Raw genomic sequence first — 72,089 nt, 5'->3', positions numbered from 1 at the left:
CAACCAAAGCCCCTGCTCCCTAGCTCTGCTGCCCTGTGCCCCCCACCCAAAGCCCCTGCCCCCCAGCCCAGGCTCTGTGTCTATCAGCAGCTACCCCAGCTCTGGGTAGCTGCTGGAGCCCAGGCTGCTCCCAGCAGGGCTTGCAGCATCCCAGCTGACTACTGAGAGCAGCCCGGGCTCCCGGCTGCCAGCAGCTCCCCAGAGCCGGGGTGGCTGCAGCTGGGAGGCTCCAAACAGCTGTGATGGGCTTCAGGCTCTGACATCAGAAGAAGAGTATACCTCCACTGCTCGGGCCTCTAGGGGGGCTGTTAGGAAAGCTAAGGCGGACATAGAGCTAGGACTAGCGTCCAAGATCAAGGATAATAAAAAGTCCTTTTTCAAATATATAGGGAGGATGAAGAAGGCACCACGAAATGTGGGGCCCCTGCAAGATACGCTGGGCAATCTGGTGGTCGCGCCAGAAGAGAAGGCAGACATCTTTAACAAATTCTTCACCTCCATTTTCTTGGGCAGGGACCGGGACTCCCCCACCGTGATTCTAGATGGACTTGAGGGGAATGCCCCAAGACCTAAGGTTGAGGAGGACCAGGTTAGAGTGCTTCTGGAGGGGCTGGATGTGTTCAAGTCAGCAGGTCCAGATGCTCTCCACCCCAGGGTGTTGAGGGAGCTAGCAGGGGTTATTGCAGGGCCCTTGGCACGGCTTTACGAGCGCTCGTGGTGCTCAGGCCAGGTGCCAGATGATTGGAAGATAGTCATTGTGGTCCCCATCTTTAAGAAAGGGAGGAGGGAGGACCCAGGCAACTATAGGTCCGTCAGTCTTACCTCAATCCTGGGGAAACTCTTTGAGAAGATCATCAAGGAGCACATCTGTGATGGGCGGGCATCAGGGGTGATGCTGAGGGGCAACCAGCACGGTTTCATTAGGGGCAGGTCATGTCAGACCAACATGATTGCCTTTTACGATCAGGTCACAAAAGCACTGGATGCAGGTGTCGCCGTGGATGTAGTCTTTCTGGACTTCAGCAAGGCCTTTGACACTGTCTCTCACCCCATCCTCATTAAAAAACTAGGCGACTGTGGCATCGATGCCTACACGGTCAGATGGATTGCTAATTGGCTGAAGGGTTGTACTCAGAGGGTGGTGGTGGACAGGTCATATTCGACCTGGGGGGAAGTGGGCAGTGGAGTCCCCCAGGGCTCGGTCCTTGGGCTTGCGCTGTTCAATTTCTTTATCAGTGATTTGGATGATGGGATGAAAAGCAACCTGTTCAAATTCACTGATGATACCAAAATCTGGGGTGAGGTGGGCACGCTAGTAGGGAGGGAAAGACTGCAGAAAGATCTGGATAGGTTGCAAGGGTGGACTGACAAAAACAGGATGCGTTTCAATATGGACAAGTGCAGGGTGCTGCACTTGGGCAGTAGTAACCGGCAGCACATTTATAAGATGGGAAACTCCCTTCTTGAGAGCACAGAGGCAGAAAGGGATCTTGGAGTCATCATTGACTCCAAGATGAACATGGGCCGACAACGCGAGGTCACGGTCGGCAGGGCTAACTGGACCCTATCGTGCATCCACAGGTGCATCTCAAGTAGGGGCAAGGAGGTGATCCTCCCCCTCTACGCGACACCGGTCAGGCCACAGCTGGAGTACTGTGTCCAGTTCTGGGCGCCCCACTTCAAGAGGGATGTGGACAACATTGAGAGGGTCCAGAGGAGGGCCACCCGCATGATCCAGGGACAGCAAGGCAGACCCTACAATGAGAGGCTACGGGACCTGAACCTGTTCAGTCTTCACAAGAGAAGGCTGAGGGGGGACCTTGTGACCATCTATAAACTCACTAGGGGGGACCAGAAGGGTTTGGGGGAGACCTTGTTTCCCCCAGCGCCCCCTGGGATAACAAGAAATAACGGCCACAAGTTGTTGGAGAGTAGGTTCAGATTAGACATCTGTAGGAACTACTTCATAGATAGGGCAGCTAGGATCTGGAACCAACTTCCAAAGGAAGTGGTGCTAGCTCCTACTCTGGGGATCTTTAAGAAGCGGCTCGATGCCTACATGGCTGGGTTCACTTGAGCCCAGTTTCTCTCCTGCCCAGGCAGGGGGTCGGACTTGAAGATCTACAAGGTCCCTTCCGACCCTACTTCTATGATTCTATGATTCTATGATCAGCTCCATACCACTGCGTGCAGGTGCACCTTGGAGCGGGTGGTGGGGGAGGGGCCTGAGGCAATGCAGCCCCGGTCTCTCCCCTACTCCCAGCAGAGAGGTGATAGCAAGGTTCCAGAGCCCGGCGCAGCTCTTTGTAGCCAGCCCAGGCTGTGGGCAGCTGCAACAGGCAGTGGGCAGGCTGCAAACAGCTGCACCAGGCTCCACAGCTCCAGCATCAGCTCTGTGCTGGCGGTGACTGCCAGCTGATGAAGCTGATGCTGGAGCCCAGCACAACTGTTTGCAGCCTCCTGGCTGCAGCTGGCCCCAGCTCTGGGTAGCTCTTGCCAGCCGGGAGCCCGGGCTGCTCCCAACAGGCAGCTGGGATGCTGCAAGCCCTGCTGGGAGCAGCCCAGACTCCATCTCTGGCAGAAGCTACCTAGACCCAGGGCTGGCCGTGGTGCACTGAGCAAAATGGCCTCGTGTGACATGCTTGGCACGCGTGCCAGGGGTTGCCAACCCCTGGTTTAGTGAAGCAAGTATATCCAGTCCTTTTTCCTCTGCTTCTTCTCTGCCTCTTCTTCTCTGATCTCTTTGTTATCCCAATTGATGTAGTATTTCATTTCATGCAGCTCCAGCTTTAGGCACTTTCTTTCAGTGAAAGTCAACCCCTTAAAAACCAGAGGTTTCTTATTTTCCATAAAAAGTTTTAAAACATTTTAATACCGTCTTTAATGTTTCCTTTGGTCTGTTTGATATGAGTCTACATAGTACCATCTCCCATGCTAACAAGAGGTTTATTTTGGTGACACCCAGGAAGTGACAGACCATTTACCACACCCTTTTGCATAGGTACACTCCCAAAACACATCCCACCATTTCTAATCCCCCGTACCTCTCCCTTGGGCCCCTAGATGAGCTCATCAATTCCTATCTGTCTTGTACCTCTCTCACAGGCAAGATATTTCTTACAACCATCCATGCTAGGTCAGCATATTCCCCTTTTAATTGTTTACTTGCCACTACTCCCCACACCTTCTTCACTTGTCCTTCTGTGAAGCTTCCCACTGGCATCTCCTGTCTCTCTCCCTTACTGCTTTCAGAAGCGTTAAGGGAGAGAGCAGCCATACCAACCTGATTGACTCTCAGCTAAATGAAACAATGAGACTCATAGCCAGGGATCCAGGTTTTCCGTTTCCCATGGAAAAACAGAGAAAACCACAGATTTTATCTTTTACTGGAGGCAAATGAGGATTTCTCATTTTACCCCAGAAACCTGCGGATTTTGCAGTTTTGCAACAAGCTCTCTGCAGGCAGGCAGAGTTCCAGACTGCAGGGAGCAGGGGGTCAGGCAGGGGGGCAGTCAGGCAGGAGGAGGGCGGTCAGGCAACCTGGAGAGCAGCTCCCACAGGTACTTGGTGGTGATTGATGCTCCCATATGTAGGGAGGGAGTTCAACAAGGCTGGGGCTGGGGCTGGAGCTGCTGCCCAGCCAGGCAGTGCCCAGAGCTTCGGGCTCAGGGCCGCAGCGCACGGCTGTAGGGCCCCAGCAGGGCCACGGGCGGCTCGTCCAGGGGGCGGGCTCCCCGCCACTGCACACACTCCCAGGGGATTGGAGGATCCATGCCCCACCAGATCTGTGCACTGGGCAGGGGCAGGGCAGGCTACCCACTGTGGGCTTGGGCGGTGGGGTGCTGCTCTCCACTGCTGCGTGCACTCCCAGGTGGCAGGGGGGACCCGTGCCCCCCAGATCTGTGCACGGGGCATGGGTGCAGGCTACCTGCTTCAGGCTTGGGCTCCCACCCTGCTGCCCTTCCTCGGGGCCTCCACAGCCCATTGTGTGTGACCCAGCACTACAAAGAACAACAGGGCCACATAGGAAAGCTGTTTTCAGTAGAATCCAGTGTCCATCAGGGCTGCCCACTCTCCCTGATCCTGTTTATTTGTGCAATGGAACCATTAGCACAACAACTCAGACAATTCCCCAGGATCAGTGGTGTGAAGATCCTCAAGAGGAACAGGGAAGAGACGGAAGTCCTCGTGTACATGGGTGACCTGAACATCATATGCAGGGACAAAGGGTCAGTGGAAAGAGCACTACAATACACCCAGATATATGGAGCAGCAGCAGGGGCTAAGCTCAACATGATCAAAAGCACCTGCCTAGTCCTGGGTAAGCCTGGGGACCTGTCACCCCTGTGGGTTTACATCCCCCAGGAGTGGGTAAAGATCTTTGGGGTGTTTTTTGACCCAGAGCTGATGGGGCACAGGGCATGGGAAAAGATGGAGGCTAAGGCCAGACAGAGACTGGGGCTATGGCAATCACACTGCCTGTCAATTGGGGGGGCACTGAGGAAGGTGGTGCTCCTGCCAATACTGTTATGCATCTCCCTAGTCTTCCCCGCCTTAGAACAAGTTGTTCACAGAATCAAAAGAGCCATGTGTGTTTTCTTTTGGAACTCCACATGGGAGAAAGTGGCGAGGACCAAGCTGTACAAAGCGACATGGTTGGGTGGCAGAGGAATGCCAGATGTCCTTCTCTTCCTCTAGGTCAGATACATGAGCCAGGGTTGCACACTGGCAACAGGGATGGAATCTAAAACAGCCAGGTTTGTTAAATATTTTGCAGGGCAGCTGCTGTGACAGTGGCAAGTGCACATGATGACCAATGGGAACCTGTGGACCATGGTTTCCCCATGGTTTTACAAAATCCTGAAGTGCTTTCAAGAGAAGTACAAGCTGCACAGCGCTACCCTAGCAACCCTGGTGAACCACCACAAGATACAGGAGGTGGTAAGGGCAAGAAACACCATATCACCCATAGACTTACTACCTGGTGACAGCTGCCAGGGCATGTGGGAGCAAATCTTCCACAAGGACCTGCAGAAGGAGCACAGAGACCTGAACTGGCAGGCAGCCTACTGGGCACTCCCCATGTGGGCATGGATAAACAGAGCAGGGCAGAGAGGTCCATCAAACTGCCCAAGGCAGACCTGCCGTTGGCAGGCAGAAACAATTGACCATCTCTTCTGGGACTACCCATCTGCTAGAGAGGTGTGGAAGAAAATCCATGCGCTTTTCCTGGTGGTGACAGGTTTCAGAGACCTGACCAGGGAAGGGGTTCTCTACCAGCACCTGACCAGAGAGCAAGGGACCCCAACTGCTCACTTTGATCAGTTCATATCCTGCTTCAGGTATGCACTGTGGAAAACCATGAACCTGCTCATAAACAGGCACTCGGATCCCACAGTTGAGTGGGGTTAAGTGAAATGTACTGGTAGTACAGGAAGACAGAAGAGGATGGTGGGAAAAAAACTGCAGATCTCATCTGATGGAGAGGGGTCTGGCATAGACTTTTTCAGGGGCAGGCCCTCTGAGGAGGGTAGTGGGTGGGGGTACAGGTATGAAGATGGGTACACGGGTATGCGATTATGCAGTGCAAACTGTGTAACAGGTTTTAACTGTGCTTTGTGAACCACAAAGGCCACTTGGCAGAGTGTTGGAGGTAGAGTTATATATATTTATTTATATATATATATAGAAATAAATATTTTTGTTAAAAAAAGGCATCTTTTGGGCTAAGATCAAGTAGGAAGTATCTGAAGTCCCAGACTAAACAGGGATGTTTACCTGTAGTTTCTGGGAGCATCCAACTCCCAAAACCTCTAGGCTTGGGCCTGCATGTAGGATGCCTACCAATGGATTTGGGAGTATCTGAAGTCTCATGGTGAGAGGTCTGGGATACAGGATGCTTGCTGGTTGTATTATTGAGTTCCACCTGCTCAATTTACTTGGTTTTTGGAACAACTGAATTTTGCTCAGTCGATATGATTTGGAACTGACTTGACTATTTTGGCCTAGAACACAAAATATATTATGTTTTTTAAAAGTTTGTAGTATATATAAGTAAATACAAAAGTGCAGCTTGAAAGTGTGTTTATGGAGTACCTGTACCAAAATTGGTAACTGTTTTAAACAAGGTAAAATGCCTCAATTCTGGATGAACTAAGTCTATAGGTATCCATAATAATATGCCTACATGCAAATTACTATAAGAATGTTTATTTCAAAGTCAGTGTTTTCAAATTTGCTCCTCACTTCTATGCACTCAGAGATAGCAGGAACTTACACTAAGACAGGGGTGGGGTAAAGGTTGCAGGGGAAAAAAATTGGGAGGGCAGAGAGCAAGGGGGCCACCTGACCCTCCCAGATTTATTTTCCATACTGTAGCAGTGGGAGGGGAACAAATTCACGGCAAATGTCCAATAATTAGGTTCTCTACCTGGAAAATTATAACAAATGTATAAATCTTCTATACATAGAATCTAATTATTGGGGAGTCATCTTATATTGAGTGAATATGGTAATTGCTCCTCTTCTCCAGAGCAAAGATGAAATTCCCTAATTTAATATGATGCTTAGAATATGAAATTCTGTTGCCAGATTAGCTATCTGGACTAATGTAGCTCACTTTTTTCATTTCCAAGAGAACATACCAACAGAAAATTATCCTTTCCTAATGTCCCACTAGAAGTCTCTACAGCTTTTTCTAATCTGTCATTATTTATAGTAGTTTAAAAGTGACATTGTAGATGTGATGGTCCAGAAATTATGCAAGAGGCAAGGATTTCTTCGGGAGATATCTTTTATTATCTTTTATTGTAGTTGGGATAGAGTTAGACAAGCTTTTGAATGCAAAACATTTTCTCTCAGATCGGATCACAAGGAGCCATGCACATTATCTGGTCTGGAACTACCCCTTGCTCCCTTGATGAGATTATTACATATTCTGCTTTACTTGCCCCACATAAACCAATTATATCATACTGTAGGCCTTGACATAACCAATGCCATTAGGGCTCATGGAGTAGACAGCCATAGCTGAAATGTGTGATATTGGGAGAAAAGGGGCCCAGTAGTGGCTCAGATCTCCTTGTTGCAATAGCTATTTAAACATTGATAGTGGGGTTTTTTCCTTTTGTATCTGTGACTCCTGTATAGCAGTCACTCCTAGGTTTGTTTTTGTCTGGATATGGGGCAAGCACATAGCAGCTTGGGGAGGTGATCTATTTAGTTGACTGACTTAGTGATAAGAATGACATACCCATCAATAAGAAAGTTGAGACACGGATTGTGGGTAACAAAGTAATGGGGATAGTTGCTATGAAGCGGTGATTGGTGGGAGCCTCTAACATAACCTGCGGAATCTTGTCAATCATGTGAAAGAGAAAAAAAGTTGTAAGGATATATAAATAGGTAAGAAGAAGCTTAACACTTGGGAAGCCAGAGAAGCAAACAGCACCCAACTGCTGCCATTGTGACTCCAGGTTCTGTAACAACACCTGGGCAGCTGAATCATTGCATTGTTCGGAAGGCCTATGTAAGGCCTTTGTAACTTTGTTCTGGTATTGCTTAAGCATTTAATGAATTCTGGATTTGAGACTGGAATGGTCTCACTGATCAGTTTATCTATCCACACTACTCCTATATCAAAATTAACAATACCAGCCAGTTATCAGAATTAACTTGTGAATTATCCCCTATGTAAAAATTAACCCATACTTCATCAGACAATCTGTCCTAACCAATAGCCGCATGGCAAAAATAAAATTCCATACCAACATAAGACTGTCAATTTGTACATTGCTTTGCCAAGTATTCCTTAATTTTATTTGATGTTTGGCTATTTGACACTGATCACCCCAAAGTAGAAAATTATTTTTTGTAGTTCTCTACCTAGAAATGTCTTTCCATAGCTTGGTAGGCAATATAGAAACTGGGAATTTCCTGTGACCACATCAGAAGGTCACATAGACAACATGTTGCCTGTGAAACATGGGATGAGAACTACTGTTTTACAGATTGTTAGAGGTGTAACCAGCAATTTCAGTGCCCTGGGTAAAGATGCTGCCAAACACCAGAGAGCATGTGTGGAGCACTGAAGCATGCTGCTGGTGCCTCCTTTGAATAAGTGCCTGAGGCTGATGCCCCACTCATCCTACTCTAGTCATGCTATTGCTGTGTGTGGATTTGGTAGACACAGACACAGTCAACACAATAGCCTTGTCGCACAGAGCACATAGCACATGCATTATTTTGATCTTACCATGCTGTATTAAAAGTTAGAATGTGTTCTGAGCAGTTGCATGGTAATGCTTGCTATGATTTCAGCTCACTCTAGACAGTGCTAGCCAGCTGTGCTCTACCCCCTTCTCCCCCTACCCCCAGCACTGGGCACCACAGCTCACACAGCCACTTTTGAGGATATGCAAGCCCCATTTCTGGAATCTATGTCCTTCCTGCCTGATGCCCAGCACTGCCCAGCTCAGGAGCACTTGCCTCTGGCATGCCGGAGTGAGTCAGGTCTCTGCTTACACTTGTGGTCAGGAGGCATAGGGAGCAGAGCCCAGGAGAAGGTGCTACTCCTGCAGCTAGATTGGCACCTGCCACTTGCTGGGTCTCTGCTGCTAGTTATGTTGAACTGGGTCAGCTGCGGTGCAGAAGCTGAAACCAACTGATTGTCAGTTGTAGCCCCAGTACCCCTCCAGAATCTTGAATTTGTATTATCTCCATGGAGCAGTCCAACAACTGAACATGTGTTACTTAATATGATCTGGAGTCCTAACTTTGGTACAATATGATCACAATTATAGCACATAGATTCATAGATGGTTAGGGGCTGAAAGTGACCTTGTAGATCATCGGGTCCAGTCCCCCTGCACTAGGCAGGAAAAGACAAGTGGGGTCAAGTGACCCTGACAAGGTGACTGTCCAGTCTCCTTTTGAAGATTTCCAGGGTAGGTGACTGCACCACCTCTGGAGGGAGCTTTTTCCAGTCTGGACACCCTGACTTTGAAGGAGTTTTTCCTGGAATTGGGCCTGAAGCAGTCTTACAGGAGTTTATATCCATTGCTCCTGGTCTTCCCTAGGAGTGCCCTGATGAACAGCTGTTCACTGAGTTCTTGATATACTCCCCTGATATAGTGGTACGCCACTATCAAGTCCCTTCTCAGCCTTCTTTTCTGTAGGCTGAAGAGGCCCAAGTCCCTCAGCCTCTCCTTGTATGGTTTGTCTTGCAAGTCCCTGATCATAAGGGAAGAGCCACCCGTATGAACATGAGCTAGCAATGCGATGCTGTGGCCAGCAGGGCAAACAACACACTGGCATGCATTAACTGTTGCATCTCATGCAAAATTAGGGAAGTGATACTCCCACTGTACTCTGCACTGGTGAGACCACAGCTGGAGTACTGCATCCAGTTCTGGGTGCCACACTTCAACAAGGATGTGGAAAAACTTGAGAGGGTCCAGAGAAAAGCTAGATATGAAAACAGTCAGCTATAGACAAGTATATTACACAAGTACCAGTATTTATTTGAATCTTGCTGTATCCTCTTTAATTTTCTGTGCACTTTGCCTTATAACAATGTATTATGTTATGTACTCTGAGAAACAATATTTGATCATGCAATTAAACTATCATAAAGCAGAGGCACAAGGGAGCAGAGATAATGTTGTATGTACAAACTTAATTTTATTTCTGGACTTTTAAATGCTAAGTTAGAAGCATAGAATCATAGAAAATTAGGGTTGGAAGGGACCTCAGGAGATCATCTAGTCCAACCCTCTGCTCAAAGCAGGACCAGCCCCAACTAGATCATCCCAGCCAAGGTTTTTTCTACCTGGTCCTAAAAACCTTCAAGAATGGAGATTCTACAAACTCTTTGGGTAGCCTGTTCCAATGTTTTACTACCCTCCTCATGAGAAAATTTTTCTCATATCTAACCTGAACTTCCTTTGCTGCAACTTGAGACTGTTGCTCCCTATTCTTTCATCTAACACCACTGAAAACAAGCTAGTTCCATCCTCTTTTTAACCACCTTTCAGGTAGTTGAAGGCTATTATTAAATCCCACCAACCCCCCTGCTCAGTCTTCTCTTCTCTAGACTAAACAAGCCCAGGTCCCTCAGCCTCTCATAGTAAGTCATGTCCCTCCTAACCATTTTCACTGTCCTCTGCATGACTCCCTCCAATCTGCCCATGTCATTTTTGTAATACTGGGCCCAGAACTGCACACAGTACTGCAGATGGGGTCCCACCAGTGCTGAATAGAAGGGAATCATTACTTCCCTCAATCTGCTGGCAACACTCCTACTAATGCAGCCCAGTATGCTGTTAGCCTTCTTTGCAACAAGGGCACACTGTTGGCTCCTATTCAGCTTATTGTCCACTGTAATCTCCAGGGTGCTTATACACATGATGGGGATTTAGTCCCCTAACTTGAAACAGTGGGTTTTTAATTGTGACAATTTAAAATCCCACCATTTCAATTTAGGGGCTTCCATCCTTGTTACAGCAAGGGGCCCAGTCCTTTTTTTTTCCACAGAGCCTGTCTTCCCCTCCCACAGACGGGGGACAAGCTGCCAGTGGGCCCTGAGCTTTGAGAGGCCCCGGTCCTTCCCTCTGTGGCAGCAATGCCCCCCAGGGGCCACCCAGGCAGGCTGCTAGCAGGCCAGATGCTGCCCCAGATCGGGCTTGGGGAAGAGCTGGGCAGCCCTGGGAGGCAAGGCCACCATGAAGAGAAGGACCTTAGGAAAACAGACCTTAGGATGACAGGCTGAGAGCTATGGGACTCTTCAGCCTGAAAAAGCGCAGATTCAGGGGTGATCTGGTGGCCACCTATAAGTTTATCAGGGGTGCTCACCAGGATCTGGGGGAACATCTGTTCACCAGAGCACCCCAAGGGATGACAAGATCGAATGGTCACAAACTCCTCTGTGACCATCTTAGGCTGGACGTAAGGAAGAACTTCTTTCCTGTCTGAGCCCCCAAGGTTTGGAATAGACTGCCGCCAGAGGTAGTTCAAGCACCCACCTTAAACGCCTTCAAGAGACATTTGGATGTCTATCTTGCTGGGATCCTATGACCCCTGCTGACTTCCTGCCCTTTGGGCAGGGGGCTGGACTCGATGATCTTCCAAGGTCCCTTCCAGCCCTAATGTCTATGAAATCTATGGGGATCCGCAGCTCAGGCACTCCAGCAGCTCATCCCCTGGCTCCAGAAGAGGCAGGCAGCCTCTGCAGAAAAAAAGAATCGGGCTCCTCACTACTTTTTTTTTACCAGCAGAAGCTGCCCACTGTGCAGGCCCTGACCAGCAGGGGGCCCGGTCCTTCCCTCTGTGGTGGCAGTGCCATCTGGGTGCTAGCAGGTGAGTGCTGCCTCAGCTCAGAGGCAGCTCCCTGCCAGATCCAACTGCTCCCCAAGCCTGCCTGGGGAGCAGTGCCTGGCGGGCTTCCAGTGGGCAGGCTCAGGGAACAGTTGGACCTGACAGGGTGCAGCCTCCAAGCTGGGGCAGCACCTACCTGCTAGCACCCCGCCTGGGTGGCCCCAGGGGGAGCCACCACTGCAGACAGAAGGACCAGGACCCCCTGCTGTTCAGGGACTGTGAGGCCTGCCGGCAGCTTGCACTGGCAGGCTCCGCCAGACAAAAATAAAAACACCAGCAAGAGGCCCAGACTTTTCTTCTTCCGTGGTACCTACCTACCTCTCACATGGCTGGAGGACAAGCCACTGGTAGGCCCTGAGCTGCAAGGGGTGGGAGAAAAGTGGCTCCTCCCCCTTGCTGCTTGCCAGGCCTGTCCTGCCACAGCTGCCCGGACCCTGCACTGGGCTACCCTGTGTCTCCGCTGCTACCACTGCTGCCAGTGGGGTAGTGGTGGCAGTGCAGAGCAGATGCAGGGCAGCTTGGCACAGGCTCTGGGCAGCTGCAGCAGGAAGGGCCCAGCAGCGGTGAGGAGGAGGAATTTCTTTTCCCCCATGCCGAGGAACAGTTTCTGCCCAGCAGCCATCATTGCTGCCACTGCTCAGCTTGGGCGGGCAAGTCCGGAGTCGGTGCAGGGTAGGCCAAGGTGGGGCTGTACACACGGGTGCCTGCCGGTACTATCGGGCTGGGGCCAGCGGCAGCAGCAACCAGAAGGAGCCACCACTACCTGGGCTGCCTAGAAAGGCAGTCCAGCCATGGAACAACCCCAGCCCTGCTGCATTTCCAGGGGGTGGCAGGATGCACCACGGGCAAGTGGTGCCTGAGCCAGGTGGGACCAAGGGAACCACTGCAGGCCAGACAAAGCCTCTTCATGGGCCGGATCTGGCTCGCAGGTCATGTTTTGCCCACCCCTAGCCTACAGCCACCCACTGCTCAGAAGTTGGGCAGTCCTGGTCTAGTACATATGCATATCCATGGAAATAAGAAGTGAATTATGATATAGTACAAAAATTGTGGCAAGATCCTGGGGTTTCTATGTTATTCTTGAATGGTAAAGGCACAAATGGATGACACAGGTCATCCAATGATCAATAAAATCCATAATGATGCCCCAGTTTTATGATCTGCTGTCTCAGGAATTTCCAGCCTCAGAGCATGAAGAAAGCTCAAGTAAAAAGCCATCTTCCTTTTCTAGTGACTTGTAGTAGAGTCCTTTTTCTAGCTTTAAACAGTTCTGAGATAACTGACTTTAATGCTGACTTTTGTAGGACTGAACATAGCTCATTCTGTAAGGTTTGGGGTGGGGGGAGGGAGAAGGGTTCTCTTTGAAGGTGTCTGAGCTGGTTGAAAATTTGAAGAGTTAGGTGTAATCCTTACAAAGCTGGATTGCTACACAAAGTAAAGGGGAGACTATCATAAGTGTGAGAGTATGGGACAGGTGTTCTTATTGATCAATTACTCTAAATAAATTAATAAATAATAATGAAATAACAGGTGCAATATGTCACACAAGTATTTCTATGATGTGACGCAGAAGTGCTAGAGAGAGACTAGTTTTTATTTCTTGGTCAAAGTCACCTGATATGGGCCAAGATTATAGAAGGTTAATATCCCTGTTCAATGACAAGTCAGACTCCTCTGCTTTCAGTGCTTGCTGTTCCAGATATCACCACTGACTAGGAGGACAATAACAGCTAGTCAAATCCCAATAAACTATTTAACAAAGTAGTCAAAAATATCAAATAATGTATTAAGCTAGTAGGATTTGGCAAGCTCTGGACTGAATTGAATGTTACAAAAATCAATCCAATTAACTACTTATTCAATTACAAGCTTCAAAATTAAGCAATAATGTATTTGCTGAACAGTATTTTATCAGTCTAGTACTGAATATATAATCACATATTGGCCATACACCATTACACAGGCTTATCTATATACTATTTTTGTCTAGGTGAAGGAACATTTCCATCTCTCTTTTCTTCCTTTTCAGGAAAATGGAAAGACCATACTTCAAAATGCCAGATCACATGCCAGAAGCTAAAGGCAAGACTCAGTTGTATTGCTGTATGCTTAAATCAGATGCCACCAGCTTTGTAAGCAAATTTGAGAAATGTAAAATTTGAAAATATAAGTTTGGGGTTCTAATATTTAGTTTCCCAGTTTCTAAGGAGCATGTTTGTCTGCAAGATACTAAGAGGCAAAGAATATTTTTTTTGTGTTCATGTCTAGGCCAGGGAACATTCTATTTTAATAACAATTAAATAAGTTTTCTTTTATGTCTGGTTTGCTATATTCTCTCTCCAAAACGTTAAACCTGTGTTTTGCAGGAGTCATAATCTTGTTCCTCAGTGGGAACCTAGCAGTCTCTTTGCTCTATTCCCATCTGGTTTTGCATTTTTGTACTGTCAGTCTATTTTTAATTCTAATATGTTATTTGACTCTGTTGTGTTCTAGAGATTTTAGCACCTCTCTTGACTGAGTCATTTAGTGCTGTATTTCTAAATGTACAATTGCAATATCAAGAGATTTAACTTCTTTTGTCCATTGCTTTTTCTGTTCTGAGGTGAAGGCAATTATTTGCCAAGATAGCTTTTAGGGTTTCCCACAGGATTACCAGTGTTACTTCTACAGAGTTATGAATATACAGGAAGTCTTTTATTTCATCTCTATTAAAATTTGAACTGTGCATTTAGGAATGAGTGGTTAAGTTGTCATGATTTAGTTCATAGTTTTGGGACTGCTGTCAGTGATAGGAAAATGGGGTTGCAAGCTCAGGAAAGATTGTACACACTTAAATGTCTGGTAGGTTTTAATTTAAAGTTGAAAAAGAGGTCTGGTCTGGAGTAAATTGTGTCCATAGTGAAGAAACAAGTATTATCCATGTGCTTTCAGCACTGGTGTCTCTCCAAGCATCTGTTAGGCCTTCTTTCATTAGATTAAGTATTGTTGAATCTTTATTTTGCGAATGTGGAGTGGATGATCATCTATCTATTGTAGTATTGGAGGACAATTAAATCTCCTAAATAGATGCAGTTTAGGGAAGATTCTGGTTCCAGCAACTTCTGTTCACTCTCTCCTCTTGTGTTTTATCTGCAGTAAGTTTGCAAAATTGTCTTGACAAAAACTGCTGGTTTTTCTGCACAAGTACTATTATGTATAGGCTCCAAGGTACAATGTAACATTTTTCTATAAAAATATCAGCAATATCTACATATTGTGAAACTGACTTTTGTGTTTTATTCTAGCAAGTTCTAGTTGAACACGACTCTTTTCTTCTACTCTACAAATGCATCTCTTTTATTAATCTCTGATAATAAAGGTTTTTAAATGAATTTAATTATTTTGGTTTTCATGAAAAGTGGGATATAAATAGAACTGGCTAGAGTCACACAAATTTGACAAAGCAGCTTAATCTTGATCAGCAAAACACCATACTCTTAGTTTTGTGTATGGTAAGCTGATCCTCTGAGGTGCTGATTTTAGAATTCTTACAACCATACAAGCTCAGATATTGCCTCGGCACATAGAGGCCACTTATAGTGAACTAAGCTAAAAACACCAATTTTATGACATAAGCAAGAGTTGCATCTAGGTTTCCAGGAAGGTAAAACTAGAATAGTTACTCAGAGTCACTGGCACCCTGAAAATGCAATTTTAATGCTTACTAAAGATCCAAGTATATTATAACTTGAGTTTCTCTTATTTTTACATATGATCTACAAAAAATTCCAAGCACTGAACATGAGATACTGTTTTTCCCTTCCTCAAACTGCTTTATGTTAGCTGTCTTTAATTAAAATCAGCTTTTCCATGTGTTCACAATTGATTCCTTAAAATATTAATAATTTTCCTACATCTGGTGTCAAAGGCATTACTTTTCAGTCTAAGCCCTTTGACTATTTTTAAATAATTCATTCATCCATTTTCCAGTCCTCAGGGAAGACTGTTCTTTTCTTCGTTTTGCACAATATGATCCTTTTTTAAAATATAAGCTATTTTTTCTTCCATTATTCTTTCCTACTTTTGTTTACTCATCCCAAGTATTTGGGTAATTACGGTTTTATTAAGGCACACACATAGCACAGAAATATTTGTTTACCATTTATAAATGCCTCCCATCTCTTCAGTAAACTTGCACTAATTAGAAAAAAAATATTTCGAAACCCCAATGAATGTCATTGAGAAACATTCCAGTAAGTCTCAAGCCAGGACAATCTATCTTAATTACTTTATAATGCTTCCAGGTGGAATCCTTTCAGCCTAAAGGAAAAGCAAGAACCAAAAGCACTTAGTTTGGCTGCTGAACCTTTAGCACAGGATGTGGGTTAAGGTTTAACTGAGAGCAGCAGTTCATGTTCTCCCTCAAAAGCTCCTTAGTCACCTGATTGGAGTGCAACCTTGACAAATATGCACAGTGTTGTCTCTCACAGCTGGAATCACCAAAGAGGCTAAAAACAGAACCATGCACTGCATAATCTCTAACCTCAGGGGACAACAAAAACAGAGAATTGCTGTGTCAATCTCATTTCCTTGTTAGGCTCATTATCATAAATGCAGGCCTTTGGTTCTGAATGCCACACTTCAATAACATTTACCTATCAACAGCTGCTGAAATATTGAATTCCACAGTCATCTTTTCCTTTTGATATTTACTCTTTTGTTTCTTTATCCATAAACATGAGCAACTGAGCTAAGCTTAAATTAACTAGCTGAGGTTAAATGTTTAGGGCAGCAAATTATGGCCAGCCTGCTTGTAGAGTGGTTTATATTACAGGGGAGAGTTACCAATCTCAGTGCTCATCAGGCACTCCATATGTGTGGAGCAGCAATGGTATTTCAGGGCCAAATCCTGCTTGCCGGAGTTATACCAACAGCAGAACTGCTCCCATGTACGAGAGATTGAGCTCTTGCTCAGAAGATGGATATTAATCATACTTGTTTCTTGAGTATTGTACTGGATCTATAGACAGAGATATTTGGTGACTGATAGGCAATGTCTAAATTGGGTATTTTTTTCATTTACTGACAAATATGCTCCCCACAATATTTTCTAGAAGCGGGAGAGTACACGCTGCAGTACTGCGGTTTTATTTCTGAGGTCTCATCTCTTTCATCTGTTTTCATTTTCTTGATTACAAACTGTCATAATGAGACTTTCATACACTGTAGACAGAGGATATTCACCTTACTACTCCATTTGCACATTCAAAATCTTCAGGGTTAGAAAAACAATAGAAAGGGGGTTTCAGTTGACTGATAATAGGATCCATAACATTTCACGCCTGGTTCCAGTCCCAAATCATAGTGACATAAAGTCATTATTGAAGGCTATTTGGCTTATCATACATGAATCGGTACTATTGGCCCTCTTCCTACTGAAACACTCAGGCCATTTCTTAGTTTATAAGATCCTTGTGACAGAACTGTCTCTTCAGATGTATTCGTATAATGCCTAACCAAAGTGGGGTTATAATACAAAGAGAATATACGAATTAAATAAATAATAATCCAAGGACCATGATGACACTCAGAAACTCAAGCTAGTAGAATAATGCAGAGACCCTAGCTCCAGCTTGTACAAAAGGCAGCAATCCATATACTCAGTGGATGTTATAAGTGTGTCAACCTACTACTCTGATCCCACCCTTGATTTCCAGTCTGTTTCTGTTACTAATTCAAATGGTTGGTCTTCAACTTCAAAATCAGGTCAGCACAGAAGTACCATTGACCATGCCTCCATACAAAACCTATCAAAATAACTGTTCCTCTGGAACAATGCAGCTTGCAAAGCCCAGGATAAACAGCATGACAGTTGGAGGTCAGTCATTCTTGGTCCAAGGGTATAGGTTGTAGCTGTGCTAGTCTAAGGACTTAGGCAGACAAAGTTCTTTGAATAAATCTGGTATCTTTTATTAGACCAACTTAAATAGTTGGAAAATTCTTCTTTGCAAGCTTTCAGGTAAAAATGCCCTTCGTCAGGCTGAGGAACCATCTGCACTTCATGTGTGGTCTTCCTGGATGGATGGAATGAACAGTAAAGAAGCCAGAAGCTGGTATGCATCAAGAAAGCCAATCAGTGACTATGTAAATTGAGGAGTCAGTGGGTGAGAGACAGGTAGGGGAAGGGGAATGAATATAGCTGGTAAATAGTGGAGAGGTACCTGGGGAGTCAGATATTAGGCAGTTTGTGTGTCATAAATCCAATGTCTATATTTAGTCCATGATTTTTTGTATCGAGTAGGTCGAATCCAGTAGGTTGACCCATTCTTGGTCCAAGGTATTCAGCTGTGAAAGGTGTTTCCTGAGGCAGACAGAACAGAGTCAAAAAACTTTCAATCAAATACAAAACTCTCCTCTTTATGAAGCTTTTTCACCATAACAGTAAAAGAGAAAAGGAAGAAGAGATTAAAATAAAAATAAACCCAGTATCTCCTATGCTAGAGAAGGGGGGAAGACTCCATGGAGATCACCAAAGGACCTCACCAGGCAAATGTTCTGAGGGAGCGCTTTGACACTCCAGTGATGGGCATTATTGAAAAGCCTAAGATAGATTTAAAAAAAAAAACCTGCACATAAGACTAGTGTTCCATGATCTTCACTGGCTGCTTGTTGGTATCTGAATGAAGTTTAATGTGTTGAGTCAGTCTTTTACTCTGCTTTCTGCAAGTTTTCACAACATCTGACAAAGTGAGCTTCTTCAGCTCATGAAAGCTTGTATGATAGATAGAGATATGCATATCTAGAAATAGACATAGCTACATCTTTATGGTGCAAATGTATCCTGCCTCCTATCCCCATGCCACAATGTCCCAGCATCTGTCAGAAAAAGTCACTCAGGTAGAATTCTAGATAAAGAGAGAAGTACTAACAGGAGACACACTCCCTGTAAAGACTCTGGAACTCACTTTCCCTTTCATTCCTGAAAGTCTTCTGGATGTACTTCAGGGGTGTCAATCTTTCAGAGTATCTGAAAGGTGGGTGTCAGAGTTAAAGCATCAGGATAATGAAAGTTCTTTTGGTCCATTTTGGCCCATGTATTTGAATTTCCTTGCATCTAGATGTTGAGTTTATACTGTATACTTCAGCTAGTGCAGTGGCTTCTGATGGATGAAAATTAGTATTAATCTATAAAATTGAGTAGCCACTGGCACCAGGTAACACCTATTTATGAGTTTTAACAAAGACTTAAAAGGGCACTGAGAATGAATGGAGGTGGAGATGTCTCCCTTGTACAGGACTTCTCTCCTGGTCAGAGCTGAGCCACATTCGGGAAGGTGTGGAGAGTCACCAATGGATCCTGTTGCCACTAGAACTGATGTCACCAGATAAAAGAGAACATGAACTTCATTCCCAAAGATCGTTGGTCCAGCACCTTTCCAAAGCACTGTGCTACCTGGGACAAAGGAAGGGGGATAGTTCACACAGTAAAAAAATAACTAACTCAGAGTAAGGGAAGAGGTGGCAAGCCCTGGTAGTCTGAGCTTGGGCAGAAGGTAGGTCAGGGGTGTTGCTTGCTTAGGCCAGCTCGGGCCTTTCTGAACCAGTCAGCCGGCTGGAAGGCAGGGCAGGGTGGAGACAAAGCAAGTCCGTGGTGGAAACCTGCATGGAAGGAGACTGTGATTGAGCTACTGCTGGGGGTGAGGGGTGCCTCAGAGCAGCTCCCCGGTGAGGTCGTTCCAGGCAGCAGCGGCCCAGGAGGGAGGAGGGAGCCCTCGGGACCCCGTGGAGAGTTAGCCCTGGCGCCACGGAAGGAGCTGGGCGCCCCGGGGGGACGCAGCGGCGGGGAAGCGAGGCAGGAGACCCGGAGTCCTACGGGGGCGACCGCAGCTGCCACGGGCCGCGCCGACCCGACAGGCGGGGCCGCGGCTCCGGCTCTGAGGCACGACACAACCCTCAGGGCTCCCTGCCGCCCCTTCGCGAGCCGGGACGGGGACAGCCCCGAGAGCTCCAGCTCGGGGGCACTGTCCAGACGGGGCGCGCGCCGCTGCGCCGGGCTCGGGGCGCCCGCGTGGCGCTTGCACGAGGGGGCGGCCCCGCGCCCACACACGGGGGGCTCCGGTCCAGGGGCAGGGGCCGCCCCCAAAGTTTCAGCAGCGACGACTCCAAGTTGCCGCGCCCGCTGGCCGCGCGGAGCCTCCCCTTCAGCAGCATCCTCGGGGCCGGGGCCGGGGCCGGGGCCGGGCTGTGCCGGGGGGCGGAGCAGGGCGCACCTGCCCGCCCGGCAGGGAGCGGCGGCGGCAGCAGCCCCGCGGCGCAGGCGGCCGCCGGCCCGGCCAAGACCCGCCTCCGCGCCCCGTGATCATTAGCAGAGAGTCCCCGAAACACTTGCTCCTCACCTCCTTCTCCCTCCAGGCATTGGCGAGGCCGCCTGTCAATCACGCCGGCACCCAGCGCACCGGGCGCCGCGGTGCCACAGACACAGGCGGCGGCGGCGGCCACAGCCACAGCCCGGGGAGCGGCGTGGAGCGGAGGATGGAGGAGGAGATGCAGGCGGCGGCGGCGGCGGGCGGGGAGGAGGCGCGCATCCTGCCCAAGATGTACCGGCAGCGGAGCCCCTACAGCGTGCTCAAGACCTTCCCCGGCAAGCGCGCCGCCCTGCCCCGGCGCTACGACCGACCCACCATGGTGGAGCTGCCGCACGTCCGGGCGGCGGGGCAGCACTTCCCGCCGCCCGCCGCCAGCAGCAGCAGCGCCGACCCGCCGCCGCAGCACTACCCGGCGCACAGCCCCTACCTGAACGGGCCCGGCCGCGCCGCCCAGGGCCGCCCGCGGACGCCCGCGCCCCAGGCAGCCGCCTCGTCCTCGGGGCGCTACGGCCCCGGCCCCGGCCCGCCCGGCGACGGCGGCAGCCTGGAGCTGAGCGCAGGTACCAACTCTCCCACCAACTTTGCGAGCGACCGAGGGGCGGGCGGGGCCGCTCCCCGGGCCCGGGGCAGCCGCGGCCCCTCGCAGCCTCCTCCGGGCTCCGCTCTGCCCGCGGCGGGGGGCGGCGGGCGCCTCCGCCGCTTCCAGGCGTCGTTATGTGCCGCTTAATGACTGAAGTTCCCGCGCTCGCCCGCCCCGGTTAAGTTGGTGCCGGTGCCCGGCCCAGCCCGGCCGGGGGGTAGAGCCCTGGCTCTCCTGCGAGGAGGCAGGGGCAGTTCCCCCCGCTGATTTCTGGCATTCAGGCACATTTTTCACGCCCTAAACCCTTTCGCCGTCTGAGGGATTCGTTTTCTGACACAACCGGCGGCATTACACAGAGCCGCTGCCTCTTTTCTCTTTTTTTACCTCCCCCCTTGGTCAGGGCCGGCTGGAAACCTGATCGTGACTTCTCAGTGAAGTGCCAGCCTCCAATTCCCACTTCCATGCCTAATCACAAGGAAGGAAGGCAGAAGGGCTGAGGCAGAAAGCTCTGGGTGCCCAGGGCGCCCCTGGCTCAATCCAGTGCAATCTGCTAATCCTAGCAGGAGAATCGCCCTCCTTGCATCTTGAGCTAGATGTCAGAGAAAACAGATGAGAAGGGACAGGTTGTTGTTCTGTGGCTCGTGATTTAAAAAAAAATAGATTTCCTGCTTCCTTGCAGTGTTTTCATAAAATGTCGAGCAGAACAGAAGATCAAAATATTGTTGGTTTTTTTCCCCCACTAAAGGTATAACATACCAAGATGTTAAATGCATATCTTTCTTCTAGTCATGGCTAGGAGTTAAAACCCACGTAGATCTTGATATGCAACCTAAATTTGGCATCAGGAAATGGGAAATTGCATCTTTAAGCAGAGTACAATCAAAAATGAATTACAATAAATCCTATATAATTGCATAGGTCATTCTCTTTAATGAGATTTTATTAACCTGACTGTCAAGCTTTTGAGTCAGGCAGATATTTTATCTTCTTCAACTGATAAAAGTGTCAGCTATAAACCACCATATAAATATTCATAAATCTACACATCTGTGGCAGCCTATCAGCATCATTCTTTTGGACATTAAAAGCATTCTAATTACTTTCTGTCTAGCAGAGCTGAAATGCTGCCTGTTATAGTATGTGCTTGGCAGGCATGATTGCTTTTGTTTGCCATCACAAATAGCAGCATCCTATTTTATATATTGATGGTCCAGAAAATATTCAGGGTTTGACTGAACAGGATGAATATTAGAAAGCACCATCTGGTTTTGATAACATCGGGTATATTAACTCATCTGTTAATTTTTGACACATCATTGATTTATTTATTTAGAAAAATTGTATCCTGTTTTGGTATGTTGCTGTTTGCCTTTGTAACAAATGTGATGACATTTCTTTACTAAACAGGGAAATGTGCAAGTTAATAGAATATATTTCAATGTTTTAATGCACATTTTCTCCCTAATTCATCTAGTATGCTGCTACTTCCGTCATCTCTCTCCAAATAATTGCAGCATGTTACAAAAAAGGGCTTAATTTTCTGTCTCATTTATGGGCTTCTACTACACATTCACTGCTTTTTATGATGAACCCTGTGATCCCTGGCATTAAATCATACTTTCTTTTTCTGAAACTATCTTTAATTTTTAAATAATTGAATAGTATTTTAGCATCTTGGGGAACACAGTAAACATGGGGTACAGGAGTTCTTTACAGAAGTGTGTTACTCTTACTAGACAGTTAAATATCTTCTAAAATAATGTTTGCGGCCTTATTTTTACCACAAAGCCTCCTAGGCAGGAGTCCTAAGCTTTGATAAGTTAGAGTTTGAACTTCCTTGTGTTTCTAAATCATACTGGTAGTTAGAGATCTGCTTCAAGGATTTGCCATAGACTTGGCTCCATATGAAAAATGAGTTCAGAGAATGTTGCCTGCGTGGTTAAATGCTATTGAGCTCTTGCATCATCATCACTTGTGCATCTGCCCTATGCTTTTCATTGTACAGCTAAGTTTACCCCACAGGCGAGCCAGACACGCCCTCCCCTAGTTGCATGCTTTATGAACTAAGAAGAAAGAACCCTGCATAATACACCTGTGCAGAGAGAAAATGCTGTTTATCATGGGTACCAGAATGTGCCAGATACAGTCACTTAGAGGCCTGTGCTTGTGACTTCATGATCCTGAATCCTAAATTTCATTTAAAAAGAAGGGGAAAAAACTATGTTCTTATGGCTATGAAGAAAATCTTAAAACACAAACTGAGTATAACTAATTCTGTGATTTTTGCCGTGGTCTGAAGATATCCTAAAACAATAGCTCTTAATGGTGTAAGTTGCTCTATATCTTTCTGCGTAGTTTTTACTCCTAGATCTACTTCTCTGGAGTGTGATTTGGAGTGCCAATGCCATTCCAGAAAAGGACTGCATATAGTAGTCATATCTAGACTTGGAAAAAGGTTGTTCTCAGAGTGAGAGAGTGTGAGGTACATATCTTTTCTGGTGTAGATGTGACTTCTGTGTTAGAAGTGTGTCATTGGCCTGACTGATGCTCTGGCTGCTAGATAAGTACTGGGGAGACCTGCTTTTCCCAGGAGTAGGGATTCTACTGTCATTTCTCCTGTTTCTGAAGAAGGGGAAGCCCTACTACTGCTCCTAGGGAGAAAGACGGTCCCCTTCTTACCAAATCTGCCTGAAGACAAAAGAGGGGTTCCCTGTGTCATTATAGAGATCAGGGTCACGGTGCATCTAGCATCCCAGAGTGCCAAATCCAGTCATAATTAGAATCCTGTTGAGTTCCCAACAGTGTTCCTGGAACTCTCAAAGGTATTTCACCTTGTCTACATGTATTTCTGTACCATATTTCAACATTCCTCCTAGCCATCCATCTCCATTGTTCAAAAAACATTCATTTTAATTGTTTTCTGATGGGGAAGGTAGTTTATCTTGTTTGCAGATGACATCAAGCTGGGGGGAGAAGTAGATAGGTTGGAGGGTAGGGCTAGGATTGAGAGTGACCTAGACAAATTGGAGGACTGGGCCAAAAGAAATCTCATGAGGTTCAACAAAGACAAGTGCAAAAACCTGCACTTAGTACAGAACAATCCCATACTCCAGTACAGGCTGGGGGCTGACTGGTTGGGCAGCAGCTCTGTAGAAAAGGACCTGGGGGTTACAGTGGACAATAAGCTGAATATGAGCCAACAGTATGCCCTTGTTACCAAAGAAAGCTAATGGCATACTGGGCTGCATTGGTTGGTGTGTTGCTAGTAGGTAAAAGGAAGTGATTATTCCCCTCTATTTAGCACTGGTGAGGACACATCTGGAGTACTGTGTTCAGTTTTAGGCCCCCCACTACAGAAAGGATGTGGACAAATTGGAGAGAGTCCAACAGAGGGCGACAAAAATGGTGAGGAGGCTGGGGGACATAACTTATGAGGAAAGGCTGAAAGGCTGAGGGCAGTGGTGATGCGTACGGTGTATGGGGGTACACGTGCACCCCCTGACATACAGTACTCCCTGCTTAGGCAACAGGTGGGGGGGCTGGCAGGAGAACTGGTACCCCAACTGCGAGCACCGGCCGGGGGGTGGGGGCACCAGCTGAAGCGCTGCTGGCACTTCGAGGAGCACAACTTGTGCTTCCTAGTCAGCGAGATTGGCTGCGATGGGACCTTCCCGCCGCGGTCGCTGACTGGCCGCTGGGGGGGGGCATGTGCCCCCCCTGACTCAGGTGGCACCAGTCACCTATGACTGAGGGAATGGGGCTTATTTAGCTGAGAGAAGAGGAGACTGAGAAGGGACTTAATAGCAGCCTTCAACTACCAAAAGGGGGGTTTGAAAGAGGATGGAGGTAGACTGTTCTCAGTGGTGGCAGATGAGACCGTTGCTCCTTGTTCTGTCAAGTTGCAGCAAGGGTCGTTTAGGTTGCATATTAGGAAGAATTTTCTTACTACAAGGGTAACAGAACACTGGAACAGGTTACTCAGAGAGGTGGCAGAAGCTCCATCCTTGGAGGTTTTCAAAACCTGGTTAGACAAAGCTTTGGCTAAAATGATCTAGTTGGAGATGCTTGTACTTTGAGCAGGGGGAGGGACTAGATGACCTCCTGATGTCCCTGCCAGTGCTAACTTTCTATGATTCTTTACATAGTGCCTGAAGTGGTTTTCCTCCGAAATTTTGAAAAAAGTTACTCATGGGGAAAGAACTCTCAAAAGCAGTTCCATTCTGCTGGGTGAAAGTTTCACAAAGCTATGAAGAACTGGAACCAGGAGGTTGTACCAGAAAACACTCAGATACTGTTTTAATTACAGAACAGGGGGTTTTGTTCCCAGTATTAAACACTGGATATGACTCAGTTTCCCCAGTAAAAGGAATAATCTTCTGGTGTTCTATTCAGATTGTTTCCAGAGGTGAAAAAATGTATACTAATAATCCTTGGATATACTTACATTAACAAACAGCATAAGAGGTCACAGAAGAAAGTTGCATACCCCCTTATTCCGGTAAAAGCCCAAGTGAGTAGATAGATCTTGCAGTTGGCAACCGAGGAAGTGAAACAAATAGTAGTGTGACTGGGACATCAACCCTAGGCATTGACTAAGGGAAGTGAGGTGCCAGGATGGAGGCAGGAAGGTGCTAGAGTAGTAGAAGGGGGCAGTGCCTGGCATGGACTCATCCAGTAGCTGTTAGCCAGTGCCATAGCAAGGGGAGGGGCAAGCGGGGCGACTGCCCTGGGCTCCAAAGCAAAGGGGTGCCAACCAGGGCAGGGCACAGAACAAAGCTGCAAGCAGCTCATCTGGGGGGGGCGCAGGGATGGGGGGAGGGTGGCTCCCAACTCTGCACGCACTCCTGGGCAAGCATGGGAAGAGCATGTATCCCCTCGGATCTGTGCGCAGGGCAAGGGCAGGCTGCCATTGTGGGCTTTGCCTGGGGTGCCAAACTTCCTTGCCATGGCACTGCTGTTAGCACTGGCCCTGCAGACTGAAGGAGGCAGGAATCCCCTTGTCAGCTTTGCTCTCTTCCCTCTGCTGTGTGTCCAGAAGCTACTGTGTTAACCTTTCCACAGCCACTGCCAAATTAGTGCTTTTGAAGTGTTGTTCCACATACAATTTGGTAGTAGCTGTAAGAGAATTATTATTGTAGCTGCTACAGCAGTAGCATCGGGGTGGGGTGCTGATGAGGGGACTTGGTTCCCATTTCTCACAGTAGGAGCCTTCAGTCCCCAGGTGAGCCCATGCTGCAGTAGGTAACATTGCCTGTTCTCCCAGCCCACCCAGTTCTCCAGTGTTCAACACACCCCCCCTCTTCCTTGATCCCTTCTCTGACTAGGGCTCAGAAATAGTGAGCAACACTGCTGGAAGCAAGAGCTGTCATTGAAAGTGCAGGGCTATCATGATCCTTATGTCAACAGCGTAAGCCTAACCAAGAGTAAAAACAATGCATTTGGAGGGAGTAGATTTATAAAGTGACCAGGACCAAAACCAAAGAGGGATTAGAGATCTGAATTTCACATAGACCCAGATTCATGGCTGTTTTATGCCCCCCTACATTAAAAGAGCTTACAGCTGCAACTCTTCATCTGCTACAGTTTCTTAGTATTTTTTAAAGATACTTTGTGTAGGACCTTTTGCATTAATCCAGCTGAGAGGTAAAAAAGACTCTTGGTCAGTATCGTAGACAATGATGGGAAGGCCCATATCTGATATGCCCATGTAGATTCCCAGCCAGCCACTGGCAATGCACAGGGGGTGCACATGGGTACACGTGCACCCCGTGAGATCGGCCATGCACCCCCTAGAAACGCCAGCCACAAAACCAGAAGTGCCACTGGAAGTGCACTTTTTCACTGCTGGCTCTGATCAGCTGCTGGGAGATCCCCCAGACTCAGGAGGCACTACTCGCCCATGCGCTGCAGCTCTTAGCGGAAATGTAATTTCTGGATAATACTGCTAATCAACAAGCTAAAAATAGCTTATTGTTATTAATTAGAAGCCTCAGCCTCCTCTAGAGTCCTGTTTTACTGGTCACTATGCAAATAAACTGCAAGAGAGTCTCTGCCCCAAGGATGGTGCAATCCAACTACCCAAGAAAAATGAAAGGGGATTACGTTCATCATCTTCATAAGAAAATTGAAGTACAGAGAGATAAAGGCTGAGGTTCAGAGTCACTAAGGGATATGAAGTCCAATTGGAACTTAAGAGGAATTGAACACATAAGGATTTTACAATATTAAGTGCACAACCCTTCTGGATTCACGAATGTATATATAAAAACCAACAGCACCTAGTGTGTGATATTCAGCATTAAATTTTCCAGAGTTACTAATAATGAATAAAAGAAAGTCCAACATGATCTTTTTACTACAATGAAAAATGGCTAGCAAACAGTAAATAAAAACCTTGCAATGGAAACATTAAAACTTGCAGTATATATACACACACATTAAGTTGCTCCTCCATGGTGAATAAGCTGTAAACCAGCTTGTACTGTCCCTGAGAACTACTTTTATTCTGAGTCCATAAAAGGGAAATGGAAAAGGAAAAAAGAGCTGCTCCTGGACACCTGTACTCTGTTTCAAACCTTAATACTGCTCCACTCTTGACACTTGTGCCTGAAACTCTGGCTTATGCAGAATCCACTTCCCTCTTCCTGGGTCTGTTCAACCTCTGAAAACTGCTTTCAGCACAGATTGAATCCACATCATCTGGAGCCTCTGTCTGGATCCAGTGCTGTTATGTTGTTTTTTTGGTTTTTTGGGGTTTTTTTGCAGTAGGCGCTTAGAGCAGGATGCATACTTCTCTAGTTAAGAGAAAAGTTATTAAAATTCCCCTCAACCTCTTTCAGTTCCTGGACACTGGGCAGATTTGTTTCCCTGCTGCCAGCAGTGCCCCAAGCCCTGATCAGTTGGTGGGTTTTTTTCCTTTTTAAGAGGACAGTCCATTTCAGCCAGCCAGGCCCTGCCCCTCTTCACCAAAAGTTCTCACAGAACACTCCCCTCTGGGTCCAGGTCCTACACGTTCTCAAACCTGGTTGCTAATGTAGTGTTTACTCCCCTGAACCTCAGTGTCACTTGCACCATGGCTGCCAGCCGCCATCGTTTCTTCACTGAGTATGCTCAAGAGCAGGGGTCAGCAATGTTTTTGGGCAGAGTGCCAAAAATGCACCAACCTCAACATGTAACATGTTGGTATGCCAGGGGGGACTGGCTGGGGGAGCCATGAGGAGCCCAATCCTTGTTGTGGCAGTACTGCCCTGGCCCCTTCCCTGCCATCCACCCCAAAGCATGCATACCAAGCAAAATGCCTTTGCGTGCCACACTCTGCCACATGTGTTGAGGGTTGCTGATGCCTGCTCAAGAGGGTTTCACTGACTTTCCCAAAATGGATGCATTTTGAAAAGTTCCCTCAACGGGGTTATAAATGTGCCCTGCCAGATGAGGAACTGGCTAGGGTGAGGTTTGAAAACCTTATCCTAACCTACTTACCCATGTAGATTGCCCACAAAATCTGTGGTAGAGCTGAGAACTGAGTCCACATCTGCTGAGTTCCAGTCTAATATGTTAATCATAAAACCATACACCCTGATACTGAGAAAATCTCATGAGTAGTGGGAGCAGATATAACTGCCATCTCTTCCAGGTAATTTTTTCCAATGCATCAGCCTAACTACTGTCTTGTCTGATAAGTTTCAGACACCTCATTCTTACTAAAGCCTTTTATTTGGTCAGGCGTGGGGAAAGCCAACCATCTGGCTTGAAAGAAAATGAGATGTAGAAATGACTGACACAGCCAGGAATTGCACCAGATCTGATTTTCAATGTGATATTATCCACTAATTGCCTGCACTCACAAGTGAAATAATGTAGCTAGCAAAAGTGAACGTTTTGATTGTGGTTTGTTGGCATTATATGGGCCTTATCTTGTAAACCCTCACCTGGGCAAAATTCCATTAGAGTCTGCAGGAGTTTTGCAAAAATAAAGACCAAAGAGTCTGGGGCACAACAGAATTACATGGTTTCAGGGGTGGAACCAAAGGGGGTGCATTGGTGCAGTCACACCTCCCTTTTGAACCACACTGCAGGAGCATCAACTGGGGACTCCCCAAAACAGATAAGACCCCCCCCCCTTCTCCACTCTCAGTACCCCCTCTTCCCCTCCATGCTCATCAGCATTTCTCCTTCCCTTCCATCACTCCCTTCCCCTGCCCATCACTGACCTTCCCCTGCCCATCACTCCCTTCCCCTGCCCATCACTTCTGCTGACCCTGGCTTTGGGGGAAACTCCAGAGCTGCTCTTGGCCTGCTCCATCCAGGCTGTGAGGGAAACTGGATTTAACTGGGGACAGCAACAGTAGGCAGGTTTCCAATTCCCATTATGGTCTTTCAAGTGTTCCTCACCAGTTCAGGAGCAGTCTTAGGGAAAGGGACCCTGCCCATCACTGCTTCTGTTCCCGTCTGAGCCTTGCTTCCAGCTGGAGCAGGGCAGGAGCAGTCAGGATAGTGGTGTCAGCAGATTGATATCTGACCCCTTCATTTGCCCAGAAGCATAAGTATAGAGAGTGAGAGGGGGAATGGGAGAAGAGGCAGGTGCTGCTAAGCATGGAGAGGAAGGGAAGGGGTGCTGAGTGAGAGAGGTTTTTGCCTAATTTGGGAACTTTAAAGAGAGTCCCCAGCTGCTACTCCATAGTGTGGTCTACTGCCTTAAGAGGTAGAGTACCCCACTGCAATATTGTTTGCTGCTCCCACAACCCCTCTTGAAATCCTGGATCCTGTGCATGGTTGGTAAGCATTATGATGGAGGTAGAGTAATAGCAGAATAACACTTTTGTAAACTGCTTATATGGCTTTAGCTTTTTACTGTCATTTCAGCAGAACACTCCTTTCTTAGGGAAATGTATATATTAAATAAAATCAATTAAGAACCATGGATCAGTGATTATTCAATAGTGTTCACATAAAAACAACTTTTCTTCATTTCTCAGTGATGAGGCATTGCACACTGCTTGCATTTCTAATTACATACTGTCCATAGAAGCTAAAATAGTGATTGCTAAAATATGTGCTAAATGGGCAGATTTCTGTTCATTTTCCGTCCTAAGTAGGAACCATATATATTGTTCTAGTATTTTAAAATATCTGTTTTGTTATGAAGACTAGGTAAAAATTGAAATATTTTTCAGTGTTTGCTGCTGTGGTGTTTTCTAAATTGGACAACAAATTCAGAATTGTCAATATAGTTATTTCTTTATACAAAATCTCCTATAGTTGGCACTATTGTCATATTGAACAATTTCAAAAGTGCCCTTATCTTATAAAATATTTTAATTATTTTTAATGTATCAGAAACCAATGTTTAGTATTCCAAAAAAATTGAAATTTCAAAGTATATTTTTCCTGTCTTTCAGAGAAAGCCATCATTATTTGCACAGGGTTTAATCCCATTTCAGATGTTTCATTCATATTTTGTTCCCTTGCTATAAGGATATATAAAAAGTGAGTAACTGTTTTGTCAATTGGGACCATGATTAAAATGCAAACAGTAAATATGACTTGAGGTCTGGAATCGGATTATAGGATTAAAATGAATGAAAAACTGCTGTGTAGTAGGATTGCCAAATTCCAATCAATAATATCCTTTGATATTTTTTTGAAGAGAAATGTTGGAAGTGAAGAAATGAGGCAAAGAAACCACATCTTGAGGTTGTTTTAGTGCTCCTTTAATTTCTTGATTTTATGTCACTTTCTCAGAATGTTACATTTAGAAAGTAATACTGTCACCAGGTTCACATCACTTGCATATATTTAGGAATTTATATCTACATTGTATTTGCTGTTCCATATTTCTGAGTTTATCATTCTCTAAGGGCCATCCACAGATAAGTAAAGTTTTAGCAAGTGTAAAAAGGTTCAGGAGTATAAATAATGCGCACACAGTGAGAGATTAAACAACATGTTTGTGGTTCAGTGTAGTGCTACTACTGAATGTATGGCACTTTCAACCACTTGAGAAGGCAGTTGTTTCTGAACATAATGACACTTTGAAAAGGCTGGTTTTGTAAAATGCTAGTGATGGAAGGTTCTTGTTACCTTTTTAAATAAAGAGGGGACTGTTGAAAAAAGTTACTAGGTAGTTTAGTTTAAATGCATAACAAATGCAGAATAAAATTCTCTAAACAGTACAGTGTGGAGCTCACTGTTCATGAGGAGAGAGGCTAAGGCTTTAAGTCAAATTTGTACCCTTCCAGTTCTAGGCTTAAGTTCTGGTAGGTTGCCCTTGATGATCTCTGGCTAGCACCATTGCCCAGAATGGATTTCAGCTTCTCTGATTCCCACCATACCTCTTGCCACATCCTTTATGCCAGGGCTTAGGCATGGTTCTACAGAAGACCACATGAAGCTGTCATCCTCACTTCCTGCATCAGGAGGAGTTTCCCCCAGGCAGAGCCAGGATTTTGTGGCTTGAACCCTCTTACCTTAAGCAAAGTGCCATAGTAGGGTGAGCATTGTAAGCGGTGTTGTTTCAAATGCTCTTCAGGGATGGTTTTGCTAATTTCAGTAGCAGCAAGTGGATTTTCCAACTGTTTGCAGCTTCAGGAATCCAAAAGAACCCAATCTTGAAGGATTTGGGTTTTTTGTTTGCTTGTTGCTTTCATTGGCTGGTTGGTTGTTTTTTTCTTGCCATCTGTGTATTGTCAGTCATGTGAATATGTTTCAAAATTAAGGGTAGATTTTCAAATCAACTAGTGATTTGGGGTGTCTAATATGGCATACCTAAAAAAAGGCTTTATTTTCAAAAAGTACACGTGCTCATCACGTTCTGAAACTCAGGCCCCTTTAAGCTATGTCAAACTCAGCTGTCGAAAGCCAAGCACACACAGTCACTAGCCATTTTTATAATCTTGGCCCACCGTTCAATTCAGTTTTGTGAGACACCTAGGACATGTTCTGGGGACAAGGTTATGCCTACTCTGCATATGATATCCTCTAAAATAGCCGTAATGTACTACCTTAGTGCAATCCTGGGCATGCATCAATAAACTCATTTCTCTCCAAAAGGAATTGGCATGTGACCAGCACCACCCTAAAGATGCTACATTGCAATCATTTCAGGTGATAGTGTGATCAGAGCAGGCATGCTGTGTTTCACTGCAGGGAACTCAGCAATGAGGTAGGGTGAACCTGCCTCTAGAGGCATTTGGCTATAGGGGGTCTATAAATAAAAAAAACCCTTATTGTTTGAGATAACAGTATAGGTAGGAAGTTAGCATATCTTCCTTAAAGAGAGCCTTCAGCACTCATTTTTCTCCAGTCAGTGGAATCTGGGCATACACAAAGCCAAGGCTAGAAGGAAGAGAAGACACAAGGTCTAACCACAGTACTGCAAACCTGTCTCTATGAAGTGCCACTGTCTGTACACCAGTGTTCAGGTCAAGGACATGAGCAATAAGAAAACCCTCAGGGAAGCTATGGTGGGGAAAAGAAGGGCACAGGGTACAAGAATAAAATACAGCATGAAATCTTAGAAACAAGAACATACAATGTCTACGAATGGTTTACATTTTGATTCAAGAAAAATACTTGTTTGACCTTATACTTGTGACAAAAAGTCAAATGTGTGTTTTCTTCCCCATTTGCTTGTTTTAATTCCCTTTGAAAGCCCTGTACAGAACAGCAACTATCATCACAATGCAGTCCTGATTAACCACAAGGGCATAGGGGCACTCTCAAAATAGAAGCAAAATAAGGATTGTTTTAAAGCTTGGAGTTAAAACAGTATTAAAACTGGAAGTCATAATTTTAATATGTCATATATTACATGTAAATTCTTGTGCGTGATAGTCTAGCTGGTACTGCCTGGCATATCTTTTTGCATTAGGTTGCTGTGATTCATCTTTTCTTTTGTTTCAGAGAGTCGTATGATTCTGGATGCCTTTGCCCAACAATGCAGCCGGGTTCTTAGTCTTTTAAATTGCGGTGGAAAACTGATGGACAGCAATCACTCTCAGTCCATGATTTCTTACATAAAGCAGGAAAGCACAAGTTATAGTGAAAGACAAGAGCAGTGTCAGCTTGGGAAACTTGTCCATAGTCAGACACCAGACAATTTAGACATAGAGATGCAGTATATGCAAAAGAAACAACAAACCTCAGCCTTTCTGAGGGTTTTTACTGATTCTCTCCAGAACTATTTGCTTTCTGGGAGCTTTCCATCTCAAAACACCTCATCAGTAAATGATTTTGGCCATTTGGCAGATGTGGATCCACTTTCAACTTCTCCAGTACACACTTTAGGTGGATGGACCTCCCCAGCAACCTCTGAATCCCATGGACATCCATCATCTTCCACACTTCCAGAGGAGGAAGAGGAGGAGGAGGAGGAAGGGTACTGTCCCCGATGTCAAGAGCTAGAACAGGAGGTAATTTCACTGCAACAAGAAAATGAGGAACTCCGGAGAAAACTGGAGAGCATTCCAGGTAAATAAGCCATTTAACATTACATCTTAATATCAAATTTAATGTGTGTTATATTTGGTAGCAAGATTGTAGTATTAAAGCTAACTTTAAAAGTATATATTAAGTGGTGTCATTGGCATTCACCCAAACAGAGGGACAGCCTAATGTAAAGCCTTTACCCAAATCTCCTGTAACTTCCCCTAATAAAATACAGATACAGTTGTATAAAAGTCGCAAGACCTTGATAAATGTACATTCAGGATTGTACATTCAGGATGAGATGTATTGTCAAAACTCAGTCTGCTTGATTTTGGGACACTGAAGGCATTATGTGTGGGTTGTCATAATACTTTAAAACACATTCTTTGATATTTAAATATCATATTTAACATGGCATTTATATATAAATTGTCAGTCTATGAGTATTTCCTTTTTGCTTTAAAATCACTTATGCAAAGGATGGAGACATATCCATCCCTTTAACAAGATGGCTATGATGTTTATAATGGCTTTCATCCTCCTAAAATGTCTCTCAGATCAACAAAAAGCTTGAACATTTTTCCACCCATCTCCAGGTAAAACCTGAGGAAAAGAGAGGCAGTCAACATGGTTGAGCTGTGTCTGATGAAGCGGGAGATAAAACAGGTGGAGGATATTGTTCACTTTGAAAAAAACTCCTGAAACTCCACACCCTTTTAAACCTGGAGCCATTAGAAGTTGAGATAAACTGAAGGGCTGCTTGCAGACATTAAAAAAAAACCCCAAAAAATAACTCTTTACTTTAAACTCGGATCATTCCTGCACTGAGCGCCACACATGCTCAGAAAAGGTAGTGCGTTATTTCAACCTAGCTCTGAAGCGTCTGTAAAGATTAGGCACTTTAGTGGGGCTTTTTTGGTGCTCTTATCTGATAGCTGCTTGAATCAGCTTTAGTTAAAAGTGCCAAAAAGCTCTGCTGAAGTGCCTGATCTATACTTCAACCCAGCTCTGCAGCATCTATAATGCACTGCTTCTTCTGGTAAAGTGTGGGGTTGTTTGTTTGTTTGTTTGTTTGTTTGTTTAGCATCTGCAGGCAGCCAAGGTGTTTGAGCTCCGGTCTCAAATGAGAACAAAGAAGGTTTGTAAAGTATTCTGAACCTAAGCCTTATGAGGAAAGACTAATGGATCTGGGACTGCTCAGCCTGGGGAAGAGAAGACTGAGGGGGTACTTGGTGGCCATTTATAAGTATGTAAAGGGTGAATATTGGGAGCTGGGAGAAAAACTGTTCACTAGGACACCCCAGGAGAGGACAAGGAGCAATGGCCATAAATGATTAATGGATGGTTTCAGGTTGGAAGTAAAGAAGAACTTCTTTACGGTAAGGGTGACCAGAATCTGGAATAGACTTCCCAAGGGGGTAGTGCAGTCCCTAACTTTGGAAGTCTTCAAGAGGAGACTGGACAGACACCTTGCTGGGATCATTTGATTTCAGCAGTGTTCCTGCCAAGAGTGCAGGAGTTGGACTCAATGATCTTTGAGGTCCCTTCCATCCCTTAGTTTCTATGATGCTATGATTCTAAACCCATTAGATTTTAGATACAGGTGATCATACAATACTTTGGATTGTCCCACTGATAACATAGAAAACAGTAAAGACTATACAATACATACTTGTTTTTGAGACTTCTTTGAACAGAGACCCACACAAAGCTCATGGCGGTAATCAATAAAAGAGGTGAGAAAGGCATGAATAACTGAAGTGGGGGCTGCATCTGAGAAAAAAATACTGCCAACCTTCTACTCAAGCACAGATGAAAAAAGTCTTTTGGCACTAGCTGTTATCTGAATAGCTACTTGAAGATCCAAAATGTGAATAAAAAGCAATATGAGGAGCAGATATACATTTCTTCAACTCATTCCACCTCTGTATTTACTGATGACTTCATACCCCACATGGAACAATTAGAGTGATACGTAAAATCCTGTGGTACCCAGAGTTAGATCATAGTCTCATAGAACACCAAAAGAATATTGGAGTCAGATCTAGCCTGTACATCATAGCCAACTAACTTTCACTGAGTTATTTCTCTGTTAGACTCAATAACTTCTCTTTGCGCTACCTCCTCTCTGACAAAAGTTTTGCAAAACTTGTTTGCCTAAAGCTTATCTTTCAGAAAGGCATCTAGTCTTAATCTGTAGTCTTAACAAGATGGAGAATCCAACATTTAGTAGGTTGTTCCAGTGGTTAATCACTCCCACTGTTAAAAAGTCTTGCCTGATTTCTAATTCGAAGGTCTTGCTTCAGCTTCTAGCCATTGGTTCTTATGATGTCTTGCTGCGCACAATTAAAAATGCTGTTTAGTACCAGGCATCTTCACTGACAAGGTAAATAAACAATACATTTCTCTCTATAGATGTTTCCTCTAGCAGCTAAATCATCAACCTGTGTCTTCCTGTAGCACAATGTGGGGATTGTGTAGGAGGAGTGTTCTGCTCTGTGCTTGGATTGAGCAGTAGAATCCAGCCTGAGCAACACATTGTCTCTTGGGATGAGGGGAGTAAAAGACCCTGAGATATTGAAGGGTTATGCTGTGAGTTCTCTTCAAAGGGAATATGTACAGACATTTGCTCTCCTATGAGAAACTCTCCCAGGAGCAATTTAACCTTGGTTGTTCCTGGGTTATTTTTCTCCCAAAGCCACCAGGTGTGGGCAAAATGGTGGCTCCGGACAGCAGTGGACTCCACTTCTCAGCAGCCCCCAACAGCAGCTGCACTGTAATAGTGCAAGGCCAGGGTTTCCATGGAGACCGGACCTAGCAGCTCTGGCAGAGCGCACAGCAGGGCTGGGATCTCACAGTGGTGATAACATGGTCCAGAGCCAGGGCAGAACTGCGATCTGCAGCCAGCGGATTGTGGCTCTGCCCTGGCTCCTTGCAGCAGTGCCAGCATGGTCCAGAGCTGGGGCAGAGCCATGATCCACTGCCTGCACACCCCTTCCTGGGGTGCATTGTCACTGCTGCAAGATCCAAGCCCAGCTCCAGAGCAGCTCCCTGCCCTGCTGCATGTCGTGTCAGCAGAGGCAACACTAGGAGGGGGTTTGGGTCTGTAGCCATTCCAAAATTCCCTGTAGCCCCCCCATAGCCACCCCTCCCAGCAGTGCCACTGCTGCCACCACTGCCCACCCTGCACAGATGGCGGTAGTTGAATCCGCCCTGCTCCCACCTACAGCACAGCCCCCCCTCAACATCTCCCACCAGGAAGAAGCTGGTGCTGCTCCTGCCTGCCAGCAGTGCAGGAGCTGATCTCCATGGAAACCCTGTCCCTGCACTATCCAGCGCAGATGCTGCTGGGGTATCCATGGAAACTGGCCCCAGCCACACAAGCAGGGGCTGCTGGGAAATGGAGTCTACTGCCAGGCCGGACTTTGCCTGCCCCTGATTACTGCTGTAGGAGAAAAATTCTGAACACCTGTACACTTTTGGTTTCTCCTGGGAGAGCAGTGTGACCCTCCCAGGAGAAACTGAATGTCTCTACATGGCCTTAATAGGAGCTTATCTTCAGTTGCTTGATCATTTGGACTAAGTCATTTTTACTGTTGCTGCTTTCTAGGCTAGAAAGCTGTGACTATATGCTGCGTTCTGTATGCATTTTTCATAGACACATAAGTTTGCATTTGGCTGAAGTAAAATATATTTTGTTTGACTGGGCCCAGGTTAAGCAATTCAGAGTGTTTTGACTGCCCTGTTCTCTTCATTATTTACCACTAATTTTTGCATCATCCATGAATCTTATCAGAGATATATATTTCCCTCCAGATCACTAGAAAAACAGTAAGTACCATTGAGGTAGTATCAGTCTAAGTAGTACCTCATTAAAAATGTTCTCATTCATGTTGATTTCTTATTTGAGATCTGCCTGTTAGCCAATTCTTAATCTATATAACATGCTCTGTTGATAGTGTATATTGCTATGTTTTTAATCAAAATGTCACTTAGTAGTAAGTTGAATGCTTTGCATTAGTCTGTATTACATCCATGGAGTTACCTTTATCAACCAAACTTGTAATCTCATCAAAGAATGAAATCAAGTTTGTTTGACAAGCTCTACTTTCCAAAAATCATTTTGACTGGCATTAATTATATTCCTATCCTTTAATTCATTGTCAGTTGAATCTCTTTGTCAGCTTTTCCATTATTGTGCCCAAGATTGATGTCTGGCTGAGCAGTCTATATTTATCTGGGTCATTCCATTTGCCCTTAGTTTCATTTTTAAAGGAGAGTGGAGTCACCTGAATGTCATTCTCTCTACCCCTACAGATAAAATAATATCCCTTCAATGGTATATTCAAAGCAACTGAAAAATACAGACTGAATTTTCACAAATGCAAGTCATGTATTTATCAGTAGATTATCTTCAACTAATGCACTTGATGCTGTCTGCATAATATATATAGGTCCACAGCCAACCTGGCAGCAGGTGAGGAAAATTTGAGGATTTAGGTGTTTGCCACAGTTGCCTTGCTCCTAGCTAGGACATGGATTTAGGATGGAACCCAAAACTCCCCAGCTGGTTCCAAAATAACCAAGGCGTGAATCTGCTTAAAAAACAAGCTAAGGGGATGTCTGTGGTTCTGGCTCATGGCCTGACTTTGGTCACACATTCTAGTCCAGCACTAAAAAGTAGTTACATTTTCCACGACATAAAACACTCTGAGCTGACAAGCATTTGCAGATAAAGGGTTCAGAAGGTTACTGAGGGTGCCAAAAAATCTTACTCTAAGATTTTAATAATTCTTTTCACAGTCTGACATGTAATATCTCCCCTCCCTGTGCAAAAACTTTCCTCTCTTCTGCTTAAAATTCTGCAGGCTGTCTGTATGCCATGGCAAGTAATGAGAGAGATCCAGGCGAAAAGAGGATTTAGGGGCCTCTTTGGTAGAGGGAGGCCGTTCTTAGGTCCTATCAGCCGATTGGAAAAGTGAGTTTTTGACTAAGGGGTTTTCTCCTTCAGTGCTGCACAGAACTGAAGCAGTTCTATTAGCCTTTAAGGCATGGGATCCAGCCCATAGTTGCTGCCCATGGATCTCGGAGTTGACCCACAGGCACCATGCAGGGTGCACCGGATGGCCCTGCACACCATACATAGTGGCTGCTCTGGCCAGTCCGAGACTGTGCTGTACGCAGCAGCCACTCCAAGGATGTGTAGGGCTGTGCTACAGGTACTCTAGCGACTGGAGTAGACACTGCATGCAGCACAGTCTGGAGTGGCCAGAGCAAGACCATGCTGCATGCAGCACCCTTTCCAGCCAGTTTGTGGTTCCAGTTTAGCCCTCAGACCAGCCCTGAACCAGTCATCCAGCCTGTAGGACTGGATGAGTTTGACACCCCTGCTCTAAGGAAAGACCAAAAATAGGTCCAAGAGGTAAGGAATACTTTCCCCATGCACTGAAGATTTGACATTCCTGATGGCAAAATGTAAACAGAAGATAAAAGCAACAGACTGTTCCTTCTTTTCTGTAACTGACTGCGAACCATTCTCCCCCCTTCTTTCAAACAGTTAGCATTTTCTCCTTTTGGTATGCAAAGCCCCATTTAAAATCAATGAGAGTTTGCATTCTAAAAATAGATCCTACAGCACATTTCTAACTGCAACTGTACAAAACCCCATTTGTATTGCTCACAAAAAGAATCCTAGAACAAAGTGTTTTCTGGGGACATAAGAGAGCAGTGAAATTGTTACTTTGCTAGAAGTTTTACTGAAAAAAATTATACAATCCTGGGCCATTGAGATGGAGGAACTAAGACCTTCTGCTACTAATGCCTTTCTTCCTGTCCCCTAGATCCTACAATGCAAGTTTTGCAAGTCCCTCAGTCTAGTGGTATCCTTTTAGTTTATAGTGGGCACGTCTACATGAGACACCACTGTGCAATCATTACTTCACATTTACTTAGTACATGTATTAGCAAATAGTAAATAAATGTACAGTAACCAGAGTTACTGCACAGTATCACTGGCAAATGTTTTTTAAGTGATGCTACTGCACACTAGCCTAATAGTACAGCATATTAGCACTGTCCATGCTGTGACATGCTACTGTGCAGTATTTTTCGGCTACTGCACAGTCAGCATCTTGTGTAGACGTGCTTATGGTACCCCAGAGAGTCAGTCTTAGGCAGACCACCAAATAAAAGCAGAAGGAAATATTCTAGAATTAAATGGATTCGTTTCATAGAAATATACTGTATTTACCCAGATCCAAGAACAACTCTGGATTTAACATGACCCCCTCCTTCTCTCCCCCCTCCAATAATTAGATTCAGCAACAGAAAATTCTCCAACTATTACTGTATCGGGAAGTGAATTAAGGAATTCAATTAGAAGGATGGTAATGATGTGACAGTAGCACAAGGGTATGTAGGATAGACTTCGCAACTATATATGGTATACAAAGTAATATTTTATTGCTGCTGTTTTTAAACCCTTGGTAGTTACTTTGAAATACTTTCTCAGTTTCCCTTGATACTCTCACTTGATACTCATTTAGTTAGTCTAATAAAAGATATCACTTCTACCCCAAGAGTTTTGTCTGCCCATGCTTGTAGACCAACATGGCTAAAACCTTGATACTCTTGGCATTTTAGCTTGATCCTCTCTGGTCTTGTTCTGCTTTACAGCTTCAAAGGATGAAGTTATTTTAGTAAGTAGAGCTTGAATAGAATCAATGAGTGTTTTGAAAGGAATAGTATACTAGAGTGCCTTTTTGAATTTGCATGCAATAGCTGCCATTTCAGTATTGCTTTGCTTTGCAACTTCAGAATGCTTGTGCAGTTTCCAAAACTATCTATTTTGATCATACAAACTCTTACTCCTCTTAATATATGCAGTACAGTTACTTCAGCTGATCTGGGCCATATTAACCTTATTTTCTTCATGCATCAGTTTTTAGGTTTATCCTGGCAAATTCTGTGGAATTTGTGATCAGAGAGCCTTGACTAAAAGCCACACAAGTTAGAGAAAAACCTGTAAAGCGTTAGACTTATTGGCTGCCTATATACATGAGGTTTAGATAAAGCATCCTGTGGCCATTTTTAAATGTGCCAGGGCTTAAAACATGTGACAGTGAGCCATTTTAATTAGAGCAGCTCTCTGGGAACTGCTCTAATTAAAGCGCCCACAGGGCCCCCCAAAGCAGGGGGCCTGGGGTGGTCGCCCCGATTTGCTCCCCCCCTAGGAATGGCCCTGGATACCTAACAGACTTGGGAAGAGTTTTGGTGTCTGTACTCCAAAGTGCTATTTAAAATGGCCCTGTACCAGCAGCCACAAATTCATTAGCTGCTTCTATTTTGGATTGCTGAGTTTCATAGGTATCTGCACATACTGAGAAGCAATTCAGGTAGAATACCTAGGCCTCTAATTCACACCTAAGCACTTTTGTGATTCAGATCTGGGGGTTCCACCTATGTCTCTGGAAAAGCTTCTGTCAACAGGTGAAAAAAGTTCCATCCTTACATTAACAGCACTGAAATCAGTTCAGACATGATGGTTAATGGTGATGTAACCAATCTCCTCCTAGTAATTAGAGCACTCACCCAAAAAGCAGAAAAACTTGAGTCCAAGGACCTCCAGTAGACTACAGTCAGGTTGCCTCTTGCTTGTTCTCCTTCTGGCCTCATGACTTACAGTCTTGGGTACCCCACAGCCCATCTTCAGGAAGGATAGAAAGTGCACTTTTCTTTTTAAGACTGTCCCTTGAGCTGAACCCATTTCCTCTACTTTGCAGGGAAGTTCCTTAACCAGCAGGCTATAGAATAAGCTAAACGAAAGCATTGTCCACCTTTTTTGTTGAAGATGGGGCACAAGGCAGTCAAGAGTGTAAGAGTCATGGGCAGTCTGAGTTTGTAGGTTACAGGTTACAGCACTCCCTGAGTGAAGGGATCCTGGGCTCCAGTCTCTACTGCCAGAGTTATATCCGTTTGCTAACCAAAGACTGTCTAATGTAAGAGGCATAAAAAGTCCTGGCAGCAGAGACTGTAATTCAGGCCTCCCCCACCACTCCCCTGGTAGTGTATTGCATTTGACTGTCACTTTAGGTCAGCCAAGCTAACCATTGATGGCCGCTTACCTACATTAGCTTCTGTTTGTTGCTTGCAGTGAAAGGTGTAGTTTTCTTATTCATTCACCTATCAAATTGAAAATATTCTAAATTGTCAGGACACTTAGACATGAAAAGCATGAATTCCAGGAGATAAAGCATTATCTCCTATTCTTCTGTAACCCCTGGCTTCTCATCACCCCGGGGCACTCCAACCACTTTTCTTCACAAGCTGCCACATGCAGCTCCTGCCAGCTTCCAGCTTGTTATTGAAATAAATGAGCTAGTAGACAAAAATGATATAATCCATGTTGTACAGAGAACTTGCCCAAATATTAGGGTGAAAAATGACTCCATTTATATGATCAGAGATCAGTACTACCATATATGTTCTAAATAGGTGTAATATTGTTCATCACAGCTTTTTGACAGTAAGTCTAAATTCAGAAATACCCTAAAATGAACTTAAAATGAAGAATCTCTCATCATCCAGCAAACAAGGTCACCAGAAACTTGCGAAATAAAAATTGAAATCTTAAGAGGGAATAAGGAAGCTTCTTGTTTCTTTCCTCTGAATGAAGGCATTATAGATGTTCTGATTACAATAAATAAAGGTATATGGTACCATATGGTGTGAGGCAGGAAATGGCAATAGCACTGTATATCAATTCAAACTGAATGGAAGAAGAGATTTAAATGGATCTTTTTAATTAAAATATTTTAGCCACAGTCAGTATAGTTGTACAGGTCTTTACCAGTAGTCATCAATGAAGTGTGCATGGTCTTTGTGTACCTATATAGTGTAATTAGGCGCATCTACATGAGATGTTACTATGCATTTATTTAGTACTGGTATTAGCAAGTACTAAATAAATGCGTAGTAACCGGAGTTACCATGTAGTAGTGCCAGCAAACATCTTCCAGATGATGCCACTGCACAGTAGCCTAATAATACCGCTCAGTAGTATATTATCATTGTCCATGCTGCAATAGGCTACTTCACAGTATTTTTCAGCTACTGAGCAGTAAGCCTGTGCAAAGTGGCAAGTATTTGCTTCAGATTCGGCCGATTCGGAGGGACACTGATCCAGTTCAGAGATTTGAATGAATGTCCTGATTTGATTCGGCTGAATTAGATCCAAAGATTCAGCACTGCTTCGGAGATTTGGCCATAGACTAAACAAGCAACAGTCCTCACCACACTGGACACAACTGCCTCCAGCTGGTAAGTCTGTTGTGGAGGGGGGTGAGAAGGGGCATGGGAAGGGACGGATTGGGGCTGGGCCTGGGCCTGGGTCAAGCTGTGCAGCCAAGGTGGGGGGCATGGGACTCAGGGATGGGTGTGTGACAGTGCTGGGAGCAGGGGCTATGCCGTGCTGCTGCTTGCTCAGTTTGCGGGCACAGCTCACTCTGGGCAAAAGGGGGCAAGCGGCAGCAGGGCATAGCCCACACTTCCAGCAGTGCCGCGCCCACATTCCACGCCCCCTGCCACCCCGGCTGGTCAAGTGGCAGCAGCGCCCACCCCCCTACCCCCCGCACCAGCTGGGCAAGTGGTGGCAGGGCAGAGCCCCTGCTCCCAGTGCTGGTGCAGGTGCAGCAGCACTGGGAGTGGAGGCTCTGCCCTGCCGCCACTTGCCCAGCTGGGCAGAGGAGGCCAGGATGTAGGTGCAGCAGTGCTGGGAGTGAGAGCTATGCCCTGCTGCTGCTTGTCCCCTTCAGCCTGGAGCGAGCCACACCTGCATCGTGTCCTGCTCCTTCCAGCCCAGCTGGGCAAGTGGCGGCAGGACATAACCCCTAATTCTAGCGCTGCTGCGCTTGCATCAGCACTGGGAGTGGGGGCTCTGCCCTGCCGCTGCTTGCCCAGCCAGCGTGTGGGGGTCAGGCTCTGCCGCCGCTTGTCCAGCTGGTGCGGAGGGGTGTTGGGGGTGGGGTGGGTGCTGTCGTCGTTTGCCCAGCCAGCATGGGAGCGGGCACTGCTGCCACTCGCCCAGCTGGGGCAGGGGGGCAAGAACTGCTGCCGCTTGCCCAGCCAGTGCAGGGGGGGCACCCAGTGTGGGTGCTGCCGCTGCTTGGCCAGCCAGTTTGGCAGATTGGGAACATGGGCTCTGGCACTGCTTGCCCAACTGGCATGGGGGGCAAGCGCTGCCACCGCTTGCCCAGTCGGGGTGGGGGGGGGGACATGGGCTCGGCACCACTGGGAGCAGGAGCTATGCCCTGCTGCCACTTGCCCCCATCCACCTGGAGTGAGCCGTGCCCCCTCACTCCCCACCCCAGCTGGGCAAGCAGCAGCAGGGCATAGTTCCTGCTCCCAGCACTTCCGTGCCCACATCCTGCACCCCCCTGCCCCACTCCCTGAGTCCTGTGCCCCCCACCCCAGCTGGGCAGCTTGTCCCAAGCCCACCTCCAATCCCTGCCCCCCTCCACCCACCACAACAGACTTACCAGTTGGAGGCAGCTGTGTCCAGTGTGGTAAGGACTGCTGCCTGTTTAGTCTATGGCTGAATCTCCAAATTGGCTAAATCTTTTCCAAATCGATTTGGAGGCTTCCAATTCTAGTTGGAGCCTTTAATTGGTCTCCTGATTTGATTCAGATTCAGAGATTCAGTTGCCAAATCAGCCCGAATCTCCTCCAAATCAAATTGGCTATTGAAGCTTCACACAGTCCTACTGCACAGTCAGTGTCTTGTGTAGACACCCATTCTGGAGTAAATTTCTTCCAGTCAGATTCCTCATTAGCACTGACACCTCAGAAGCAAGTAATCTTAAAAGCCTATGGATCTGTATTTCTGCAGCTGAAAGCATTAGGTAGGGTACTGATTAGTGCAGGGGTGAGCAAAATACGGCCTGCGGGCTTTCTGGTCCATGGCAGGTCCCTTGGCATGGGGGACAGCCTGGGCCATGGCTCATGTGGCTAGTCCCACTGCCTCTGGGCATAGAGGTGGCACCTGGCAAGGAGCATAGCTTGGCCTATCCCCATAGACAGCAGAAAGTGGGGGGCTAACAGGGCTTAGCCATCCCCAACACAGGGCAGCAGTAGGGCCGCAAGGCAGCCTGGCCGCAGGCTTCCTGCAGCTGCAGCAGAGGTGGGGAGGGAATGGATCTGGGACTGGGGGAGGCGCTGCACAGCTGGTGGAGTGCGGCTCCTGTTCCTACATGCACCCTGGGAGGCATGGGGGACATGTGCCCCAGATCCGTGCGGGACAGGGCAGGCTGCTGCTCATTGTGGGCAGGGGCCAGGGCTGTGCTGGGCTCTTCCTGGCAGGGGGAAGCTGAGCCGGGCTGCGCTTGGGGTGTATGGTGCTGGCACTGGGAGCAGGGCTACATGGGGGGCTGCAGCCACCCCAAAATTTGTCATAGTCCCCATTCCCACCGCCGCCACCACCCACTCCCAGTGCAGCCTGGTCCAGCTCGCCCCGCTGGGAAGAGCCCAGCACTGCCAGCCCCAGCCTACAGTAGCAGCCTGTCCTGCCCCATGCAGATCAAGGGGTACATGCCCCCCATGCCTCCTGGGGTGTGTACAGCAGTGGAAGCCACCACCCTCTCCCTGCACTGGGCACCCCCCAGATGAGCCACTCACGGCTCTGTCCCACACCCTACACTGGCTGTGCAGGGCAGGGGCTCAATCTGCCTCCCCCTCACTCTTTCCCCCATAGACTTACCTACTGGGGGAAGGGGGCACAATCACATGCTTAGCCCCCTCCCCCCCCCAAATATTTCTCCCTCCACCTATGCCTATCCCTGTGTGTGGCTCTTAGGCACACAGGGGGCTATAGTCTGTGGGGCAGGTACTACAGTAGCCAGATGCAGCTTCCCAGAAGCCCCTGTGGTAGTAGCTCCTTCCAGCTGCCACTGCCAGTGTCACCAGTGCTAGAACCAACTAGTGTCTCCAGTGCCAGAACCGGTGCAGGGCAGGCAGACCAGGGTGCCCAAGCACCCTGGCCTGTCTGCACTGCACCCACCACCAAGGGCACCGGATGGGGAGAGCAGGTAGGGTCTCCATGGATACCGGCCCAGGACCTCCGTGGGCAGGGTGCACTTGGTCAGGCAGATGGAATGGGGCATGGGTGGGCAAGGAGTGGCATCTAGGAGCAGGATGGGCAGGGCTGGGGTCAGGATCATGGGGTGGTGGCTGCACGGGTATAGGGCCCAGAGCAGATCCATGATCTACTCCCCACGTCTCTGTGATGTGTGCCAGTTCTGTAGGCCAGGTCAGCACCTCCCCGCCAGGACCTCAACAGCTCGCCAGAACATCTTAAGTGACTCTCCAGCTCAAATAATAGCCCACCCCTGAATTAGTGGCTGCAGTGAACCCCTGCCACTCACCAGACATCAGAATGAATCCATGAGCATCGCATTTATATTGTATAGGGAAAAAAGGGCGTATTTTCTTGGGGAATTTCATAAGAGCAATATCAAGTGTTTAAAAAGTCCTTAACCTTTCCAAAAATTACAGACGGCAATTTCCTAAATCAAAAGTATAGCCTCTAGGATTGGGGGACAGGGTTATTCTCTATGTGGTCTCATCTTGATAAAGAGGAAATGATTACAGTAATACAAATTAGGGATAACGTAGGTACAAGTGATCATGACTTGATTACATCTGTTATGCACAAAAAGAATACAGTCCAACCCAGTGTTATATACACACAAACATACGCGCACACACACACACACACACACACATACACACACACACACTTGCTGCTTTATAAAAGGGCCAATTTTGCAAACCTGAAAACAATTATGAGCCAAAGCAGTTGGAAAAATTTAAACAGAAAAATGTAAATGATAATTAGAAACTGTTTCAGAACATTTTGCTAGAGGCCCCAAAAAAACCACAATCAAGAAAGAAGACCCCATACTGATTTTAAAAAAATGGCTTGGAAAGGAAGTGAAGATAAATAACAAATGGAAGAAAGAAGAAATGAATATACATTAGTAGCTATGCACTGGACTAAATTAATAGAATAAGCCAAAGGCCGCAAGGCCAATCTATGGCCAGTAGAGTTGAGAACAAAAGGAGGAGTTTTTAAAGTATAATAGGAAAAAAGTATCCTAATCATTGTCAATAATAATGCAAAAGTGTTCAATAAATATTTCTGTTATGGTATCTGAGAAAAGGCCAGCTTATGTCATATCATAGGAAAAGGAGCATCCTGATAACGTGTTTTCATTGATTCATAGATGCTAGGGTTGGAAGGGACCTCAACAGATCAGAGTCCAACCCCCTGCCTAGGCAGGAAAGAGTGCTGTGGTCAGATGACCCCAGCCAGATGCCTATCCAGCCTTCTTTTAAAGACCCCAAAGGTAGGGGAGAGTACCACCTCCCTTGGAAGCCCATTCCAAACTTTGGCCAACCTTACCGTGAAGAAGTTTTTCCTGATACCTAGCCTAAATCTGCTCTCTGTCAGTTTGTAACTATTGTTCCTTGTTTACCCCAAGACGCGCCCTGGTGAACAGAGCATTTCCAATCCTTTGCTGCATCCCCCTAATGAATTTGTAGGTGGCCATAAAATCACCTCTCAGCCTTCTCTTGCAGAGGCTAAAGAGGTCCAGGTCCCCCAGTCTCTCCTCAAAGGGCTTTTCCTGTAAGCCCCGAACCATATGAGTGGCTCTCCTCTGGACCCTCTCGAGTCTAGCAACATCCTTCTTGAAGTACAGAGCCCAAAACTGGACACAGTACTCAAACTGCAGTCTGACCAATGCCTCATAGAGGGAAAGTATCACCTCCTTGGTTCTATTTGTCATGCACCTGCTGATGCACGATAAAGTGCGGTTAGCTTTGCTGATGACTTCGTCACACTGATGACTCATGTTCTCTATTCCAATAGTAATTAAGGATAATATTAAACAGCAGTTATTAAACAGCAACATTTAAAACCATTTTTTTTTAAACCTCTCATGCAGGAGTTGTAAAAGGAAAGGGACAAGGAGCTCTGTGTGCTGTTTATTATGGTTTTCAGTAAGTGTTGGAATACTGGGGAAGTTCCAGAGGACTGGAAGAAAACAAATGTGCAAATATTAAGAATAGGATAAATGGAAAAACTAGAACAAATGTAGGCCTAGCAAAATATAGGAGCCACTGGGCTCTACTAGCAAGGCATTAAATAAGGGTATATAATTAATAAACAACCCAGGTTCATGAAGATGGATTTTATCATACTGTGTTTTGAATTATATTACCAGTTTGGTTGACGTAGAAGCTATTGCTGCTGACAGACATGAAAAAATAATCAAAAACAGTGCTTTACTTTCAGTTCAGCACACCTTCAGACCAAGTGCAGCACATGCCCAAAAGAAGTATTGTGTTAGTTTGACCCAGCTTGCCCAGTGTCTATATAGATCAGGCGCTTCAGTGGGGCTTTTTTGGCACTTCAACAGGGCTTTTTGGTGCTTTTATCTAATAGCTGATTCAATCATAAAAAAATTAGGGTTGGAAAGGACCTTAGGAGGTCATCTAGTCCAACCTGCTGCTCAAAGTAGGACCATCCCCAACTAGATCATCCTAGCCAAGGCTTTGTCTAGCCAGGTCTTAAAAGCCTCCAAGGATAGAGAGTCCACAAACACTCTAGGTAACCTGTTCCAGTGTTTTACTACCTTCCTAGTAAGAAAATTCTTCCTAATATCTAACCTAAACTTCCCTTGCTGCAATTTGGGACCATTGCTCCTTGTTCTGTCTTCTGCCACAACTGAGAACAGTCCAGCTCCGTCTTCTTTGTAACCCCACTCCAGGTAGTTGAAGGCTGCTATTAAATCCCCTCAGTCTTCTCTTTTCTAGACTAAATGGGCACTTGTACACACGATAGGGGTTTAGTCCTCAGGGTTTTATTCTATGCCCCTTGAACTGAAATGGTGAGTTTTTAATTTAAACCCACTGTCAGGGCCATCCCTGAGGGGGGTGGAAGTTGAATCAGGGCAACCGCCCCATGCCCCATACTTTGGGGGGCCCCGCAGAGCAGGGCGGAGCAGCCAGTGACTCTACACTGCTGCCAGCTTCACATCTGGCCACTCGGACCCCCCCCCCCACCACCAAATTCAGCCACTCCAGCCACTCGGCGCCGCCAGCGCTGTATCTGCCACCGGCTTCCTTGCATCCAAGGGTGGGACCCCACACAGGCTTATTTGCCCTGGGCCCTGCACTCTGCTCACGTTGTCTCTGCCCACCATTTCAGTTTTTCCGTCAGATTATGGTGATGGGCCCAATCCTCTTTTCCTTTTTTTCTTTTTTCTTTTTGTTTTGGTCATAGGTAAAGCCTGCCTGCTGATTGAATCAATAGCTGATTTAATTAATTATTAGATAAAAGTGCCAAAAAGCCCCACTGAAGTAACCGATCTACACAGACACTGGGGAGTTGGGTCAAGCTAACGCACTTTCTCTCCTGGTAAAGCACTGGTAGGGTTTATTTCTTTTACATGTCTACCAGCAGCTTATATCTGTCTCAGTACCACACAACATTTTGATTAAGAAACCAGAATGATACAGCATCCAGATGTTTCATATTAAATGGATAAAATTAGCTTCATGATGGGTCTTGGAATGCAGTTGTAAGTGGGAAATCATCCTTGAGCAGATGTGATTTTAGTGGGTTCCACGTGCATCTGTTCTTCGTTCTACACTGTTTTAATATTTTTATCAGGAAAGTAGAGGAAAACAAAATTATCACTAAGAGTTGGCAGGTGATACAAAGTCTGGGGGAGTTTCAGATAAGGAACAGGAGAGGTCACTGATAAAAAATACATCTTGATTACTTGATAAGGGAGGCACAAGGAAGCAATATGCATTTAATTCAGCCAAATGTAAAGTTGACATTTAGGAGCAAAATTGCTTAAACGTGTTTTAGAAGATGGGAATCTCAATTTAAGACATGGAGACTGAGCAGGATCTGGACATCATAGTGGATTATCAACTGAAAATGAACTCCCACTGTGATGTTGCAGCCAAAGCAGTCAAAAGTGCTCAATCTGTTTAGTTTAATACAGAGAAGGTTAAGGGATGACTTGATCACATCCTATAAGTACCTTCCTGGGGAATAAAAATTTGATAAAGTGCTATTCAGTCTAACAGACAAAGAATGAATAAAGTCCAATGGCTGGAAAATGTATCTAGACAATGTAGACATGGGGCACATTATTGTTAACAGTGAGGGTAAATAGCCATTGTAGCAGCTTACCAAGTAAAGTTTACTTTGCCAGAAATATATTTTAAAAGTATGCTATAATGCACGCAGAACTTAATTCAGGGAAATCCTAAAGCCTATATTATGCAGGAGGCCAGACTAGATCAGAGGTGGGTAAAATGCAGCCCGTGGGCTGGATGCGGCCCACCAGGCCATTTTATCCAGCCCGTGGGGCCCCTAAAAAATTTAGAAAATTAATATTCCTCTGCCCCGGCTGCCTGTCATGCGGCCATTGATGGCTTGCCAAAACTCAGTAAGCGGCCCTCCGCCCGAAATAATTGCCTGCCCCTGGACTAGATGATCAGAGTGGTCCCTACTAGCCTTATAATGTATGCATTCTGTGGTTAAAGCTCTATTCAAGAGTTCATCATGAAATGTGAAAACATCATAGGCAAGACCCTTGCAAGCAGTGCCCCAAGTTTCATTTGGCATAGCATAAGGAAACCAACAGCAATACAAGTTTTGTTCCTTAGAGTAACTGCAAAATCTTATTATTTTGGTCAATAAATAGTAAAGTTCCAACAAGCCCTTGTGCAAGTCCTGTTTTTACAGTGTTGGTCTCCAAAATTATGGCCTGAGTTTTCCCATGTATAATAAATTATATGCATCACTTAATATTCTCAATTTATATTTAGGGAGAGGCAGCTAGCTGTGACAGTCTGAAGTCAGGCAGAAGGCAGGGCAGGGTGGCACCTTAGAGACTTTAAAGTTGAGTCTAAAGGTTCTACCCCGCCCTGCCTTCTGCCAGGTTATATTTCATTTTCTCAAAAATCCATCTCCTTTTTCACAGCTCTAATCTACAGGAAAAAGTCTGATATTTCCCTTGCATTTTATTTCTCTGGGTTACCTTACCACCTTTAGGATTTTATCTGGATCACTGACAGTTAGTAGTATACTAAGCTGGTGAATAAAGACAATTGATCCTCCATCTTCCTAATGGGCAGGAAAATTATTTTTTCTATATTTTCTGCAGAGAGGCTGTATCTTTACAACCAATATCACCTTTCCCACTGGTTGCAGTCAGATGTTGTCCCTGTAGTTAATCTGTCAGTCATAGTATAGATGCTTAGGCTTGCAGATAGTCACATAACAAGTATTCAGTAACAAGAGGAAGATCAGGGAAAGTGTGGGTCCCTTAGTGAATGGGGGAGCCTTTTTCACCTCAGTTTTCACAGGCAAGGTCAGCTCCCAGACTACTGCACCTGGCAGCACAGTGTGGGGAGGAAGAGAGCAGCCAACAGTGGCGAAAGAACAGGTTAGGAACTGTTTACAAAAGCTGGACATATACAGGTCCATAGGGCTGAGTGAAATGCACCCGAGGGCAGTGGTGACGTGTAGGGGCTGCACAGGAGTGCACGTGCACCCTCTGAGAGTGCTGGTGCACCTCCTGACAGGCAGCGCTCCCCACTTAGGCAACGGGCAGGGTGGGCGCCAGGTGAAGGGCTGCTGGCACTTCCGGGAGCACTGCTCACACTTCCTGGTTGGTGTAGTCGGCTGCAGGGGGACCTCCCCACCATCACTGACTGGCTACTGGGGGGCCACCAGTAGCCCATGCTTGAGGGGAGTTGGCTGGTGTGATTATCTTTGATAATGGCCACTGGCCATTATCTTTGAAAACTCATGGCTATCGGGAGGGTCCCAGATTATTAGAAAAGGGCGAACATAGTGCCCATATTTAAGAAAGGGGAAAAGGACTTTCCATGTAACTATAGACCAGTCAGCTTCACCTCAGTGCCTGGAAAAATCATGGAACAGATCCTTAAGGAATACATTTCTAAGACTTTGAAGAGAAAAAAGGTGATTAGGAACAGTCAACATGGATTCACCAAGGGCAAGTCATGCCTGACTAACCCAGTTGCCTTCTATGATGAGATGACCAGTTCTGTGGATGCAGGGAGAGCAGTGGATGTGGTATACCTTGACTTTAGCAAGGTTTTTGATAGTCTCCCACAACATCATCCAAGTTATAGAATTATGGGCTGGATGAATGGACTGTAAGGTGGATAGAAAACTGGCTGGAGCATCAGTCTCAGAGGATAGTAATCAATGGCTCGATGTCTAGTTGGTAGCTGGTATCAAGTGGAGTGCCCCAAGGGTTGGTCCCGGGGATGGTTTTGTTCAATATCTTCATCAATTACCTAGAAGATGGCATAGAGTACACCCTCAGAAAATTTGCAAATGACACCAAGCTGCGGGGAGTAGCACATAGGCTGGAGGGTAGGGCTAGGAGTCAGAGTGACCTAGACAAATTGGAGGACTGGGCCAAAAGGAATCTCATAAGGTTCAACAAAGACAAGTACAAAGTTCTGCACTTAGGACGGAACAATCCCATGCTCCAGTACAGGCTAGGGGCTGGCTAAGCAGCAGCTCTGTAGAAAAGGACCTGGGGGTTACAGTGGACAATAAGCTGAATATGAGCCAGCAGCGTACCCTTGTTACAAAGAAGGCTAACGGCATACTGGGCTGCATTGGTAGGAGTGTTCCCAGCAGGTCAAGGGAAGTGGTTATTTCCCTCTATTCAGCACTGGCGAGGCTACATTTGGAGTACTGTGTTCAGTTTTGAGCTCCCCCCACTACAAAAAGGATGTGAACAAATTGGAGAAATTCCAGCAGAGAGCAACAAACATGGCTAGGGGGCTGGGGCATATGACTTATGATGAGAGGCTGAGGGAACTGGGCTTATTGGACGCTTGTACACTTGACAGTCATCACAATGTACACATGACAAAAATGAGATTTGTATGGTTTAATGGCATCACACACTACACATGCACTGGTGTTGGGCATTTTAGATGAGTTTGCATTGATGCATTGCAGCTGTCAGCTCACTTCTCCTGCAGCGGGAGAGGTGGGCAGATTCCACAGAAAAAAGGATTGGGCCCCTCACCACTTCTGCTTTCAGCAGGCACCTGCTGAAAGCTGAAGTGGTGCAGGATCCAATCGTTTGGGTTTTTTTTCAGCATAGCCTGTGTGTCTCTCCCATGGGTGGGGGGGCGAGCTGCTGGGGGCCCCAGTACTGCCCTCCATGGCAGTGGCTCCTCCCCAGGCCTCCCAGGCAGGCTGCTAACAGGCCAGGTGATGTCCCAGCTTGGAGGCAGCACCCAGCATGATCCAACTCTTCCCTGAGCCTGCCTGCTGGAAGCACACTGGGCACTGCTCCCTGGGCAGGCCCAGGGAACAGTTGGATTGGGCCAGGTGGTGCCTCCAAGCTAGGGCAGCACCTGGCCCACAAGCAGCCCACCTGGGCAGCCTGAGAGATGCCATCACCACAGAGGGAAGGACCAGGGCCCCCTGCAGCTCAGGGGCTGCTCAGCCCTCTGGCAGCTGTCTCCTGCCCATGGGGCAGGCTCTGGCTCTTCCAAAAACAAAAAAACCAAAAAAAAGATCAGGCACCTCATCGTAATATGACAGAAAAATTTTAACTCACCATTTCAGTTTAGGGGCTATAGAATAAAACCCCAATCACGTATACAAGTGCCCATTGAGTCTTGAAAAGAGAAGACAGGATTTAATAGCAGCCTTCAACTACCTGAAGGGGGGTTCCAAGGAGGATGGAGCTGGATTGTTCTCAGTGGTGGCAGATGACAGAACAAGGAGCAATGGTCTCAAGTTGCAGCAAGGGACATTTAGGTTAGATTTTAGGAAGAATTTTCTCACTAGGAGAGTAATAAAACACTGGAACAGGTTACACAGAGAAAGTGTGGACTCTCCTTGGAGGTTTTTAAGACCCAGCTAGACAAAGCCTTAGCTGGAATGATCTAGTTGGGGATGGTCCTGCTTTGAGCAAGGGGTTGGACTAGATGACCTCCTGAGGTCCCCTCCAACCCTAATATTCTATGATTCTATATCTCTATGTTATGAGTATGTTAATTCCTTATGAATCATATATTAAAAAATCAAATCATTCACGCTCACAGTTTAGAACTCCAGGCTCTGATAATGTTATATTTACTGAGGAGAGTTGGAAAAAATGGTTTTATTTGCTTTTTTAGAAAGACAGTGATTAATTTCAGAGTCATACCATTTGAGTCATAAAGAAATATCTAGGAGGAGGCTCACTAGAGATTCCAGGAGATTTGCTAAAGTTTTGAATCTCAGTGCTTCTAATGCTCCTGGTGGGTTTTTTGTTTTGTTTTAGAGTCCTGTTAAATGGTGTTGCCTCATTTCTAAACCAGTGTAATTGAATGAGGTAGCACAACTTTGGGAATAGTGTTTGGCATTTGTGAAGCTTAGAAGATGCAAAGCTACTTGTCCCACAACAAATGGTGGTGAAATAAGGTGATATTACTAAATAAAGTCCTCAAAATGTGCCTAGCCATTTTGAGGGTATTCAGAGCATCTAACTTGAAGCCAAAAACATTTCTATTCTTAGGAAAAATGAAATACTTATTTGTAAAAATGAGCTTGAGCCAGCTTGCCTTCATGTTTCTGGCAAGAAATGGGAAAGCTTCAGCATCACATCAGCTGAGATGGATTGAAAAATGTAGTACTGCATGTTATCTGGTTGACAATACCATGGTTCTAATAGGTTCACTGTCACTCCTCCCTTCCCCTTCCTCAGCACCTCATATGTGTTAAAGAACATGGACCAGCCTGGGAATTCATCAAAATAGCAGGCAGCCTATGCCTAGCCATATCCTTGGGAATTTCAGGAAATGAGCACATTCGAAATCCATGTTTGGAGTAAGACACATCTTGCATTTGCAGATGAATGAAAATAGCACAGCTGTAATACTTTCTTAGTCCTTTCCACTCACGCTAAATTAAATGTGTCCAGACTAAATTAAGTCTGAACACAGCTCTTCTGTACCAGCCAGGCCTTGCTATGTCATCCAACCAGATTTCAAATTAAGCTAGGGACATCAACATCTTCCTATTGTCTAAAAAGACTTCCTCCTAATTTTCTGCTCAAGCCCAATAGATAGGGAATGGTGAGCTCTTGCCCTCCCACGTCATCTTCCTTTTACATCCATAGCTTGCAGCAGTATTATTCAATCCTTACAATGTTTTCCTCCTGTCCAGAAGAAACACCACTTCTATTTTAATAATAGAAATGAAGCAGTTTTCAAACTTGTCATGTTACCCTCTTGGAACACTCACCTAGCCAAATAAGAAAGGAATCCCAGGGAAAAAGAGAAATTCCCTTATAAGCTCATAAAACCCTCACCAAGCACGTAGTGGTCCCACATAACACCCACCTCCAAATCTTAAGGGGGCAGTGCCTCAGTGCAGTCAGCTAGTGAAACCAATGAGACCGAGTTATGTAAACCAAGATCTCCAGAAACAACTGCATTTCTCAAAGGAACCCAATCTCACTTGGAGATAGATAGATAGATAGATAGATAGATAGATAGATAGATAGATAGATAGATAGATAGATAGATAGATAGATAGATCTTCTACCCCCATTTAACATTTCCACAAACAAAACAATACTACATATTTTCTTCTAGGCATCATAATAGTCTCTCAAGATACTATTAAACTGCCTCATACTAATTCACTAATCACCTAAGAAATTAAAGCCATGGCAGTGATATCTTTTATTGGACCAACTGTATGATTGGGAGGGACATGGACATGCTTTGGGTACCACTATACCCTTCTTCAGGTCTCTGAGAAAAAAAAAAAGACAGCAGAGCTAAATAGCAGATAGAAGAAAGGCTTATGCAAAACTCCATTTCCTCAACTCCAGCAATATGCTAAATATCTCAATAGTCATACAGAGAAGTGCATTATGCACCTTTGTGAAATTAGTATTTTGAACCATAACAGTTGTAGGAGTGTGCAGCTATTGCCAAGGTTGAAGGGATTTTGTAATATTGTTTTTTTTTGTCACCTAAGGGTCACTTATTTTTTTTAAATATTTTGATAAGTAGAAAAAATAGGCCAGTAGAATGTTTGTTCACCTTTTCTTGTTCATTTGCTTCAACAACGTTGCTATGTAGTAACATCATTCCTTTCTGAGGTATAGAAGTGATGATGCTTACAGCAAGCAGTGAAGCTGCTGGAGCTACTTAGACTGGGAGAGACCAGTTAAAAAGCTATCAGATTCCACATGACTTCATAAGTGAAGCTGACATTTTGCTTACGAAGGTGAAAAATATGAAAGTGAAAATGAAGCATGGATAAATACACTGCCTTCTTTTTGATATAGGGAAGTCAGCGGACAGTAAACTAGCTTGTGAAATTCCAGCACGCTGACTGTGCCACACAAGTTTGCCATGTAAATATGGCAAGCATGTACTAAATGCAAGGTAGCATACTTCATTTCTAAAACAGAATAAACTTGCTCACAAAAAGGCACAGTAAATGCGAACTCAGAGGGCATATCTATATGAGATGTTTACTGCAGAGTACACTAATTAGCTCCACAGTAAATATCTTGCATCTACATGTACAGCCTTATTAGGCCTCAGGAAATTAATTAACTCCACAGCACTGCACATGTAGATGCTGGCACAGCTGGCTGGGACACAAAGGTACTTCAGTGCAGGGGCTGCCTGCCGGCTAGCCCCCACACTGAAGCACCTTTGTGCCCCAGCCAACCCGTATGCAGCACGTTAAGGCAAGTTGGAGCAGCTCTGGCCTGGCAGGCTGACCCCCTGGATCCCCTGCCAGCTGAGGCTGCTCTGACACAGCTCAACATGCTGCGGTCCCAGGAGCATGTGTAAATGTAGCACCTGTGATCAGTAAAATCTACTGCAATAAGCACTGGAGTTTATTACTTTGCCTTAATAGCATGTATCGATGCACCCAGAGTATCCACTTGGGGAGTTAGAGCAGCAAACTAGTGTACTGTAAATTCATACCCTGGCTTGGCTTAGCTCAGTAACTTTCCCTGTGTAGATGAGCGGCATGGGATCTAGCAAAATGTAGGACTATCCTGAGGAGAGACAGACACACTATGAACTCAGGGTAAAATTTTCAGCAGTAAACAGTGACTTGGATGCCTCATTTTTGGAATGCCAAAGTTGATACATCTTAAAGAAGTCTGATTTTCAGAAAGTGCTAAGCGTGCACAGCCTGAAAATCAGACCTTTGAGGTATCTCTAGAAATACTGAAAAAGGCACTCAAAATTAGTGATTTTTTTAAAAGCATTGCCTTAGACTGTTAGCTAAAGCTAAGACATCCTTTTTGCATTCTACTGCTGTTACAAGAACAACTGGAAGAAAACACAAGGTTGAGAAATACAAAATAGCATTTATTTATTTAGTCTCTCAGAAGTCAGTCTTAATGCTAGGGTTAATATCTGTTTAATTCTCCTGCAATGTTTGTGGCTCAGAAGAAAACCACTGTATCTCAAAAAATACTCCAGCGTTAATCAGGGATATGGCAGCATCTGCTTGAGAGAGACAAGACTCATAATTGAATCAGACCTAATTAACCCATCACCTCTAGAGAAGAGAATAGGATGGTGGTACCTCCAGTGAAATGAATGAGAGTTTTGGAGCAAGGGGAGAAAGCAAGGGAGGAGGAGGGGGAAGAAGGATAAAACTATTTGTTTAATGTCTGGTTTTGTAACATGTTTAGGGGGGAAAAGTATTTGTATACTTAAATATATACAGAATATTTAACTAGGCTGTAGTTTCAGAGACATTCCAGCATGGTTCCATATTAATACTGAATGCATGATTTAAGTCCAAGAAATGTTCTGTCCCTTATGTGGTTTGGGCTGTTTACAGGATGCACAGATTTTCTTGTTGTCTTTCTTGCTGACCTAATTTATAGTCATAGACATTGTATTTTTGAACCAAGAAAACTTTTAAAGCAGTGGGCAGAAAATAAACCTCAAAGATTTCAACAAATGAAATGCAGCATCTGTTCTATATTTGTTGAATGAAATGGATGTACAAATCAAAAGGAGAGATATTTCCCATTTGATACAAGTCTTAAAGGCATTCAGAGCAGATCTTGGACAACCCTGCTTTTTAAGACTGCTGTTTTACTTTGTGATAGATAGCTAATGTGCAGTAATTACAATTTGTTTCATGCAGTGCCCTGCCAGACTGTTTTAGATTATTTGAAGACTGTACTTCAGCACCACAACCAGCTTATGATACCACAGCCAACGGACCATCCAACGGAGGTAGTATACAATGATGCTATGCTACATACCTTTACGTTTGATATTTCATTGAAAATAACTGAATAAATCAATAGGCACTGGAAGAATATACTTAGGCTAGAATATGAAATGACAGTTTAATACTGGTTTTTACATATATGCAACAAAGGATTAAAGTTACATAGTCCTAAAACTTGTTGGAATAATGCCATTACTAATTTAATCCAAAATTGTTTTGTCCAACAATGTGTAACGCACACAGGCACATGCACACACTATTTGCATTGTAATGGGAACTTTTTTGTCTGAACTTTCTACAGACAGAGACATCACCAGATGCAAATAAAAATGCTTTTCAACTTCATATCTCAAACAGGCCAACATTACAGATTTAGTTCTCTTTCTTGTGATTTTGACAGAACTATAGTTTTCAGTGTACTGTTTCTTTCCTGAAGGGACTTAAAACAAAGTTAGACATTAACAATAATATCCCCAAAAGTCAATACTAAGTGTAAGTGTATGTTTAATACATGTAAATATATATTATGTATATATTTATTAAATATATATTATTAAGTCCTGGAGACTTAAGCCTTGCATTTGTCCAAAAGATAGGCACAACGTGTATACGAGCTCTGGAGCAATTTTACTTAATGTTGCCCCAGTGTTTAACTCAGGCTTTTCACATATACCTGCAAGGTGCAGTGCAAGGGACTGGAAAGAGTCCAGATTGTCATAGCAGCACTAAAGTTACTTTGTCCCAATTAAGAATCTGCCTCCAAGAGCCTGCATCTCTTTGCTTTCCTCCTCGTTTATTCCAAGAAGTTTGATTCTAATGAGAATTGCGCTATCTATGATCACTTGCAAGTATTCCAAGCTTTCATTTTTCTATCTCTATAAAATTTTGCTTGACCAAAGTTTTCAATCCATTGCAAAAATTGGCTGTGTTTTGTAATTGTCCATGTGCAGTAAATTGTCTTAAAAGGAGAGGATTTTTTATTCAATTAAACACATTCCAATCTTTTATTCATAAGCTTAATCATATACAGATATAAGCTGAATCTGCTTATTCTGTTTCTTGCAGTTTATTTTGATGACTCTTGGATAGACCAGTATTAATGTACATTTATCAAGAGCCTTTGCTTCAAAATGCTTAACCTAAATCGAAAGTAACAGCATTACAATGCCTAGAGCAGAACGTAGCAGCTGTCTAACAAAGGACCCTTTTCTCCCCAGCACCACCTGGGGTGACAAGGAACAATGGTAATAAGCTGATGGAGAATAGGTGTAGGTTAGAAATCAGAAGGCAATATTTTACAGTTAGGGTGGCCAAAATCTGGAACCAACTTCCCAGGAAGTGGTCCTCGCCCCTTCCTTGGGCAAATTCAAGAGGAGGTTGGATGATCATCTGTCTGGGGTCTTGTGAACCCAGCATTCATTCCTGCCTGTGGCAGGGGGTCAGGCTAGATGATCTGTTCAGGTCCCTCCTGACCCTAGCTACTATGATACTATGACCTGAACACTACAGACCACCTTTTGCCAGCCCTTAAAAAAAAACAAACCTCTAGCACATTTAAACTTTAAAAGGGGCTCTTGGAATCAGGTCAGGTTTAATAGTTTCCTTCTAGTCAAATGCTATGAGATCTTTGACAACCACAGACAGTCAAGACCTTTTTAAATGACATTGACAAGACTCCACCTCCATCTTCACAATTCTTTTAACACTGTGCTTACTTTTTAGGGTAGTTACCTACATAGCTTTAAGTCCCTTTGAAGACAGTTGGACCAGAGTCCCATATCATGCAGGTACTGAACAAGGCCTTATCTTGTTTAGTTTCAGAGATGACAAGACCATAACCCCAGCTGGCACAGCAGTTGATCAAAGGTCTCACTCCTAATAAGCAGGGGTGTGTAAGTTGTGGTAGTGTCAAAACTTAGTGTTCGTTTCCATTTTACATTGCTGGGTTTTATTTTTTAATCTGCATAGTCCAGAAGATGAACCCTAGGAATCTAGAATGGACAACAAACTAGCTTTTATGTATGAGGAATGTTTAGCTATCTGCTCTGGGTCATGTGCTCTTGTACTTTGCCTGTCTGCTAGAACTGACCCAGGAAACATTACCTCAGTGTAATGCTGTCCCCCTACTTACATAAAGCCAGCTGTATAAATAGCGTGTAAGTTCATCACTCTCCTCCTCTGCTGCCAAATGAGCAGTGACGACAGTGAAACCGGGTAAAAGAACACATGGCCAAAATGCCCCTACATTGCAGTGCTTCCAACACCTGGTCTTTGGTCCTTGAGGTCTGTGAGTAGCCAGCATGAGCTAAAGCAGTTAGGGCTGTAGCTGCACAGCAGTAGTAGCAGGATGAATGAAGGGCAAAGGGGATTTTTTAAAGATAAGTCCATCTGCCAAGAGGTATGTAAACATGCAGAGAGAGAGAGTGATTTTTTTTCTAAATTCATACTAAATGGACTAAATGTCTGCAAACAAATAGCATTACATTAGTAGAGCTGGCCATGAATAGCACCTGTCTCCATCTTCCCTCATGGAAAAAGAAAGTATTTCATTGCACACATTCTTCATGAGCTCCCATCTAAACAGTTTATTACATGAAGCTTTTATTAATCAGGTCTAATTTAATGAAGCCATGCTAGAATTATAAGTCGCAATAAATGTGTAGTTGTAAAACACTCTCTAGGAGGGTTTTTTTTTCTTTACCTTAATTACTTGTGAACAAGTACATTAAAACTGAGAGTAGGGTTAATTAATTTGTCCTGTACTATAGAATTTTATAGGCAACAAGAACTAAAGTAATACTGTTTAGGTGCAATTGACTAAAGATAGCTTATAAATGTTGTGTAGGTTATGGAAATTCCTGTAATTAGTCCCACTGCACCCATTTAGTGTTAGAATTTTAAAGCACACACAAATTATGAAGGTTAAAAAGTAAGATGCATTTTCAGTTGACATGGTAGCATTTGCAGAAAGCTATAATTTGAGTTAATGTGGCATTCATTAATAGTAATGAAGCTTTTAGTTTTTTTTATAGTTGATTTATTTATTTTCCTTATAGTTTTCACAGTAACATAACTGTTGTCAAGTTATAGGTGTGTTCAACAAAAAGTAATGAATTTATTATAAAAATAGACTATAAAAAGTCACTTCTGAAGTAGTTAACTGTCAGCTGCCAAGAAGAAACCTGTTTGATCACACTCTTCAAAGACCTTTTTACACATTTTAATAGATTAGGAAGAAAGGTTATATTTAAATGGTATCTCCAGTCATTGGATCTTGACACATTTTAACCTGTTAAAGTGCAAGTTATAAATAGCTACTCTTGCAAAAGATGTTCATTGTACCTTACTGGATCTTGTTATAGAAAATGCAAATTTAATTTTAAAAGTGCCTGTTCTTAGTATGAACAATTACTTATTCACCTCAGTATACATTTCACTGTTAGGACCTCAGCTACTTAAAAGCATTTTTTTCTTTGGAACTGACGTATGTAGTTGTGTGCCTTGTAAGTAATAGAAATATTTAACTTTTTCAGGGAAGCAAGCAGCTGCTGAACAACTATCCTGTCTACATCACTAGTAAACAGTGGGATGAGGCTGTAAATTCTTCAAAGAAAGATGGAAGGCGGCTACTTCGATATCTCATCAGATTTGTTTTCACAACCGATGAGCTTAAGTACTCATGCGGCCTTGGAAAAAGGAAAAGGTCAGTGCAGTCAGGAGAGACAGGTCCTGAAAGACGTCCTCTGGATCCAGTAAAAGTAACATGTCTCAGAGGTACTGCATCTTTTCGCTCAGTGTCCACCATATGTGATCTCATTTCACCACATTGGCTCTGGCTCAATAGAGCACTCAGCTTACTGTAATAGAATGGGTTTCCGAGAAAAGTAGAGGCATGAAAAATCTTCTGAATATAGGAAGGACTGGAGAGACTGAGGAAGTTTAGTTTACATGAAAGGCAACTAAGTAAGCACATGATAATAGAGTATAAAATAACAGTTGGCAAAGAAGGCAAATCAGAAGGTCTTGCTACCCTCTCTTATAATACAATAATGGGGTGACATTTATTCTTTTGTGTCTCATTGTAAAAAAAAAGATTTTTTTAATTAACACATAATCTGTGGAACTCAGTGTTGTAATATATAATTCAAAGTAGGATTCGGCAAGGACTCATATTTTATATGGATGAGCTTATCCACAGGAAGTTGAATATTAAATTTTAGACATACCCATAGAGACATCAATATCAAAGGATACTGATATAAACTGTCAATGTAATTGGCACATGCATGTTTCTATAGCAATACAAGTGAAGCAAAACCACTGCAACTTTAATCCTTCATTCAGGGTCAGTGTTAAGGGAATTTAGCTAACTTGTATCACTACGGGATCATGCTGATATAAGAGAGAGATCTGATGCATACTCCCAAGTAACAGCTCCCCATCCCCTTTTACAGTGGTTAAAAGGTACATTTTCCATACCCTTACTCTTCAGGGCATAAACCAACAACATTAAGTGAGAGGGTTAAGAGGAAACTTCCCCCCGAGGGCAAGTTATTTCATATCTGTCCACTCGGGGGGGGAGGGGGGGGGGAGGGGGGTTTGGAAACATCTGACCAATGTGAAAGACTGCGAATACTCTGTAAAATGGATAGATGATCTAATCTGCTATAACAATGCCTATTTTTATTTTCTGAGATTTTATAAAGGTTTCTTGTCATTTTACATACTATTTTATATATATATATTTTTTAATTTGGTTAAAAGCAAGTTTCTGGCATTTTTTTCTCTGTGTTTCTTTTTCTTAAATATAGTAGTCACTCTCTAAACACAAGTGGCATTTACATGGCTTTCAGGTGTCTGTGTTACTAAATTAAATCCTATACCACCTTGTGCAGCAGCCACTAAAATCAATGGCACATTGTTCATGTAATGGTGTGATGTTCCCTAATCCCAACAGTCACACCTCCTGCTATGACACACAAACATGATAGAATGTGATTTTTGGATTCGGGATCAAATCCCAATCAGGCCATCATGACTTGTGAGTGCAGGGGGAGACCAGAATCATGATCCCAGACTCTACTGGGCACCCATTTTCAATTTGCCAGTGCAGGAGAACTGGTGTGGTCCTGGGTCTGAGACTGATAATCAGCCAATTGTCAGTTCTGGCCTTGGGACCACTGGAGCTGACTAGAGACTCCAATGTGGTCTTGGGGCTGGAACTGACAGTCAGATGATTGAGGATCCCAGCGCTGGGACTACACTGGAGCCAGATGGAGACTCCCGTGCAGTCCTGGGTCTAAGGGAGATATCAGCTAAGCTTCATCATACATGTAGCTGGCATCAGGGGTACCTTGCCATGCATTCAATTTGGAAACCAGCCACAAAATTATTACACATAATTTGTGGAATAATTTTATGGCTGGTGTCATGTTTTGTGGTGCCATTAATTGTCTTAATTTGTGGCTAGGTTATTATAATTTAAGATACGATTAACAGGTTAATCACACCTAAAAAAATGGGTAAAAATGGGCAAGCACTTATTAGGAACAGAGGCTAAAACCCAGGGTTCCCTCCCTCCCAGGAGAGGTCCTTCCTCAGTGAGCGACAGAGTCAGGCTCCATGTTATATACTCGTCTCTGGTCCCAGTAATTCAGGCATTGCTTTCCACTTAATGGCCCAGCTTCAACAAGAGGATAGAGAATGGTCTAAACTCTGGCTTCTCCATAGCTTGGTAGACACTTTCCTAGGAAGAGAAATATGGGTGTTCAGATCTTCTCTGGCTGAGGAATGTCTAGACCCTAGGTTTCTCCCTTTCTCAGAAGATGCTCTAACTGCTGAGTTATTGGGCATAAAGCAGGTAGATCTTCTTCTTGTGTTGCCACTCGCAGCAATTACCTACAAAGGTCCAGGGAGACACTTCCACACAAATGAGGTGGATCCTAACAAGAAGCCTGCTATCTGAGGGAGCTGGATTCCCAAATGACAGAAGCATGTATGACTAGGCACTTGAGAGGATAAGAGAGTTGTTTCCATCTCCCAGGGTGGACTAGGATGGTCCTTGTGGATTGTGTAAAATTATCTGTTATCAGAATGGGAGAGCTAAGTATGCATTTCCCAGGGAACACAGTAGGATTGCCCTCTGGGTGCACACTGGCTGCCCATTAAGAGGATGGGAAAGCTGTATGTTTCCCAGGGTAGAACAGGCACACACTCCTGTGCCAGAAGGCATACTTTTGAGCTAGTGGCAACAAATACTTAGATATCTTAGAGGCAGAATAGACCTGGGCCAGTAAGATTTTCATTATTTTAACTAAACTTTCCCTAATAAGGCTTGTTCTCTAGGCATTGGCTATTATTTGGCCCCTGGATCAAGACTGAGGGAATTATTAATGCTAAACCAAAATTGTAATTCAAATGTTGATCATACTTCCCCATCTTGCACAATCTTCCAAGCTAAACCAATTGCAAAGTGGAACTAAAGGACACATGGTGCATGTTTCCCACATGACTGCATTTCATTCTTCAACAAATTATATCTTTCAAGGGAAATGGCTTATGAATCTGTCTTTAGGAATCAGGATGTGGCTACTGCCCAAGTGCTTTATTTTTCAAAAATTATGAGATTAATACAGGGGTGCAGTCATTACAGAAGTGTGGCTATTACATAAGTCAATATGAGCAGGGAGAGACAGTTACCCATGTTAGCCTGTAGTCAGGCAAAAGGAGGGTAGAGTTGCACCTTATAAACCAACTGAATCAGAGGAAATGTATAAGCTTCTATGAGCAACAGCTCACTTTGTCAGACGCTATGAAAAGACATGCAGAGCTTTTGATAAAGTGAGTTGTTGCTCATGAAGGCTTAGGCATCTGATATGTTTTCTTTAAAGAACAATTCTAGAAGCAATTGCCTTCTGTATGTATAAATATAGAATGAATTAGAATAAAATTCAGAATAGATATACCCCACAACTTAGTTCTCGCTAAACAGTGCAAAGGAGGTTACTTGCAACTTGTGACCAGTCTGATAAAATCCTGCTCCCTGTCTATACTAGCAGCTGCACTGGTTACACTTGAGTCTCTAAGTAGATTATACCTATTTGGAGTAGAAGCAATTGACAAGTCCTGGCAGAGCAATTTTTTAATTGGGGTATACTTATGTAACCCGGTAATACCTTTAAAGCACCATTTTCCATAAATTTAAGTTAAAGAACAATGTTTTCTGCTACTAAACCCACAGACAAACAAACTTAACTAGATATTACAGCACCATAAAATGATATGAAAGAGCTCAAAAATGAGGAAGATGCATTGCTATGTACACAAAGGACCCTGCTGCTGCTGAACTCAGTGCGTCTAAAGTTCACCTAGAAGCTTCAGAGTTGAACAGCAGGACATCATGCAGTTCTAAGCAGCTTTAAATTTCAACTGATATGTTATACTCATGCAGAAGTGTGAGATCATGCCCACCACAGCCCTCCAGCCAAGAGAGTTCAAGGAGTAAATCTGACCAATAAGACAGGGATCACCACTGCCAATAGACAGCTAATACAGATGTATATATCCTTTGGCTCTCCATGGAAAAAATGCCAGTTCCCTAAATAATTTAGTAGTTTCCCTAGGAAACTAAAATATGCAGGGTCCATTGGGCCTGCTAAACTGCTTCATAGAAATCTGTGAGTTAATGCATCTTTGCATTGCCTTGACAAGGTGGAGATAGCCCAGCTTTCTGTGAGTATTAGGATCAAACCCTACCAATCTAGCTGTGGCAGGAATTGAGAACTGCATATCTTTTTGCAGCCAGACTAACTTGAGAGAGTGCCTTCCTTACCTGAGACTATTGTCAGCAGAATAGAGGGCCTAGAAGGGTGAAGAAGGATGATGGGGAAATAGAAAGGCTTCCTTTTTGGGAGGGGAAAAAAGAGTGGGTATTCCTAAAAAAAAAAAAAAAAAAAAAAGTTTTACTGTTCCCTTCCTGTACTTTCTCCTGTTCAACTCCTAATACTTTCTTGTCGCCTTCCCCCTGAGCACCATGCAGGGAAACATGACCCTATTACTGTGTGACATATGGGACTGTAGTCTGAGTTAACATGGCATATGCAAAGATAGCCTCTTCCACTATCAATGTCATTTCTTGAATGACATTTAAGCGCTTTTTTTTTTTTTTTTTTTTTTTTTTTTTTTTTAAGATATTTGACCTCGCTCCCTGTCACCTTAACAGAATCAATTAGAAGAACTTTCTGGAGAGAAAGATGCCAATATATTTTCTTTTTGGTCTTTTAAAGTCACTCCCAAAAGTGAGCAATACTTAAATTGTAATTCCTGGCAGAACACAATATTCCCTGCACTCAGAAGGTGGCGACAGTAATAGAAGTTAACTTATGCCACCAGTTGTGCTGTTGGCTTGTCAGTATTAGAACATAAAACCAGAAATGTCCTTTGAGATAGGCATTCTTTTATGGAGAAACGTAATTCTGGAGAATAACTAAGAAGGCCTATTTCTATATAAGATACAGTGCTTCTGATGTGTGTGGTAAAATGACTGCACTTCAAAAAATTATATTTTGAGGTCTAGGTATCTCTGGTTTTTATGTGCATTTGACTTTAAGAGTTGTAGAATTGTCAAAACCACTTTTGTAGGTTTAATATGATCAAGCAGTTCAAATGCATATACAAATCTTAAAGCAAAAGGTAACAGTTAAACACTACAAAAGAAAATGGGACATTCATGGACAAAGACACTTGCACACTAGCCATTTAAACAAACAAATTAAGCAAGATACAAGCAGAGCTTGCATGGCTTTTATCCACTGGTCTGGAAAAAGGACAAATTAGTCCCATGGTTTCATTTAGCTATTTCTGTGACCAGTTTAGACTCGATCATATTCAAAAGCACACAGAGAATATAGAACTTAAATTGAGCTACCATTAGAAGAGAAGTGGCATCCATCTCAAATAGTACCAAAGATATTATCTGGCAGGTTGTAGGTTATTGAAATCTGTATATGTCTAGGTAGCCAGCAGAGCGAGAACCTAAAGTTCTATGAATGTATGCATAGTGGCATACATAAGTGGTGCAAGTTTCAAATAAAAGACATTCCTGATTTCATATCAGCTTTTACATGCATTGCACACACTGTATCATAAAAAGTATATTTATTACTTTATTTCAACAAGAAGTTCTCTTTCCAGTTGACTCTATATTTCTCAGAACTAGCATACTTACTTTACATCTGTACACTAGATGCATGTGGTGAAATAACTCTGTGTAAAAATGTAATAGGTTTAACTGGCATTTTCATGGCATTTCCCATAAGGTTTTACTTCTGGTTAAATATCATAAGAATAGTCAATTATTTTGTTACTTGCTCTCTAGGCAATAACTCTTACAAAGACAAGTCATTTCTCAGCAATGCCTGTTTTCCCACAGAGTTCATTAGGATGCATTGTACTTCCAACCCTGACTGGTGGATGCCATCTGAAGAACAGATAAACAAGGTGTTCAGTGATGCAGTAGGACATGCTCGTCAAGGGCGTGCAGTGGGGACTTTCCTTCATAATGGTAACTCATATTATGAAGGGACTGACCATCCAGGTTCACAAGATGAAGTCTTCAATAGGGGCATGCAAGATGGATCTGGAGATTGAAAGCAAGGCAAGAAAAACCATACAACTGTAGCAGATGTTTTAAACTAGAAGAGACTGTTGGTTAGATATACTTACTTTGAAATCATTTAAGAGTCCAAAGCATGTTCAAACTCATACTGCAAACATTCCAGCTTTTCCATCCTACCCAGTGCCCCAGTTAACAAAGAAATCTATTTCAAGGCCTACCTGTGGAATTTGTTTGTGCCTATAATTTTCAAGCCTTTCATTGTTTCTAAAGGAAACTGCAATTTCATTTCATATCATTCTAAAGAAAATGTAACTTAACACATTCTCAAGGTTGCAGACAGAAGTGCAGCTCCCAGCTGTAACTCAGAAGGATTTTTGCAAAGCATTCTGGGTTACAGTGTTACCCCAGACCAAACAGAAGTTCAGTGTTGGTTCCTGGGGAGAAGGGAATCCATCTGGGGCTGGGAGTCTGCAGCCAGGTTCCCATAGCAACAGCCAGGGCTCTCAGCCAGCGCTGGCTGTTTTCAGAATGGGCGGGGGAAGGGCAGTGGAGGGAGCTCATGCTTGGGGCTCCCAAACTGGTGCTGAAGGGTGGGTGAATTAGAGCCCCTCCCCTGCCCCACAACCCACCAGAGGGCTGAAAACCCCACAGACTGAACTCCCTCTGCTCACTTTCCCCCCTCCCATTCTGAAAACAGCAATGGGCTGGGAGCTCTGCAGACACAAGTTACAAGAGACATTACATTTTGTAGCATCTTTGTCTGATACCTCATGTGATGAGGGATCAGGTTGTCACCTAATTGGCCATTTTTTAAGCTGTTTACAGCTGTTCACTTGTATTTGGTCACAGGTATAAACTGCTTTTTGTGGCCAGATAATTGTCACTTCTGTTTGCACCGCAAATGACTAGAAACATGTCTGCCTATTGTCTGCCTATTTGTTTTGCCTAAGAAGAGGTTTAGGATCAAGCTCAGAGCTTGTGGCAAAAGAAGTGGCCTTCCATTTTTTGACTAAAAATAGCACAATAAATTATAAAAGGTAGCTTAAACATGTTATAGTGCCCATTTAATTTTGTGTTCTCAGATCCTAAACAACACTTCCTTTGTCCACTTAATACCATAAAATTCCAGTGCCAGAGTAAAGTGGCAGTGGTTGTTGGCAGTTACAGAGGTATCAAACAGTAACAGGTACTGCTAACCCACTAAAAATTACTCTATGTAATTGATAAATACTATATTTATCCAGTTGTTGAAAGGATTAGAGCTAATCACTGCAGTTTTCATAAAATGAGATTACTAAACCACAAATTGCCATTTGAGGAGATAGTTTTATTATTGTTGTTATTATTCTGCAGCAGTATTATATAGCTTTAAAGATTTTAATTTGCATTTGTTTGTGCCATTGTCTGTGTTTTATGCTCATTGTCTGATCTCTCTAAGAATGTGCTGGTCCTCATAATCAGATAGTCAGTGGTGCATGCAGGGAGGGGTTCTACAAGAAGAACCTAATTTAGCCTTTTGGCTGCTGGGCACTTAACCAAGGGATCCAGGTTTAAATAAGAGCTGTAAACAAATACTTCTGCTAGGAATGAAGCCAGGTCAGAACGGAACATAATATTGAAAGGAAATGCCAAGATAATAAATTCAACTGCTTTGAGATTTTTAATATCACAGCTATGGATCCAGTGCCACTACAGTAATATTGTGAAACATAGATGCACTCTGGAAACTAATGCCAAAGAAATGCTACCCTTCCCTCTCATTTTCAGCATTTTTCCAGTCGTCCTACTTCTTTCAGGTGAGTCAGGCTATCCTCATCACTACTGGATGAGGATTGGCTACAGAATCAGCTTTTCTTGAGGCAACACTTCCTGTCTGATGCACATGTTGAACTGTATTTGTTAGATTGATTTTTCTCCATCTATGATCACCTTTACCTCTCTACCTCATCTCTGCCAGTTTTCCTGAATGTGTGCCCCCCTCCTCCCTCACACCACAGTTTATGAATCTTTAGCCAAGCAAATCTGTTAACTGTTTCCATGGTGACTACTGGTTTGGGACAACACTCTTCATAAGCAACCAAAGGGTTCCTTGGACATGAGGTGCTCTGATAACTCCTAGGTGGTCAAGGGCAAAATACTGAGACAGGTTCTCAAATACTAATTTCTCAAGTCAACATGTTCCTGTTATCAGCCTCTTCTTTGGCCACTGTTGAGAAGGGTCTCTTATGGATGTGGTGCCTCCTGTCAGTTGGCAAGGAAGCATGGCAGCATATAAGCCACTTCAGCACTGTGTATTTTCTGAACAAAACCATGCTTTCCTTACAGCTTCTAACAGGCTGTACCTGGATGGTGTTTCAGAAAATAATCTTCTGAATGCACCCTCCAGCTACTGTCTAGCTTAATATGTGCTTTAGGCCCTTAAACATCCAATACCTCTTAATTCATTTTTATTTTTTCTAATGTTGTTAAAGTGTTTTTTTAAATCTCTCATTTAACTTAGAGCAAGAAAGTTAATTTCTGAAAATGAATATATAGCTTAATTGCATTGGTCCCTGTATGCCATTGGTATTTTGACCAGTAGCTCTCTTGGCAGCCAAGATGAAGTTCTGCTTAAAAATCAGTAGCATAAGATGGCCCATTGCGAGGAAGCTCAATGTCTAAAAATGTTAGTGTAGATATCCAATAATGACTTTTCATTGTTAAACTTAAACTTTTTTTAAAAAAAAGAACAGTTCTAGAAGCTGTTACCTTGCTCTGATGGTGCAAGTCTTGCTGGTTTACATTTAATGTGATGACACTTACCAGAGCTACTTGGCAAAACATGTCAGAATGTGCGACTGTTAATCTTGTCTACAGTAGTATGTACCAGGATGTATTTTTGTAAACAGTGCAAGTTTCTTTCCAATATTTAACTGTATGGGATTAAAAGCTTCATTTTTAATAATATAGAACAATATTACTGAACTGGATAGACCTCTCTCTATTAATAATTTGTTAAAGCAGCTTCTAAGCTTAGTCTTTATTTTTAGTATAAAGCATAGTCTGTCTTCTGCCCTATACTGCTGGTATAATTCACAAAGATCACTCAATGCTGTGCTCTCCTAGTGCGCAAAGTAACCAAATTTATAGAATGATTCCGGAAAGCTCCATACATATGGAAACAGCCTTCCTGTTTTGACTCAAATAGAACAATTTTTTGCTCTAGCTGAGTGTTTGCATCCATCATAGAGCTGTCATAGATGTGCAGAGGACATGATCTAGTCAGTCAGTCAGCCATTTATGTGTTTTGTTTTTAAAGTAGTAGACTAAATCTCTGTCCTTGGTTTATGACAACAACATTGGCATGTTAGTTCTTGACCAAAAATCACTTAATTTATAACTTTTCACAACTGTTTATTCTAATTAGTCCCAGGAATATATTCATCTTGCATTGTAAATCAATTTATGCTAAAATCATTTATGAAATTACAAGAACCAAGAAATAATACTACGGGAGAACTAGGGACCAGAAGTAACAGAAATAGCATCTAAGCCATTGCCCAGCATGTTTAAGCACTGTGTTTTGTAAAGCATCATATTAATTTATGATGTTATATGTAAATGGAAAACTTGTAACAGAAGGGAATTACTATTTATCATGTCACTCCAAACAATCCCAGAAGATTAGATCCTAATCTTACCCTACCATGTACCAACTTGCTGTTATTTATGTATCTACCCCCTGAACTATCGTGTAGCAGTACCGCACGTCCATCAGTGCCAACATGCCTTTGCTCTATTTTCTATAACAAATATTTGTGGAAAAACTGTGATTAAAAAGCCCATTAATCCTAATATTTTTATTGTTAAGGTGTATGTAATTCTATGAATACTTTCTAATAATAACTGTACTGTGTAGAGTAACTACAAGCTAGGGATAGATCAATACCAGATACTGTACAACAAAGTGCATAGTGTAATATAGACTAGTAGGTTTTTTGTGACAATTTCTATAGGAAGTGTGAATTGTTTTCTATGTGGCAGCACACATTTCTTTTAGAAAATTAAAAATGTTAGATAATTTTTTAAACAGTCAATATTTTTTAATTATAAAAACATTTGTTACTACAGTTTGCTATTCCAGGTGTTAATCCTAATTTGAATATTAGTTTTATTACTGCATACCTCCAGTTCCATTTGTTCTGTTGCATAACAATGCACAATAAAAGTTAGTCTCTGGTTAATATTTTGTACTGAGTACAATGTCACTGCGTGAAAGCAACAACATTCACTATTTACTCTACATACTAAATGTACTAAGTAAGTAGTAGTGTCTTTTTTTCCCCTAAATATTTTAATAGGATGTCTCAGGAGGAAGCATTCATATAAAGGTATGTCTGCACAATGCGGTTACTATAAAGTCATTTACTGCAGATTTCACTTCATACCACAGATTAGACACATCAGCTTTCCCAAACCAGCTGTCCACAGTAGGAATTATTATACCACCTGACCACTGGGTGGTGGGAATCAAGTTTGCATTGGATAAATGGTTACCTCCAGGGTGACATTGACCAGGGGAAAAGATAAATTACTGGTACACTGATGCAATTTACACAACTGTATAATCATCACTCAGCTGAGCTAATATTATGACAAAATGAAATGATTTATACCTGTATAAGGGTATATGTCATTTGTGTGCTCCACCTTTACCCTCAAGTAAATGTGTTCTGTGCCCGCACCTTAAGAAAATAACGAACAGATAAGTTCACGATAAAGCTGTGTACACCATGATACACTATTTTTAACATCTCTTCCTGGTGTTATATTGGAAGAAAAATATATAGAAAAGCTGGATGCACACTCATTCTCAAACTAAGTCTGGGATTTTCATAGGGAAGCCCCCAAGTCGGACTTAAATTCAGAAGCAGCAGTTGGGTGTCTCACTCTCTTAAATTTCTTTGAAGATACCAACCAAGTTACTTTACTGGTAGTGGGGGAGGGGAGGGGACTATGGCTGCTACATAGATAAACAGTCATGCCTCTAAAAACTTTTATCTTGAGTTTGAGGCAGAACAGAACTATCCCTCTTTGTATGCAGGGCTGGTAAAGTTCAGCCAACACTTACATTGTAAACTTTTTTTTTTTTTTTTTTTTAAATTCAGTTGCTTGTGAGCTTGCCAGATTTAATGGTCTGTGAAACCTGTAGGGAATCAGTATGATATTGTAAGAAGGAATTTATTTTTCAGTTTGCTTAACTAAAAAAGGAAGTTGTGCACACACATACTATACATTTTTAAAAAGTCATCTAGCGCCCCTGCTTGCACTAAACACCTATGACTTAGTGGGGCTAACGGAAACCTGGTGGGATTCATCCCACGACTGGGCAGTACATATTGAGGGTTATAG

General features: G+C 44.1%; 1 protein-coding gene and 1 long non-coding RNA gene across 4 annotated transcripts; one reads left to right on the top strand and one right to left on the bottom strand.

Annotated features, from left to right (window-relative positions):
- Positions 1-17,297: 17,297 nt before the first annotated feature.
- Positions 17,298-19,832, bottom strand: LOC132248540 (uncharacterized). Of its 2 annotated transcripts, none has more exons than XR_009459762.1 (2): positions 19,749-19,832; positions 17,298-17,713 (listed from the first exon to the last, which is right to left on the bottom strand). It is a non-coding gene; the product is annotated as an uncharacterized LOC132248540 (long non-coding RNA). The 2 variants fall into 2 exon arrangements; XR_009459761.1 differs by lacking the exon at positions 19,749-19,832 and adding an exon at positions 18,318-19,583.
- A 34-nt stretch (positions 19,833-19,866) lies between these two features.
- Positions 19,867-70,921, top strand: BEND4 (BEN domain containing 4). Of its 2 annotated transcripts, none has more exons than XM_019481045.2 (5): positions 19,867-20,278; positions 32,200-32,766; positions 56,993-57,084; positions 60,616-60,856; positions 66,513-70,921. In XM_019481045.2, exons 1-5 carry the CDS (start codon positions 19,885-19,887, stop codon positions 66,728-66,730), a joined length of 1,512 nt encoding a protein of 503 aa, XP_019336590.2. In that variant the 5' UTR covers positions 19,867-19,884; the 3' UTR covers positions 66,731-70,921. The 2 variants fall into 2 exon arrangements, with proteins under 2 accessions (XP_019336590.2, XP_059577657.1); XM_059721674.1 differs by having other exon boundaries at positions 60,616-60,785; positions 66,513-66,603.
- Positions 70,922-72,089: the final 1,168 nt, after the last annotated feature.

This window comes from Alligator mississippiensis, chromosome 2, assembly GCF_030867095.1.
Source record: "Alligator mississippiensis isolate rAllMis1 chromosome 2, rAllMis1, whole genome shotgun sequence".
Classification (NCBI taxonomy): Eukaryota; Metazoa; Chordata; order Crocodylia; family Alligatoridae; genus Alligator; species Alligator mississippiensis.
This window is presented reverse-complemented; position numbering and strand designations above follow the sequence as displayed.

Coding starts and splice junctions, on each gene's coding strand:
- BEND4 (XM_019481045.2), top strand. CDS start 19,885: ATGGAGGAGGAGATGCAGGCGGCGGCGGCGGCGGGCGGGGAGGAGGCG. Junction 20,279..32,199: donor CAGCCTGGAGCTGAGCGCAG/GTACCAACTCTC, acceptor CTTTTGTTTCAG/AGAGTCGTATGATTCTGGAT. Junction 60,857..66,512: donor AAAAGTAACATGTCTCAGAG/GTACTGCATCTT, acceptor GTTTTCCCACAG/AGTTCATTAGGATGCATTGT.